The following is a 72089-nucleotide window of genomic DNA, read 5'->3' as shown; positions in this document are numbered from 1 at the left end:
GATAGTATTGCAGCCGGCTGAGAGAGGCAGATTAGTCACGAAATCCATAGCGATGTGTTGCCATAGGGAATCAGGGACTGTAAAAGGCAGACAAGAAGCAACTAGTTTAGCCTTGGAGACATTGTTTCGGAAACATGTGGAATATGTGGAGACATAGTCTTTAACATCCTTAGCAAGAGGTGGCCACCAGAACTGGCGAGCTATAAGTTATTAAGTTTTACGCACTCCAGCGTCACCAGCTATTTTAGAGTCATGTCCCCAAGTGAGCACTTTCCATCTCCCTACCGAAGGTTCAAAAGTTTTACCAATAGGGATATATTTTAGTGGGACCGGTGCCCATGGGATAATATGGGAAGGATTAATGATATGTTGCGGGTATTCAGTTTGGTCATTATAATTAAATGACCAGGACAAGGTGTCTGCTTTGGTACTCTACTCGGCAGGATGAAAATGCAGCACGAGATTAAACTGGGCAAAGAATATCGCCCATCTGGCCTGGCAGGGATACAGTTACTGTTCGGTCTGTAGCTAGACCTAGATTTTATGACTCTTGGCATCTACTCCATTCTTAATTAGGCTATTATTAGAGACGGCAATGAGGAGAAGGGAGGAATGAATTCACAGTAGAAGTTTGCAAATCCAAGGAAGCGCTGAATTGCTCAAAAGACCCTGAGACGAGGCCAATTCAATACGGCAAAAAGAAAAGAAAAAAAAACACAGAGCGCACATAGTGCATCAAACGGTAAAATGGAGAGGTTAGCAAGAGGGTGATCAGTTCTGCTGGCCTGCTAGTAGCACAACATCCAATGATGCATTATCCAAACGATGCTGCAGCCTGGGATCCGGTCTGGATTGCGATCGTCCAGATGCAATAGCAGAAAAATAGCAGGAAAAAAAACGGATATCACCCTGGCACTGCTAGGAGTTTTTTTTAAGGAGTTTTTAAGTTGATCAACGAGTCATGGAGTCAAGGATCCTCCAACTCTTATTTCCATATGCTTTATTGTATAAGATACAATGCTTTTCGAGGGTTAACAGGTAAAATGTGGTGGACTGCATGGATTAATAAGTAGTAGCAGGTGGTATCAGTGAAAGGGTCTGGTGCAATGCAATAGCTGGGGTTTCAAATAATGGTCTCAGTTCTCCTACTACTACTACCCATTCATCCATTCAGTCCACCATCTTTTACCTGTTAACTAGAGATGAGCGAACCGGGACAACAGAACCCGGTTTCGGTCTGAACATCGGGAAAAGTTCGGTTCGCAGCGAATCCGAACTTCACAGGGTTCGGCCGAACCCGTTTTGACCGAACCCGGCTACATTTTGGCGCCTGCCACATGTTAGATGTAAAATGGAGGATTTCACAATATCACCTGACATCAGGCTACCCCATAATGCCTTGCAAACGGCTCTCCTAGCCAATCGGGAGGCAGCATAGGGGCGGGCTCAAGCCTGCAATAAAAGTCTATGCACGGAGCTCAGCGGCCATTTTACAGACAGGAGCTGTAGGGATAGCATCTCTGTGCAGTTAGGGAAAGCTTTAGGAATCTAAAAGCCAGGAATCCAGCAATCGAAGGGGCTCATCCACTACAGCGGGACTCTCAACATCCAAATTGCAATACAAATTCTCCATTTGCCAAGCCAGTGTGTGAATAAGCTTTTAGAAGGGGCTCATCCCCGTTGCATGAATTAACCTAACAATCCAACTTGCAATACAGGCAGCCTTTGTAGTACTACAATGCCCAGCATTCCCTGAGTGCACAGTGGCTGATAGAAATTCTCATTCATTGCCATTTGCCAAGCCAGTGTGTGAATAAGCTTTTAGAAGGGGCTCATCCCCGTTAACATAACAATCCAACTTGCAATACAGGCAGCCTTTGTAGTACTACAACGCCCAGCATTCCCTGAGTGCACCGTGGCTGATAGAAATTCTCATTCAGTGCCATTTGCCAAGCCAGTGTGTGAATAAGCTTTTAGAAGGGGCTCATCCCCGTTAACATAACAATGTAACTTGCAATACAGGCAGCCTTTGTAGTACTACAATGCCCAGCATTCCCTGAGTGCACCGCGGCGTGGCTGATAGAAATTCTCATTCATTGCCATTTGCCAAGCCAGTGTGTGAATAAGCTTTTAGAAGGGGCTCATCCCCGGCCGTTAACATAACAATCCAACTTGCAATACAGGCAGCTGAGGCAGCCTTTGTAGTACTACAACGCCCAGGGCCAGCATTCCCTGAGTCAGTGCACAGTGGCTGATAGAAATTCTCATTGCCATTTGCCAAGCCAGTGTGTGAATACGCTTTTAGAAGGGGCTCATCCTCGGGGTTTTGATTCAACTTGCTGCACTCCAGCAGTGAAATGTCTGGTAAAAAAAAGGTTGTGAAAGGACGGGGTAGAGGAAAAAACACCCATGCCGTGTCCTCTTCCAGTCCAAATGTTGGATCTGTTGGTGCCAGACCCAGTACCAGCATTTGTGGCACAATACATGTGTCCAGTTCCACTAGTAGCAGCAGCCATGTGCCTGCTGGTAGTAGTAGCAGTATCAGCAAGCCAGACTTGTCCATCTCCTCCGGTGGGCGGGTTACTTTAGACAATACGACCATTGTGGACTGGTTGGCTGGCTCGCGGTCATCTCAGCAGGAAGACTCTGACGATCTGGCTTCAAGCCAGGTTTCGTTGGATTCCAGATCCTCTACAGTTCCTTGGCACAGTGACAGTAGTAATATGGGTATTTCTAGCGTTTCCATTCCATCATCTATGTCTTCACTCCCCCTTCCTAGCGGGAAGCCATCTTTCCTGAGAGTCCTAAGAGACATCTCCTCGGGTGCGAAGGAAGATACTGAACAACATAGTGATGATGATTTGTTTTCCGCGAGTCAGCCAACGGAGTGTGTTGCGGCGGTAGAGGAGGTGGAAGCGGTGTCCGAGACGCATTGCTGTGGTAGTGGGGGTGTTGGTGGTAGCCGTGGTGGCAGACGCAGTAATGAGGGGGGGCATGAAGCCCGCCATGATGTCACATCACATTCACAACACAGTGACAGAAGTGGCGGGGATGATGAGGAGGGCTATGATGATGTTGTTTTAGACAAGACGTGGGAACCAGGTGACGAGGTGATGACGGCGTCAAATTAGGAGGGTAGTAGTGGCGGCACTGGCAGTGATAAACAGCCAAGCTGAGGTAGGGGCAGAAGTCAATCTGCAAAACGTTGCAGCGGTAGGGTCAGCTCAGGAGCCGGTTACGGCGACACTGATGCTACTGGTGTAGGCTCCCAAAAAAAGCCTGCCAAACAAGGGGCAAGCTCGGGTGGTGGTGGTGGTGGACGTGGTACTACCTCTTTACGGTACTCTGCCGTGTGGCAATTTTTCTGTACCTTCCCGGAGGACGAAAACATGGCACAGTGCCGTATCTGCAAGCAGAAAGTAAGGCCTGGGCAGGGCAGCAATGTAGGAACTACCGCTCTACGTAAACACATGGAGCGGCATCACAAGGCCATGTGGGACAATCTACATGCCCCACCATCATCATGTACATCTAATGAAGACCCCTCTGCCACTGCTGCTGCTGCTCCGAGTCCCTGTCATCTAAGTAGTAGCCAGGCCTTATCCACCATGTCGTTGTCATCATCATCATCACTGTCATCTAGTGCTCCTCCTACGTCCCGTCAGAAATCCATTACGGAATCGTTGTCCAATAAGCAACAATATATACCCAGTCATCTACTTGTCGTGCGGCTTAATTCACACCTGGCTAAGTTGTTGGTGGTGCAGTCGCTGCCGTACCACCTGGTCGACTCCGCCGGCTTCAAGCAATTGATGGCGTGCGCTCAGCCTTGGTGGCGAATACCTAGCCGACATTACTTCTCCAAAACAGCTGTCCCTGCCTTGCACAAGCACGTGGAGGAAAAGGTGTGCCAGTCCTTGCAATTATCTGTGTGCAGCAGGGTACATGCCACCGTCGACACGTGGAGCAGCAACTATGGGCAGGGACAGTACATGTCTTTCACGGCCCACTGGGTCAATATTTTGCAGTCCGATGCACCACCGCAGCAATGCCAGGCATTACCACCTCCACGCTTGTATCTTTCTGGTTCAACTCCGGACACCAGGCACCTACCATCCTCCTCCTCCTCCTCCTCCTCCTTGCCCTCCTCAATGGAGGTCTTCCCATCCCCGACAGGACACAGCGTATCTTCCACTCCTCCTCCCTCCTCTTTTCATAGGTGCAAGGTGAAGCGCCACAACGCTGTCTTACACCTGCTGAGCCTGGGCGAGAAAAGCCACACAGGGCAGGAGCGGCTGCTGTGCATCAAGGAGGAAATCGCACGCTGGCTGTCTCCTCTGAAACTCACACTGGGCAATGTTGTCTCTGATAACGGCAAGAACGTTGTGGCTGCACTGCGTCTAGGTCACCTGACACACGCTCCTTGCATGGCACATGTGATCAATCTGGTCATAACACGCTTCTTAAAGTTATATGTTGGTTTGAAGGGTGTGCTGGCCATGTCCAGGAGGGTTTGCGTTCGCTTTAGACGTTCGTATGCATTTAAGCACGCCCTCCTGGACTTGCAGCGTCAAAACAATCTCCCAGAACACAGCCTGATTTGCGACGTTCCAACACGATGGAATTCCACCCTGCACATGTTGGACCATCTGTACGAACAGCGGAAAGCCGTGAATGATTTCCTAATGCAGCAGACGGGCAGCGTTGGGAGCCAGTGTCATTTCAAGCTCAGGCACTGGCAGCTGGTTAGAGACGCATGTCGCGTTTTGAGGCCCTTTGAAGAGGCCACACGATTTGTGAGCCGTGATGCTAGCGGAATGAACGATGTTATGCCGCTGATATTCATTATGGAGCAAACGCTCACAGCGATGATTCAGCAATGGATGGAGGAAGGATCACATCTGGCTATGGTTGTTGAGGAGGAGGAGGAGGAGGATGAGGATGAGGAAACAGGACCTGAAGAGGAGCTGGATTTGGAGATGGAATCACAGGAAGGGATAGGGGACGAGGCAGCCGCACAACATGACAGTGATGGTGATGACGAGTCTGACGACGACCTTGATGATGGACAACCATGGCAGCATGGGGCGGAGATGGAACCAACCGGGCCCTCTGAAACGCTGGCCAGGATGGCGAGCTGTATGCTTCGTTACTTGCGCGCTGACTGTCGTATTGTTAGCATGAAGCAAAGAGATGAGTACTGGATAGCCACACTTTTAGACCCTCGGTATAAAGCCAGAATGTGGGAGTTTTTTGCGCCTTCCGAGAGGGAGGCAAAATTGGCTTATTATCGAGAGAAGCTATGCAGCCAGCTTGTCACGGCTTTCAAACGGCAAACACCTGCTGCAAGCATCTTTGACTGGGGGGCCACTCTCCGCTCCCCACTGTCTCATCGTTCCACCGCCTCTGGCAGAGCTACCTATGCAACAGGCGGCAGCAGCTGCAGCTGCAGCCAATTCAGCTTGGAAAATATGATGACAAAATTTTTACATCCAATACCCCGACCTGACACACATCGTAGTCACCAAAGGGATGTTCACCATCACCAGGTGCAGCACCTAAACAACCAGGTTCACTCGTACCTGGACTGTGCCCTTTCTCCGTCAGAAATCCTGATCCCAGACCTCATTGACTTCTGGGTCAGCAGATTGGATCATTGGCAAGAACTGGCCCAGTTTGCCATGGGTGTACTGTCTTGTCCACCCTCCAGTGTAGCATCAGAGAGGGTATTCAGCGCGGCAGGGGGCTTCGTCACCCCAAAGCGGACAAGATTGTCCGCCAACAGCTTGGAAAATCTCACGTTTCTGAAAATGAATCAAGCGTGGATCGGTGAGGATTTTAAAACCCCTGTGCCTGATGCCACTGATTAGATCTGACATTGCTGCTGTTGCTGCTGCTGCTGCCGCTGCCGCCTGTTACTGCCCCCTGCTACTACGGGATTCTGTCCTGTCCACTCTTTTTTTAATGTGCCGCTGTTGGTGCTGCTACTACTTCTACCACCAATCCACCCCCAGTGCCGTCTGCTACAAGCAGGCCTGCCCCACCACAGGGCTTTGTCCTATGACTGTCCATTCTCTTTTAATGTGCTGCTACTACTACTACTACCACCACCCTTGCTGTCCGTTGACTACATCTACTACGACCAATACACCTCCACTGCCATCTGCTACAAGCAGGCCTGAGGCCTGCCCCACCACAGGGCTTTGTCCTGTGAGTTGTGACTGTCCAGTGTCTTTTAATGTGCTGCTACTACTACTACCACCCTTGCTGTCTGTTGGCTACCTCTACTACCACCAATACACCTCCACTGCCGTCTGCTACAAGCAGGCCTGCCCCACCACAGTCTTTTTTTAATGTCCTCTTTTTATCTTGGGGATTGTAAAATTCTGCCACAGTTTATTTTCCACACCTTTTGTTCCAAAGGAAGCCTTGGCTTGATATTCCATGTTGTCTGTGTCTGCCTAGTAACCGACGCCGGTCCTCATACACAGCAGTGACAGCACCATCCGCAGTACCTCTGAAAAGTCTCAGAAAAACAACCCAAGGCTTTGTCCTGTCCACTCTTTTTTAATGTGCTGCTGTGCTGTTGATGCAGCTACTACCACCACCACCACCCGTGCTGTCAGTAGTCCACCACCACCACTACTACCAGTCAACCACCACCAATCCACCCCCAGTGCAGTCTGCTACAAGCAGGCCTGCCCCACCACAGGGCTTTGTCCTGTGAGTTGTGACTGTCCAGTCTCTTTTAATGTGCTGCTACTACTATTACCACCCTTGCTGTCCGTTGGCTACCTCTACTACCACCAATACACCTCCACTGCCGTCTGCTACAAGCAGGCCTGAGGCCTGCCCCACCACAGGACTTTGTCCTGTGAGTTGTGACTGTCCAGTGTCTTTTAATGTGCTGCTACTACTACCACCACCCTTTCTGTCTGTTGGCTACCTCTACTACCACCAATACACCTCCACTGCCGTCTGCTACAAGCAGGCCTGAGGCCTGCCCCACCACAGGGCTTTGTCCTGGGACTGTCCGGGTCTCTTTTAATGTGCTGCTACTACCACCCTTGCTGTCCGTTGGCTACCTCTACTACCACCAATACACCTCCACTGCCGTCTGCTACAAGCAGGCCTGAGGCCTGCCCCACCACAGGGCTTTGTCCTGTGAGTTGTGACTGTCCAGTCTCTTTTAATGTGCTGCTACTACTACTACCACCCTTGCTGTCTGTGTTGGCTACCTCTACTACCACCAATACACCTCCACTGCCGTCTGCTACAAGCAGGCCTGAGGCTAGCCCCACCACAGGGCTTTGTCTGTGACTGTCCAGTCTGTTTTAATGTGCTGCTACTACTACTACCACCACCCGTGCTGTCCATTGGCTACCTCTACTACCACCAATACACCTCCACTGCCGTCTGCTACAAGCAGGCCTGAGGTCAGCCCCACCACAGGGCTTTGTCTGTGACTGTCCAGTGTCTTTTAGTGTGCTGCTACTACTACTACTACCACCACCCTTGCTGTCCGTTGGCTACCTCTACTACCACCAATACACCTCCACTGCCATCTGCTACAAGCAGGCCTGGAGGGCTTGTGAAAAGCCATTGCTTGTTGCTTTTACATCCATGTATGGATGAACCCCGGCAGGCATCTGCCACCATAAAGGGTACATTTTTTGAGGGCTTGTCAAAAGCCATTGCTTCTTCTTTTACCACCTTATATGTATGAACCCTGGCAGGCATCTGCCGCCAAAAATGGTTGATTTTTGTACCTTTTTTAACAATGCATTAAGCATACAACATGCATAAGTGCAGTGGTTTCTGTTAGTTATCTCCGTGTCCCATCCGTTTTCCTAGAGCCATACATGTTGGCGTAACTTTGACACTAACTTTGCCTTAAAGACAGCTCAAAAGTACTTGGATACACTCATGGGTGACCTAAGAGTATTATACAGGGCTTCTAGGGCTTTTAAACAGTGTTATACACGATTTTTAGGGGCTTTCTTGTATTACAGGTTCGGTCAGAACTAGTTTGGTCCGAATCAAACTTTTTCATGAAATTCGGCGAACCAGCCGAACCGAACTTTTGATACGTTCGCTCATCTCTACTCAGGGACTATGCAAACAAGGAGGTGTATGATTGGAATAAAAGAGACAAAGTACACAACAAAATGAGACCCATCTTAAAAAATCGCAGACAAGAGAGAATATCTGGCCTCAGTCTGAACAGAGTCAGTTTCAGCTCCTCTGAACCTGATTCAATCGAAGGATTTAATGAAGCCTCAGATAGTGATAACTCTAGGAACCTATACTCCCAAGGATACCAACCAGCCAGCAAGCCAAGGAAGTAAAAAAACGGGGAAGGAGGGGCGGTAGGAAACACCACCCAAACAGACCATGAACAAAACCGCCGCCTACAGAACCGCAGGAATCCACACTCAGCATTAATGTGATCAACCTTTCCTCATCCGAACTGACTCCAGCACAAGTCAAAGTTCTTTCGTTGGGCCTCAATTTTGCCCCTAATCGCATGTTCAATACTTTCAACACACTTCTGGACATTAATCGATTTGTAAGGCATTTAACAGTAAAGAGGCATTTTCACAATACGCTCTCAATGACATCAGACTCCAAAGATTCTTATCTTAAAGAACCCAATACAAATATCCTTGACCATAGATCACTATCGTTTGAGGAACATAGGGCAATCCAATGCTTAGAGAGTCTGAACCCAGAACTTCCTACAAGAAATATTCATTTCTCCACGGACTTTGTTACGAAAAATCCAAGCTTCTATCCTCTGGCATCCAGGACAGACTCTATGGACAGATTTCCATGGGCAATTGAAAAGGATCTCCAGCAACTATCTGAAAATTCGAAGTGTTGCAATAAGAATTTGAATACCTCTCAAGAGCTGAATATGGCAAAAAAATTGTTACAAAATAATAAGGACATTATTATCAAGATGTCGGCTAAAGGGGGCAGTATTACTGTGTTAGATAGGAAAATGTATAAGACCCAAATTTTGAAACGCCTAGCAGACACAGACACATATAAAAAACGAACGTGTAATCCAACATCCATGTTCCAAAAAAATCTCAACAAACTAATAAACGATGGTTTAGGTAGTGGTGTATTAACAAGCAAGCAAGCAGAATATATTATGGTCCAATGTCCCACAATTCCAATCATGCACGCTTTGCCCAAGACTCATAAAGGCATAAACCCCCCACCTATGCACCCCATAGTGTCAGGGATAGGATCACTAACAGAAAAACTCTCTGAATGGCTAGACTCCTTGTTACAACCCCTTGCACTAAGAACCCCGGGCCATTTACGTGACACCAGAGATGTGTTATGCTCATTTCACAAAAAAAGATGGGAAAATAAATTCACATGGCTAAGCTGTGATGTGACCTCACTTTATACCAGCATCCCACACGAAATAGCCCACAGGGCACTAGAATATCATCTTTTTAAACACAGCAACTACAGCTATGAGCTACAATCATATACACTGGAGGTCCTTGTCTTCCTGATGACGCACAATTTCTTCCAGTTCGATGGATTGTTCTACCTGCAATTACAGGGAGTATCAATGGGAGCTAAATTCTCCCCTTCTCTGGCAAATCTTGTGATGGTCTGGTGGGAGGAACTTTTCATTTTTTCTAGTGATAACCCTTTTGGCAGATCTATTAACTGGTATGCAAGATATATAGACGACCTGCTATTTATATGGGAAGGCAATATGTCAGATATCCCAAATTTCATAAATTAACTTAATGACAATCAATTCAACTTGAAATTCACCTATTCTTCACAAAAAGATACTATCCAGTTTCTGGACCTAGAACTCACAGGTCATGCAGGGGAAATAATCAACACTAAAACATACCACAAGCCGATCTCAGGGAACACCATATTGCATGCTACAAGCGGTCACCCCAGACAAACCATCTCATCAATCCCAGTGGGAGAAATGTACAGAGCAAAAAGAAACTGTAGTAATGACCCCAATTACCTGGTGGAACAGCAAATCTGTAGGAGATTATTCAAAAGAGGGTATGCAGAATGGACCCTCAAAAGAGCAACCTCCATTGTAGAAAAAAAGCCCCGAGATATACTTCTAGAGGCAAAACCTAATAATAAAGATACTGGTTTAAACACAGTAGTCAGTTTAATGAAATTAAGAAAATTGTCCATAAAAATGTAGCCATTCTAATGGAAGACGAGGCTCTGTCCGATAGTTTGAAAGATGGTTGTCGTGTGGTGTCCAGAAAAGCTCCTTCCCTAGGTGACCTGTTGTCTCCTTCTATATTTTCCTCAAACATTCCCAAACTGACATGGCTTCAATATATGGGTTTCTTTAAATGCGGCTCACATCCATGTAAAATCTGTTCATATGCCAAGCCTACTAAAACCTTTAGAGATTCAGATAACAATACAAATTTTTCAATTCTAACTTACATTAATTGCAATAGCGAGGCAGTGATATATATTGTGGAATGCATTGAATGCAATCTAATGTATGCGGGTTGCACCAGCCGCAAATTTAAAGCTAGGATACTAGAACATGTGGGCTATATAAGAAATCCCAACCTCACCAATATCTCCAATGTTGCTAAACATTTTATAACCTTCCATAATAGATCAATTACAAGTCTGAGATGTTATGCCAGAGAAAAAGTCAAAACTCCAATCAGAGGGGGGAACATCAAACATAAAATCTTATCACGAGAAGCATACTGGATATTTACATTAAAAACTAGGTTTCCTAAAGGTCTGAACCTAAAAAAAGAATTAATGTTCCATTATTAGCAAAAGAATCTATGAAATGATTGGCAGAATCTAATATGGCCTAATAATTAATAATACTTGTTAATGTTCATAGCTGTTACAGATGACACCTAACTATATCAACGGGTCCTTCTGCCACCAGATTTCCCGTTAACCAATTGACGGTCTAGTATGCAAAGGAAAACAAATTTTCCAACAACAATTATCCTTGAAGACCAGTATATAATTCCCCTTTTTCCAGTTCATGTATTGTCTTAAACTGTTTGAATGATGTCTTTTTTAGCGTCTATTTATGTTTTAATTTTTCGATGTATTTCAGAGGTTCATATCCGACAGCCTAATAAACAGAAATAAGTATTACTACTCTATCCACTACTCTAAGATAGATCTGGATCATTGTTATCCCTCATCTTATTATTTATAACTATCCATCAACTAATGTTGTAAGCACACAATTTACTAGTGGAGCAGTGATGTTCTATCACCGGCTCTCTGTTTCAGCACCACTTCTGCTGGACAGCTCCACCGTGCTGGATAGCTTTTGAATGCTGATGCTCTATAGGCGTCTCCCTAGTTCAACACTACTATGCTGGACAGCACCACTTTTCTGTGACATCACTAATTTTCACCTGTTGGCAACCGGATATAAACCTCATTCTGACATTTAGTTTTTAGTATACGTCTGAAACGCGTAGGCTCCTTACCTACATTTTCACCCTTGCATTCGGGAATGATCTTGTTTTAAACTATCCAAATAAAAGATGAAGAATGACCTCATGTTCAGGGAAGGACAAGAAAAGAAATGTTGATGGAAAAATAAATGACCCCACAATTCATATCATCTGACGATTTGTCTATTTTTATAAATAAAAGGTTATATTTAAAATACAATTTATGAGCTGTATGAAGGTTCAACATATTGTCCCGAGCCTTTCAGGCCCGTCATAGAGAATATGTTATATGGGGTGAAGCTGACATAAGTAAACCACGTGTTCTTTATGTAGGATCATCATCATCATCATTGAATATTAAACAATTGTCTCATCTGGTTCCTCCCTCCAGTAAATGTGTTCTTGAGTTCAGTTCTGGTCTCCATAGGATAATGTAGCATTTTGGGAAGAATATACACCCTAAAAGTCCAGCACTAGAGGTTAATATGGCAAATATCTCCACAGCCACCATGTATTTCCCTTTGGTACTCAGATAAGCCGGGATCATGGCTATCCAGACACTGCAGAACACCAGCATGCTGAAAGTGATGTACTTGGCCTCATTAAAACTGTCCGGTAACGTCCGAGCTAAAAAAGCTGTAACAAAACTAACAGCCGCCAAGACCCCCATATAACCTAGGACAGAGTAGAACCCAATAACCGAGCCCTCATTACACTGCACAATGATCTTTCCCTGATAGGAGTGTATGTCCAGTTCCAGGAAGGGAGGTGCTAGAGTCAACCAACCCATACAGATCATTACTTGGATGGATGAGCAGAACAACACCAGAGAATTTGACCACTTGCTTCCAATCCAGCGTTTCCAGGCGCTGCCAGGCTTGGTGGCTCTGAAAGCGATGCAAACCATGACGGTTTTGGCTAAGACACAGGAAACAGCTACTGAGAAGAGGATTCCAAATGAGACCTGACGTAGCAGGCAAGTTAGGTCCACTGGATGCCCAAGGAACAAGAAGACACAGAGGAAGCTCAGCATGATGGCGACCAGGAGAAGGAAGCTCAGGTTTCTGTTATTGGCTTTCACAATGGCCGTGTCTTGGTACAAAATAAAAGTCATAAGAATCATGAATGAAAGGAAACAAAATATAATAGAAACCAGACAAATAACCAGGACGATTGTGTCATCTGTGTAGGAGAGAAAATCCAGCAATCTAGGAACACAACGATCCTTCTTCTCATTGGGCCAGTCGAGGTCTGTACATTTCATGCAGCTTTCACTGTCTGGGAAATAGAAGAATAAAAAACATCAATACTAAAGAATATTCAGTATCCAAAATGTGGTCAATATACCTTCCCTCCATAATGATCAGTGGAGAACACCTATTTCTAACGTCTTCATACCTGTCAAGTTGGAGATTTCTCCCGGGGAGCACTGGACACAATCATAGCAGCAGGAAAAGATTCTGGACTTTGAGACTTTCCGGGTTCCTGGTAAACAATTCTCTGAACACTGAGATTCGGGGACCTAAGGAAAAAAACATTTATAACGTATTGTTTGTTTGAAAGCTTCTAAATGGTCTAAGATCCTCCTAAGATCCTGAGGATATAAGACATTGATCTTTTATGATCGAAAGATAAATAGTCTACACTGACCCAGAGCAGCCTCCATCTCAACTTGTTCATGCTGTTTTTCCAGAAGATGTCCCCTTTGTTGATATTAAATGTAGAATGGTTTTGTATTCGGTTTGTAGATCCAACATATATTAATACAAGTGATCCATTCTTTAAAATGTGCCAATTCACAATGGAATATTGTGTAGAGAAATCTCCATTTTCATCGAAGAGACGATTTCCATGAATATCTTTTTGGCTTCCCAGATAACGGTGAAGCTGTGAGAATGAAAGAAGGAAATGTGTCTTGTTATTTCCAGGAAACCATTCACATTCATGTTTAATGTCTATTTCTACTGAAGTGCAAAGAGTCGCTGATAAACCAGACATGCCCCAAATTACAGACTCCTCCCCAAATTCTCTATTATCCTCTTTCCCCTCTATTAAATAGCCTTACATTGGCCCTGACCGGACATTCTCAAGTAGATTATTTCAGTTTGATGATATATTTTCAACTAGAATTTTATACTCTTTTGAAGATCTGCAAGCTAAATTTAATTTCCACCTCCAGGGGCAAACACAGGGTTTTTAAAGGGGGGTTTACAAATGCAAACCAAGTTATTTTAACCACGATCCTGCCACCCTGTGGTTTTTATGCTACGAGTATTGGTCTGCACGCATCCACCAGCCGAGACCTTTATATGACAAGCTTTAATAAAAAGGGCTATGCTAGTGGATATGTGCTGACTACTATTCGTAGTGTAAAATCTAGCTTAGATAGCGCCACACAGTGGATGTGTCTTGCCATGGCATTCAGCGCCCTTTAATGAAGTGTGCGGCACTTACGTCATTCGACTCCAGCAGACCTGCTCAGAGGAGAGCAGTCCTGCATTGCAAGAGGACGGCGCAGTAACTGGATTAAGTGAATATGTAACATTTAAGGGGGTTGTCAGAGTGACAGTTACACATTATTTATGCCAGGTTTTAATACTACCATTTTTAGTGCTTTAGTGCCTTGACACGTACAACCCAGTCTCATTTTGTGATTATAATACAGATACTGGCACGATTTATGCAGTAACCTGAGTGCAATTATGGGTTGATACAGAAGACTCTGTTTCAACCTAGGGGTAGTTATATGACAACTTGACAATATGTCCCCACATGTGCCTTTCTTATGTATTGCCAACATCAATTTAATACTACGGTTAAATTAGATTGGGCACATATCAGCAACTAGGGTAAAAAAAAAAATTCCCTCACATGCAGAACAATAGGGGTCTCTGCAATATCTCAATACATGCTGACTGTTAATTTTTTTGATCAAATTATCAATTACCAATAAAGAATTTATTTTATAGTTATTGTTATACCTCCACACACTTTTCCACTTTCCCTTTCCCCACAATTTACTGTCGATTTACTGGTGGTGTACAGCTTGTGTGGTTCCTTAGTATATTAGAATACATTTTTTTTTGAGGGCTCTTGCCATTCTCTCTATAAGATATCTGTGTCTATAGGACACAGATACAATTACATGCATAACTAGCGCTGGCAAGGCGACCTTTCAATGACGTAAGCGGTGCTTACGTCGTTCATCTCCAGCAGACCTGCTCAGAGGAGAGTAGGCCTGCATTGTAAGAGGACAGAGCAGTAAGTGGATTATGTGAGTATGTAAAAATGTTTAGTTAATAGTATGGGTGACAATATCTACAGGGGGTGCTCTATCTGGAGCATTGTCTACAGGGGACTATATATGGGACACTGTATACAGGAAGCTCTATGTGGGTCACTGTCTACAGGGGGCTCTACGAGGGGCACTATCTGCAGGGGGCTCTATGGCAGGCACTATCTAGGGGGGACACTATAAATGTGGGGAACTGTCTACAGAGGGCTCTAAGTAAGGCACTGTCTACAGGGGTCTCTTTTTGGGGCACTGTCTGCAGGGGGCTCTAAGTCTGGCACAGTTTATAAGGGGTTCAATGTGGGACACTGTCTACTGGGTGCTCTATGTGCACTGTGGGGCACTGTCTACAGAAAACCCAATGTGGAGCACTGTCTACAGGGGGCTCTATGAGGGTTACTGTCTACAGGGGGCTCTGTCAATAGGGGGCTTTATCGGGGGCACTGTCTGCAAGGGGCACTATCTACAGGGGGCACTATGTGTGTGGGACACAGTGTATGGTGCTATTATTGTCAGGGAAACATTTTCTGGTGCTATTATAATCAGGGACACAGTGCATGGTGCTATGAGAATTAGAGGTGCAGTGTATGGCACTATTATATTTAGGGGTATAGTGTGTGGCACCATAAGAACTTTATCTTTGTGTATAGGTGCGGAAATTTAGAAAAGTGAGTATCTGAAGACATCTGAGCGGCAAACAGCAGTAATGAGCTGTGGCCGGGACTAGTCAACATAGAGGTCTGAACCGGATGGATAAAAAAGAGAAAAAAAGAACGACTAGAATCTGAGAAAATGTCATCTGTGAGTCACTCAATATAAGTGTTTATTCTGCCTCTAATCACTACTGTAGTCACTGTATGATCTGCAGCGAGATGATGGGTGGCATGATTTTTTTTGGTGAATCGGCAACTCCCAGCTATCTTTACCATTGTTCAGGCCATGCTTGGAGTTGTAGTTTTACAATGTACAAACCTATACGGCAGGGGTTGCACTAAATTCTCAAATTATCTCTGTACTGTGCTGTATTTGTGCTAGTGCTATATTTATGTATCTAGTTGTCACGATCCAGGGGTGTGTGAACCCATTAGACTGCTCCACCGTAGCGGAGTGGCAGCTGGCCAAACAACAGCCTATGCAAAGTTAATGTAAAGTCTTTAGCAAAAGAGTATCTGTAGGGGTCCAGACAGACACGAGGTGCAGCAGAGGCTTTGGCACGGATGGAGCTTGACGTGGCAGATGACACCAGGCATGACAGATGATACCAGGCGTGGCAGATGACACACTTGACTTCAACTAAAGGATTAGGCTCAAAAACAAACCCAGCAACCGGATACGGGATACAGGAAGCGGGATACGGGAACACTCGGAGCAGGAAACAACTATTTGTAATACGAACATGGGTAGACAACAACGCTCAGGCAAGGAGTGGAAGGGCGGAGCCCTTTTTATAGTCCAGGATGATCTGGGTATTGGTTAGGGAACTTTTTGTTTGTGCGTGTACTGGCCTTATAAGGAAATTTTTAATGAGGGTAGGGGCATCAAGGTTCTCTTTTGGTTCCCAGGACCTCCGGACCAAACCCTTTCCAGTCCACTAGATAGAAAGTCCTTCCTTCTACTCTCTTGTAGTCCAGAATCTCCTTCACCTTGAAGAGCAGGAGAACTCCTGGGAGAAACTGCAGATCTAGGAGATTTACTGTAGCGGTACAGAACCACAGGCTTAAGGAGGGACACGTGGGATGAGTTGGGAATCCTCAGAGCAGGAGGCAGACGAAGTTTATAGGTCACAGTGTTTATTTGTTGCAAAACTTCGAAGGACCGAGGAATCTGGGAGCGAATTTGTGAGAAGGCATTTAGAGACTAATGTTTCTCAAGGATAGCCACACCTTGACTCCAGGGAGAATTGAGGAGCCTTTCTTTTACTATCGGCATGCCTTTTCATGTGGTCCACTGCCTGAAGGATCACAGACTTGGTTTGCTGCCAGATGTGAATGAAAGTCCCAAATGAAGAATTAGCTGCCGGAACTTGAGTCATGACTGGCACAGGAAGAGGAACTTGTGGATGCTGGCTTTACACAATATAGAAAGGAGAAGAGGCAGTAAACTCACTTGTATGATTGTTGCAGGAGATTCCGCAAAAGGCAGAAGATGTACCCAATAGTCATATTGAGGAATGGACGAAATGACGAAGGTAATTCCCTAAAATGTGATTGGTCCTCTCCACTTGACCATTAGACTGTGGGTGATAGGCAGAAGAGAAGTCCAGCTTCACATCTAGCAGATTGCACAGGGCTCTCCAGAATTTGGACGTGAACTGCACACCCCAATCTGAGACAATATGCCTAGATAGTCCGTGAAGATGAAAGATGTGCATAATGAATAGATTAGCCAGGCAGGGAGCAGGAAGTCCAGTCAAAGAAACAACATGTGCCATTTTAGAGAAACGATCCACCACTACCCAGACCGTAGTACATCCAGCTGAAGGAGGAAGGTCTGGAGAGTCTATAGCAATATGTTGCCAAGGGACATCAGGGAAAAGCAGGGGTAGAAGCAGACCAGCAGGTTTGGAATGAGTAGCCTTGTTTCAGGCACAGTTTGTACATGAGGAAACATAGTTCACCACATCTCTAAACAGCGTGGGCCACCAGTAATGACGAAATATCAAGTCCCATGTCTTACGGACACCAGAATGCCCAGCCAGTTTGGAGCAGTGTCCCCAGCGGAGATTTCTCTTCCTGTCTGCAAGACGAACAAAAGTATTTTCGGGAGGAATGTCTCCAATTTGCAGAGTGTTAGCAGCAATAATCCTGGAATAATCTATGATATGTTGAGATATCTCCTCAGAGTCATTCGTTTCACATGATCGAGACAGGGCAACAACCTTCACATTTTTGTCTGCAGAGTGGTAGTGGAGCAGGAATTGGAACCAAGCACAAACCAGCGACCATCTGGCTTGGTGAGGATTTAATCGTTGTGCAGACTATAGGTACGTGAGGTTCTTGTGATCCATAGAAATGATGATAGGAAGAATAGTGCCCTCCAGCAAGTGTTTCCACTCCTCTAAGGCCAACTGGATGGCTAGCAACTCCCAATCCCCGATGGAGTAGTTGCGCTCTGCAGAAGAGAATAATTTGGAAAAAAAAACGTATTGCCATTGGAGTTTCTTTGAAACAGCAATACCCCAGCACCAACAGAAGGCACATCCACCTCCAGATAGAACTGTCAGAGACGAGAAGTTTGGGATAAATTGCGGGTAGAAGTTGGCGAATCCCAAAAATCGTTGTGAAGACTGAACACCCTGTTAACATGGCCACTCTAAGATGGACTTCACCTTCTCTGTATCCATCTTGAGTCCATGGTCGGAGACAATGTAGCCCAGGAAGGGCAGAGAGTTTCTCTTGAAAACACATTTTCAGAGTTTTGCATAAAGGCACTTCCCCCTTAACCGCAATAGGACTTGGCGAACATTCTTCCTATGTGTCGTCAGATCAGGTGAGTAGATCAGAATGTCATCCAACTAGACAATAACACGGACATACAGCAGAAGATCTCGGAAGTTGTCATTAACGAATTCCTGGAACACAGCTGGAGGGCATCACGAGATATTCATAGTGACCGTCTCGGATGTTGAATGCGGTTTTCCACTCGTCACCTTTGCGGATACGGATCAAGTTATAAACCCCGCGTAGATCCAGCTTTGTGAACACCTTGGCCCCACAAATTCTTTCATAGAGCTCTGACATGACCAGCCGGGGAAGAAGACTTTCAGATGAACCCTTTCTCAAGGTCCTCCTTAACATATGCCTATGTGGCATGGGTCTCCAGCAAGGAAAGGGTATAGACTCCTCCATGAGGGGGTAAAACATCTGGCAGCAGTTCAATAGGATAATCGTAAGTGCGATGAAGAGGAAGAATTTCTGCCTCCTTACTAAAGACGTCCGCACAGCTGGCATAATGTGTGGACAGATCAAGGGAGTGACAGAGGCAGTGTAGGCAAAACAGGACGAATCTGTGGCAGGCAGCGGTGAAGAAACTTGCATCCCCATTGTAGGATCTCTCTGGAACTCCAGTTGAGACCCGGAGCACGCAGACGCAGCCAAGGCAGGCCCAGCAGAGTAGGGTTGACAGCTTTAGGCAAGATAAGAAAGGCATTCTGTTCTGAGTGGAGGGCTCCAACTTGTAGTGTCAGCGGTTCAGTGATGGACAAAATAGGATTGGGCAATGGTAGTCCATTCACAGAGGCAACAGCCAGTTGTCTCTTCAGGGAGTTGGAGACGATCCGCTGGATCCTGCTGAACAGAATTTGCAGCTGATCCAGAATCCAGGTAGGCAGGGGCAGTGTGTGATCTCTCTCCAGAGACAATTTTTACTCGAATGGATAATTTGGGAGAGGATTTGGCATTTGGGGTCGTTCCCCCAAGGGTTGTCTCTTCAACCAACCCTAGGTGCTGGAGTTTCCCATCTTTTGTGGACATTGACGCACAAGATGACCTTTGAGGCCACAATACAGACACAACCCTGAAGAGCATCTGCATTGTTTCTCCTGATCGGACAATTTAATTCTGTCCACCTGCATTGGCTCTTCAGGTGGAACAGCAGGGGAATGCAGCAGAGGAAGGTGCCAATCTATAGGGTTGTCTCTCCCGGCGAACCTCCTGAGAACGTTCCTGGATCCTCATGTCGACTCGGCTCAACAACAGGATAAGGGCATCCAGGGTGGAGGAAAGATCGCGAGCTGCATGCACGTCCTTGATGTGTGTAGACAGACCTTACCAAAAAGTCGCCACCAAGGCCTCATTGTTCCACGCCAGCTCCACCACCATTGTAAGAAAGGAGATGGCATACTTTCCTACCATTGACTCCCCTTGCTTGAGGGTTAGAAGAGAGGCAGCTGCAGAGGTTGTTCGTGCCTCGAACACAATAGGAAAAGTAGAAAATATACAAGTAAAATTGGTCCACTCACCACTCATTCGAAGTAAGGACACCACATTCCATGATTATTTGGTGCACGGGCAAGAGAGCTACGTCGGGAGTAGGTAGAAATCCAAGGAAAAAAGTTAGAGATTCAGCACACGATATGATATGAAAAAATACAAAACAGTTTATTTAAGTCAAAATTAAAACAAGAAATTAAAAAATCTACGCGTTTCTTTCTAATTTTTCAGTTCTTAATCATATGATCATTAAGAGGTGTGAGATGCTGGCGAGTAGCTAGAGGTCTGCGGTCGCAGCCGTCCGAAGGTGAGGAATGGCGGCGGTCCGTGACCGCAGCCGTTACACTGGTGCTGTATTTATTTACTGAGCTTCATTCTGGTGCTGTATATATGTATTGAGCTTGGTTCTGGTGCTGTTTATATATCATGATCCTGGGGTATGTGGACCCACTAGACCGCTCTGCCGTTTCAGGGTGGCCGCTGGCCAAACAACAGTCTATGCAAATGTCTTTAGCACAAGAGTATCTGTAAGAGTCCAGACAGACATGAGGTATAGTAGATGCTTTGGCACAGATGGTTCGTGGCACAGATGTTTGATGTGGCAAATGGCACGAGGCGTGGCAGATTACACCAGATGTGGCAGAGGATACCAGATGTGGCAGATGATATCAGACATGGCAGATGATACACACATGACTCCAACAAGGTTCAGGATCAAACACAGCAACAGTATACAGGATACGGGAAGCAGGATACGGGAACACTGGGAGCAGGATACAACTAAGAGACTATTTGCTATACGAACATGGGTAGACAACAACAACGTTCAGGCAAGTGGAGGAAGGGCAGATCTGGGGATTGGTTAGGAAACTTTTACCTGGTGAGCGTGCTTGCCCTATAAGAGCGGGGATGAGCGCACGCGCACCCTATGAGAGACTGCAGGGCAGTTCGGCCTTGTGTGTTGGTGTCTCCAGGGAGGGAGATTCCTGCATGCGGCTGGAGGTCGCGGCTGTCGGCAGGTGAGAGAAGGCGGCAGTCCGCGACAGCGGCCGTTACAGTACCCCCCTTACGCCCCCTCTACTTGGGTCCAGAGGGTGAGATGAATTTTCTAATGAGGGCAGGGGCATTGATGTTCTCTTCTGGCTCCCAAGACCTCTCCTCATGACCAAAACCTTTCCAGTTCACCAGATAGAAAGTCTTTCCTCCTAATCTTTTGAAGTCCAGAATTTCCTTTACCTCAAAGATGTCAGAAGAACCGCTGTTACTGTTACTGCTGATGTATTATATGTCTGATTTCATATGTATATTCCTTGAAGTATTGATCTGCTATGATTCATTCATTCTCCGATGTATTCTGTGTTTTGTTATGTTCACATAATGAATGCATTTCTACTACAATTCTTCAATAAAACGAGTTTACAAAAAAAACAAAAATATGTACTTTTGGTTTTGAAGCTGTATTTATGCACTGAGCTTGGTTCTGGAGCTGTATATATGTACCGAGCTTGGTTCTGGAGCTGTATATATGTACCGAGCTTGGTTATGGAGCTGTATATACAGTGAAGGAAATAAGTATTTGATCCCTTGCTGATTTTGTAAGTTTGCCCACTGTCAAAGACATGAACAGTTTAGAATTTTTTAGGCTAGGTTAATTTTACCAGTGAGAGATAGATTACATTTAAAAAAAACAGAAAATCACATAGTCAAAATTATATATATTTATTTGCATTGTGCACAGAGAAATAAGTATTTGATCCCCTACCAACCATTAAGAGTTCAGCCTCCTCCAGACCAGTTACACGCTCCAAATCAACTTGGTGCCTGCATTAAAGACAGCTGTCTTAAATGGTCACCTGTATAAAAGACACCTGTCCACAGACTCAATTAATCAGTCTAACTCTAACCTCTACAACATGGGCAAGACCAAAGAGCTTTCTAAGGATGTCAGGGACAAGATCATGGACCTGCACAAGGCTGGAATGGGCTACAAAACCATAAGTAAGACGCTGGGTGAGAAGGAGACAACTGTTGGTGCAATAGTAAGAAAATGGAAGACATACAAAATGACTGTCAATCGACATCGATCTGGGGCTCCATGCAAAATCTCACCTCGTGGGGTATCCTTGATTCTGAGGAAGGTGAGAGCTAAGCCGAAAACTACACGGGGGGAACTTGTTAATGATCTCAAGGCAGCTGGGACCACAGTCACCAAGAAAACCATTGGTAACACATTACGCCGTAATGGATTAAAATCCTGCAGTGCCCGCAAGGCCCCCCTGCTCAAGAAGGCACATGTACAGGCCCGTCTGAAGTTTGCAAATGAACATCTGGATGATTCTGAGAGTGATTGGGAGAAGGTGCTGTGGTCATATGAGACTAAAATTTAGCTCTTTGGCATTAACTCAACTCGCCGTGTTTGGAGGAAGAGAAATGCTGCCTATGACCCAAAGAACACCGTCCCCACTGTCAAGCATGGAGGTGGAAACATTATGTTTTGGGGGTGTTTCTCTGCTAAGGGCACAGGACTACTTCACCGCATCAATGGGAGAATGGATGGAGCCATGTACCATCAAATACTGAGTGACAACCTCCTTCCCTCCACCAGGACATTAAAAATGGCTCGTGGCTAGGTCTTCCAGCACGACAATGACCCGAAACATACAGCCAAGGCAACAAAGGAGTGTCTCAAAAAGAAGCACATTAAGGTCATGGAGTGGCTTAGCCAGTCTCCAGACCTTAATCCCATCGAAAACTTATGGAGGGAGCTGAAGATCCGAGTTGCCACGCGACAGCCTCGAAATCTTAATGTTTTACAGATGATCTGCAAAGAGGAGTGGGCCAAAATTCCATCTAACATGTGTGCAAACCTCATCATCAACTACAAAAAAAGTCTGACTGCTGTGCTTGCCAACAAGGGTTTTGCCACCAAGTATTAAGTCTTGTTTGCCAAAGGGATCAAATACTTATTTCTCTGTGCACAATGCAAATAAATATATATAATTTTGACTATGTGATTTTCTTTTTTTTTTTTATATCATCTATCTCTCACTGGTAAAATTAACTTAGCCTAAAAATTCTAGACTGTTCATGTCTTTGACAGTGGGCAAACTTACAAAATCAGCAGGGGATCAAATACTTATTTCCTTCACTGTATGTACTGAGCTTGGTTCTGTTGCTGTATATATGTACTGAGTGTAAGGCCTGCTGACCACCAGCATCTGCCACTTAGAGGCAGCCATGTCTGCAGGGCTCTCCGAACTTGCTGGCACACACCCCTTCCCCAGAGACGCCGGCACACACTGTTGCATCTCCCCGCTGCTTCCCCTAGGGTGCACACGCTCATTCCCAGTCGTAAAGGCCCAGCACACACCAGTAAATTTGCCCCTGTTCAATTCCAGGGACTTTGAGAAGGACTCTATACACTTCCACCTTGCCTGAGCAATGTTGTGTTCAAGATGACTTCACCATTTGTGTCCATTGCCCGTGCCAAACCGAGTGTCCGAGATGACTTCACCATCTTAGTCCAGTGCTCGTGCCAAACCGAGTGTCCAAGACTACTGCACCACTCCAGTCTGGTGTCCTAGCCATGTCCAGTGTCCAAGACGACTGCACTACTCCTGTCTGGCGTCCTAGCCAAGTCCAGTGTCCGAGATGACTGCATTACTCCAGTCTGGTGTCCTAGCCAAGTCCAGTGTCCGAGACGACTGCACTACTCCATTCCAGAGCACTAGCCTCTAGTCATCATCCTGCACAGGCCTACTTGTTGACGTACCTTCTAGGTACTGTATCATTACTGACTCTCACAGATTCTGTTAATCAGCAGCTGCTCCATTATGACAGTGTGGCCCAGTGGGTCCACATACCTGCAAGTCGTTACACTGAGCTTGGTTTTGGTTCTGTATAAATTAACTGAGCTTTGTTCTAGTCTGTATTTATGTACTGAGCTTGGTTCTCATGCTGTATGTATTTACTGAGCTGTGTTCCGGTGCTTTATATATGTATTGAGCAATATTTATGTACTGAGGTTGGTACTGGTGCTGTATTTATGCATTGATCTTGGTTATGGTGCTGTATATATGTACTGAGCTTGGTTCTGGTGATGTATTTATGTACTGAGCTTGGCTCTGGTGCTGTATATATGTACTGAGTGTCACGATCACAGGATATGTGGACCCACTAGGCCGCTCCGCCATAGCGGAGAGGCAGCTGGACTAGTCACAGTCTATGCAAAAGTCTATAGCAGTTCGTATCACAAGGGTAGCTGAAATAGATCAGACAGTGGCCGAAGCTTCAGCACGGATGAAGGTGGTGGCAGCAGGTTGCGTCAGACTTGTCGGATAACAATGGAAGTGGTAGATGACAATGGACATGGCACACGACACTGGACTTGGCAGACGACACTGGACGTGGCAGACTACACTGGGCATGGCAGAAGACACTGTACGTGCTAGACGACACTGGGCATTGCAGAAGACACTGGACGTGACAGACGACACTGGACGTGGCAGACGAGGCAGGCGCAGTAGGACACGACTCTAACACTAACAGGCTCAGGAACAAAAAAACAGCACGGGATAAGGGATACAGGTAGCAGGGCACGGGTAACAACAGGAACAGGATAACACTAAGGGACAATTTGCAAGACCGACATGGGATAAGCTAACAACGCTCAGGCGGTGAGCAAAGGGGCAGGGCCCTTCTTATAGTCCAGGAAATTATGGGTAGTTGATGATGATGATTTCCTCATTTACGCATGCTGGCCCTTTAAGGCTAGGCACGAGCATGCGTGTGCACCCTATGGGACACAGTGGAGCGGAGCGGAAGTGAGTGCTGGCGTCTCCTGGGAAGGAGATGCGAGCCAGCGCTCACGGATCCATGACTGCGGCCGCTGGGGATTGAGCAAACCCGAAGGTCCACTGCAATGGACGCTACAGTATCCCCCTCTTACGGCCCCTCATCTTGGGGCCAGAGCGAAAGAGCAATTTCTTAATGAGAGCCGGGTCACTGAGGTTATTTTCCAGCTCCCAGGACCAAATACAGAGTCAGCAGCGGGTACCTGAGATGTAGTCTACACAGAAAGAGGAACTCTAGGATTTTGACTGTACACGATGTAGAATGGTGTGGAAGTGGTGGACTCACTTGTGTGGTTGTTATACGAGAACTCGGCTCATGGACGAAGCTGTTCCCAGTTATCATGCTGCAAAGAGATGAAGTGGTGGAGATAATTCTCCATGATCTGGTTAATCCTCTCGACTTGCTCATTGGACTGGGGATGATAGGCTGAGGAAAAGTCCAATCTCACATCCTGGAGTTTACAGAGGGCTCTCCAGAATTTTGAGGTAAATTGAACACCCAGATCTGACACAATGTGAAGGGGCAAGCCAAGCAAGCGGAAGATGTGCTGAATGAAGAGACTCACAAACCAGGGAGCAGAAGGTAGGCTGGGCAGCGGGATAAAATGTGCCATCTTGGAATACCGGTCCACCACCACCCAGAAAGTGTTGCATCCTACTGAGGGAGGAAGGTCTGTGATGAAGTCTATCGCATTGTGATGCCAGGGGACACCGGGTAAAGGCAGAGGTTGAAGCAGACCGGCGGGCTTGGAGTGGGTAACCTTGTTAGAAGCACACACCGTGCAGAAAAAGACAAAGTCCACAACATCTTTAGGTAGCGTGGGCCACCAGAAGTGACGAGTGGTCTTACGAACACCAGCCTGACCAGCCAGTTTAGAACTGTGTCCCCAGGGGAGGATTTTTCTCCTGTCTGCCATCCAAACAAAAGTCCTCCCCGGAGGGATGTCTCTAACCTGCAAAGGATTGGCAGTGACAATGCAGAACTAGTCTATGATACTTTGAAGGGACTCCACAGTGTCATCCGAAAAAAGGAGATTTTTGAAGCAGCACTAGTCCCGAGTATGGTGCGGTGCACGCTGTCAAGCCAGGCAAACCCACTCCAGCACGATGTATATCCAAAGAAGTAGTAGGACAACAGCACACGTCTTCAAATCATCAAAGTGGTTTTATTGTCAAGACATCCACAAACGACAAGCAACGTTTCAACCCATAGTGAGTGAAGGGTCTTTGTCAAGCCTAACATTATGTCTAAAAACATCGTTATAAATGGGTGAATACAAATGATCACATGGCCCATTCCAACCAGTGAACATCGTGAATCTGGTCTCCCAGGTGAAGCATACATTAGTCTTAATGACATACATCAAATAGTTATATAATCTTCAAAAACGTGCAAAACTACAATGTGTAATACATCTTTAATACATCATCATCAATAATATGTCAATCATTGTTATTACAATAGAAAAGTGAAGGAGGAAAGTTCACCACACTCCAGGTTCCAGCTACGATCACAGAGCTCTACTGTGCATGCTCAGCAATCAATCATCTCTGCTGTGCAAAAAAATAAATAAAGACCAGCGTTCGATCAAAAATGGTAATCAAAGTATGTATAAATGTAAGACATCCTCAGTCATAACAGGAATCCATCATACTGCAGCTCCATATCTGTATATTTTGAGGCAAAATTAATTCAATAATTAAAAACGTCTTCACTCTGTATAAGTCACATGTGAACAGGGCAGACGGAGGGAGAAGGGATCAGGTTCATATTACTTCATGATATCAATCACTAGAAGTTAAATATAAGACATCCTCAGTCATAAACAAGAATCCATCATACTACAGCTCCAAATCTGTATATTTTTGAGGCAAAATTAATTCGATAATTAAAAACGCCTTCACTCTGTTTAAGTCACATGTGAACAGGGCAGACGGAGGGAGAAGGGATCAGGTTCCTATTGCTACATGATATCAATCCCTAGGAGTTAATGTCATCAAATACTGTTTAGTGTTAAACCGCCTACATAAATCGGATCACCGAAGTGATTCAAAAACTTTCTAGGGAATGCTTGTAACTTCTGTCCGACAAATCATGTTGGACAATTATACCGCACAAAACACGAGATTTATATAATGATGATAAAAACGCCTTCATTCCGTGGTGTTAAGTCACATGTGAACAGGGCAGACGGAAGGAAAAGGGATCAGGTTCATATTACTACATGATATCAATCACTAAAAGTTAGTGTCATCAAATACTCTTTAGTGTTAATTAGCCTACATAAATCGAATCACTCAAAGTGATTAAAAGACTTTCTAGGGAATGCTCGTAATATCTGTCCAACAAATCATGTCGGACACCTATACCGCACAGAACACGAGATTTATATAATGATGATAGAGCATCAACCATAGCCCACCCAATCAAAAAATCACTATACTCAAAAACATTGCATAAAAAATACAGATGGATGCCAACATGAAAGGAACCGCTATAATCTTCGTTCTGATCATAAATCCGCTGGCGTGTGGTGAATAAACCTCCATCACGAACATGCTCAAATCTGTAAGAAATATTCCAAAAATATCAAGACCCTCAGGAATACAAGACGATGCAAAAAATAGATGCTACACAATGTGTCAGAAATCACCCATCAAGTGTACAATATTAAAATTAAAAAAATGTTAAAAACAGCAATGGGATTTCAGAGTCCAGGAATTATCTTGTATTCTAGATTCAAACCTTTGGGGTATAGGGAATCTAACTCAAAGATCCAACGTAATTCTTTCTTTTTTAATAGCTTCTGTCTATCCCCTCCCCTCCTGAGTATCGGGACACAATCTATTACCCTAAATCTCAATTGATTTAACTGATGATTCTTTTCAATAAAATGCCTTGGTAATGGAAGTTCCATCATTTTCTTTCTGATTGTACTTTTATGCTTATTAATTCTCAATTTAATAGGCATAGTTGTCTCTCCTATGTAAATCAATGAACAAGGACATGTAATCATATATACAACGAAATCTGAATTGCATGTAAATCTGTGTCTGATATTAAAGACCCTCCCCGTATGTGGATGCTGAAAACTATTCCCTTTCACAATATTATTGCAATTGCAGCAATTCAGACAGGGAAAGTTACCATTTTTGGGGGGGCAAAGTAGTAATTGTGTATTTTTCTTTCTACTACCCACGTCTGACTTAACCAGAGTGTCTCTGATATTCTTAGTCCTCCGATATGACATAATGGGTGGTATTCTCAACGTGTCAATCTCATTATGTCCCTTGGACACTATAGGCCAATTCTTTCGCAGAATGTTACCTATGCGACCACTCAAATTGCCAAAAGTTGATATAAATGGTATACGTTCAACTTGTACACCCTTAATATTGGATTCCAAACTATTGTCTAGTCTATCCTTATGTTTCTGTACAAGTTTCCTAGGATAACCTCTCTTCTTAAATTTATTACACATCTGAGTCAACCTAATTTGTTTCTGTGTAGTATCTGACACAATCCTATCTACCCTCAATAATTGACTCCATGGTAACGACTCAATCATGTGTCTAGGATGGTTACTACTATATAAAAGGAGATTATTTCTGTCTGTGGGTTTCACAAATAAATCTGTGGAAAATACTCCGTCTTTCCATTGTACCAAAGTGTCCAAAAATTGTAATTCTCGATCAGAACAAACCATGGTAAATTGAAGAGCTGGAATATGAGTGTTAAGTTCTAACAAAAACTGATCAAGACCCAACCTATCACCTTCCCATTCACGATGTTCACTGGTTGGAATGGGCCATGTGATCATTTGTATTCACCCATTTATAACGATGTTTTTAGACATAATGTTAGGCTTGACAAAGACCCTTCACTCACTATGGGTCGAAACGTTGCTTGTCGTTTGTGGATGTCTTGACAATAAAACCACTTTGATGATTTGAAGACGTGTGCTGTTGTCCTACTACTTCTTTGGATATACATCGTGCTGGAGTGGGTTTGCCTGGCTTGACAGCGTGCACCGCACCATACTCGGGACTAGTGCTGCTTCAAAAATCTCCTTTTTTCTGATATCAAACCACAGAGGCGTGCACTTTTGGAGAATGAATCCGAATCCGCCCAGTGCTATGGGCTTGATTTCCCGAGATACTACCGCACTTTCTAGTGCATCAACTTTACAAGGTATGTCAAAGACATTCGCATACAGCAATGAGGATGCGTTAAGGATTGTACAGAGTGTAACTTACGATTCAGCGTTTTTAAGTACTCCATCAATGGATGCCTTGAAGAGGCAATATGAAAGTGAAGCTAAAAGAAAGATTTCACTGGAGTTACATCTATCCACATTATTGGAGTACTACAAGGCACAGAGAATTCCCAGAGGCTTAAGATCACATTTACGCCCGAATCTGTTTCCTAATAATGAGTACTTCTGTACGAAGTTTGAACACATATCTAATAAATATGCCTTCGATTTAATACTTCTCAATGTGGAATATCTACAATCAGAAATTGCATTGATTGAAAATAAATTGAAGGAAGTTGAAGTGTCAATTGTCCAATCTTCCAATGAGCTAATTTTTGGTTCTCTAAAGGAGAAAATCTCCATGAATTTGGATAGAGTGAAGACCGAGATAGAGAGAACGAAAAGAGATAAATGGCATCGGGATTTGGAGGACTATCGCAATGGTAAAATCTACAATTGGCAAAATATGAATTCATATGGTCCTTCCCAGAGGCGGAGAAAACCGAGAAAATTGGGGAGTGGCAACCTGTTATACACTACCGGTGATTCTGATTCAACCGATGACGCCAATCATGCACCTTTTTTAGACAAAGGTCCACTTGGAAGTATGGACGGTCTAGGAGGGGTGGACGGAAACACCAACGGCAATGCAAGAGGCCGATTTCGTTCGAGATCGAGACCCCCAATGAGGAGGAACCCTCCAAGAACGAAAATATAGTGGTAAATATCTCATCTATAGACCTCACGAATGACCAACTTCAGGTGTTACAGAAGGGTCTTTCATTTTGTCTTGATACTGATGTTGATTGGTTCCAATTGGATCTTGATCTTAAAAGTTTTTTTAGACGTCTGAACCTTAAAGTAATGTTTTCCAAAGATAATGTTACTGTCTGTGAGAAAAGTGATTCTGATTGTATGTTTCAGTCTAGCAAATTGGGTCTTAGACCAACTAGCTCATATATGCCTCCCTCTAGCCCGATTATTGATACGTTTTCAAAGATTGTGTTAGATGAGATTAAATCATTAAAAGAGAGTACTATACATGATACAAGGGGTAATTTGAATCTTACAAATAAGGAAAGGAAGGCTTTAAAGGAACTTATGAATAATAAGGAGATTACCATAAAGCAGGCCGATAAAGGTGGAGCCACGGTCATTTTGGACAGTAGTAAATATGAGTCAGAGATTTATAGTCAATTGGCAGATAGTGAGATATATCAATTGTTACCTAGAGACCCCAAGTTAGAGCTATTGAAAGAGATCAAAGGTATTATTGATGTTGCAGTGGAACAGGGTATTATTGACCAACAATTGGGGAAGTTTCTGAAGGTGGAGGAACCAATTACTCCGATATTATATACACTACCTAAGATTCACAAAAATCTCCATGCCCCCCCAGGCAGACCAATTGTGTCGGGGAGGGGTTCAATTTTTAATAATATTGCAATCTTCCTTGACAAAATCCTGAGAGAACATGTTTTGAAGGCCTCGTCTTACATTAAAGATACAACAGATTTTTTACATAAATTACAACTGATTGAGGCCAGTGGTCCTGTATTACTTGTATCATTTGATATTGTATCTCTATATACTAGCATTGAACACAATAGAGGTTTAAGGGCAATAGAGAAATGTCTCGCCAGCACCGGATGTGACCCAGGGTGTAGACGCTTCATCCTCCAGCTGTTGGAGCTGGTACTAAGGAAGAATTATTTTCTCTTTGGTGACCAGTTCTATTTACAGCTAAGGGGGACGGCGATGGGGTCCAACGTGGCCCCAACGTACGCGAACATCTTCATGTCCACCTTTGAGGAGGAGTATGTCTACACCTCCCCCCATATGGGTCACATCCGCTGCTGGTGGAGATTTATTGATGACATTTTTGTCATATGGGAAGGTGATAGGTTGGGTCTTGATCAGTTTTTGTTAGAACTTAACACTCATATTCCAGCTCTTCAATTTACCATGGTTTGTTCTGATCGAGAATTACAATTTTTGGACACTTTGGTACAATGGAAAGACGGAGTATTTTCCACAGATTTATTTGTGAAACCCACAGACAGAAATAATCTCCTTTTATATAGTAGTAACCATCCTAGACACATGATTGAGTCGTTACCATGGAGTCAATTATTGAGGGTAGATAGGATTGTGTCAGATACTACACAGAAACAAATTAGGTTGACTCAGATGTGTAATAAATTTAAGAAGAGAGGTTATCCTAGGAAACTTGTACAGAAACATAAGGATAGACTAGACAATAGTTTGGAATCCAATATTAAGGGTGTACAAGTTGAACGTATACCATTTATATCAACTTTTGGCAATTTGAGTGGTCGCATAGGTAACATTCTGCGAAAGAATTGGCCTATAGTGTCCAAGGGACATAATGAGATTGACACGTTGAGAATACCACCCATTATGTCATATCGGAGGACTAAGAATATCAGAGACACTCTGGTTAAGTCAGACGTGGGTAGTAGAAAGAAAAATACACAATTACTACTTTGCCCCCCCAAAAATGGTAACTTTCCCTGTCTGAATTGCTGCAATTGCAATAATATTGTGAAAGGGAATAGTTTTCAGCATCCACATATGGGGAGGGTCTTTAATATCAGACACAGATTTACATGCAATTCAGATTTCGTTGTATATATGATTACATGTCCTTGTTCATTGATTTACATAGGAGAGACAACTATGCCTATTAAATTGAGAATTAATAAGCATAAAAGTACAATCAGAAAGAAAATGATGGAACTTCCATTACCAAGGCATTTTATTGAAAAGAATCATCAGTTAAATCAATTGAGATTTAGGGTAATAGATTGTGTCCCGATACTCAGGAGGGGAGGGGATAGACAGAAGCTATTGAAAAAGAAAGAATTACGTTGGATCTTTGAGTTAGATTCCCTATACCCCAAAGGTTTGAATCTAGAATACAAGATAATTCCTGGACTCTGAAATCCCATTGCTGTTTTTAACATTTTTTTAATTTTAATATTGTACACTTGATGGGTGATTTCTGACACATTGTGTAGCATCTATTTTTTGCATCGTCTTGTATTCCTGAGGGTCTTGATATTTTTGGAATATTTCTTACAGATTTGAGCATGTTCGTGATGGAGGTTTATTCACCACACGCCAGCGGATTTATGATCAGAACGAAGATTATAGCGGTTCCTTTCATGTTGGCATCCATCTGTATTTTTTATGCAATGTTTTTGAGTATAGTGATTTTTTGATTGGGTGGGCTATGGTTGATGCTCTATCATCATTATATAAATCTCGTGTTCTGTGCGGTATAGGTGTCCGACATGATTTGTCGGACAGATATTACGAGCATTCCCTAGAAAGTCTTTTAATCACTTTGAGTGATTCGATTTATGTAGGCTAATTAACACTAAAGAGTATTTGATGACACTAACTTTTAGTGATTGATATCATGTAGTAATATGAACCTGATCCCTTTTCCTTCCGTCTGCCCTGTTCACATGTGACTTAACACCACGGAATGAAGGCGTTTTTATCATCATTATATAAATCTCGTGTTTTGTGCGGTATAATTGTCCAACATGATTTGTCGGACAGAAGTTACAAGCATTCCCTAGAAAGTTTTTGAATCACTTCGGTGATCCGATTTATGTAGGCGGTTTAACACTAAACAGTATTTGATGACATTAACTCCTAGGGATTGATATCATGTAGCAATAGGAACCTGATCCCTTCTCCCTCCGTCTGCCCTGTTCACATGTGACTTAAACAGAGTGAAGGCGTTTTTAATTATCGAATTAATTTTGCCTCAAAAATATACAGATTTGGAGCTGTAGTATGATGGATTCTTGTTTATGACTGAGGATGTCTTATATTTAACTTCTAGTGATTGATATCATGAAGTAATATGAACCTGATCCCTTCTCCCTCCGTCTGCCCTGTTCACATGTGACTTATACAGAGTGAAGACGTTTTTAATTATTGAATTAATTTTGCCTCAAAATATACAGATATGGAGCTGCAGTATGATGGATTCCTGTTATGACTGAGGATGTCTTACATTTATACATACTTTGATTACCATTTTTGATCGAACGCTGGTCTTTATTTATTTTTTGCACAGCAGAGATGATTGATTGCTGAGCATGCACAGTAGAGCTCTGTGATCGTAGCTGGAACCTGGAGTGTGGTGAACTTTCCTCCTTCACTTTTCTATTGTAATAACAATGATTGACATATTATTGATGATGATGTATTAAAGATGTATTACACATTGTAGTTTTGCACGTTTTTGAAGATTATATAACTATTTGATGTATGTCATTAAGACTAATGTATGCTTCACCTGGGAGACCAGATTCACGATGTTCACTGGTTGGAATGGGCCATGTGATCATTTGTATTCACCCATTTATAACGATGTTTTTAGACATAATGTTAGGCTTGACAAAGACCCTTCACTCACTATGGGTCGAAACGTTGCTTGTCGTTTGTGGATGTCTTGACAATAAAACCACTTTGATGATTTGAAGACGTGTGCTGTTGTCCTACTACTTCTTTGGATCCACAGTGTCATCCGTCTCGAATGACCTGGACAGGGGATCGGCCCTCAAATTCTTGTCAGTGGGACGGTAGTGGAGCATAAATTGGAAACGGGTGAAGAACAGCGAGCACCTGGCTTGACGGGGGTTTAGTCGTTGAGCCGACTGGAGATAGGTGAGGTTCTTGTGGTCAGGATGGGGTGAGCTGCGCCCTCTAGCAGATGTCTCCACTCTTCCAGAGCCAATTTCATGGCCAGTAGCTCCCGATCCCCAATAGAGTAGTTGCGCTCTGCAGAAGAAAAAAGTCTCGAGTAATAGCCACATACTACTGCCTTTCCTTTGAAACTGTCGAGATTCATCAGAATGATAGAGGGTAGAGGGTGACGTGAAGGCACTCTTCGGGCTATTAAATGCGGGTTCCGCTTCTGGAGTCCACACCTTGGCTTTCACACCCTTCTTGGTAGGGGTAGAGATGCAAACCAAACAGATAAAAACAAAGGGACATATAACACAAAAACACCGAAAAAAGGCCATACTTACAAATGGACACAGACAGGTGAGAAACGCTGATGAAGGAGAGTGAACAGGTGCTTTAAATAATAATAGCCGCTCCCACTAGTCTTGAGGGGAGTGGCGTGTGGTGCATGGGATGTGTAGTAAAAAATAATAAATGAATAGTGTATGTGCAAGTGATAATAATATAAGTGAAATATAGGGGACAGTAATGGGTAAAGTGCCTAAATGAAAATAAATGAATAAGGGGGTGCAAGTGTGTGAAACATGGAGGGATAATGTGTAAGTCATGAGGCGCAATGTATATAGCCAGGTAAAAGCCTATTTGTGAGGCCTTGTTAATGCATAGAGCGGGCTACCCTGCTTGCTATGCCAAACGACAACACACCATGCTCTCCCAGCATCAAAGACCCGGCTGTGTCCAAAAGAAGCAAATATAAGTAAGCATGAAAAATACCTGGGGTATTAGTAATCATTTTGGCCAAAAGGACACAAGCTCGCAATCCATGACAAGGATCCCCAGTCTTGCGAGTCCCTAACTCCCTAACTGGAACTAAATGTCCCAGCGTTTCTGACCTGTCTGTGTCCATTTGTAAGTATGGCCTTTTTTTGGTGTTTTTGTGTAATATGTCCCCTTGTTTTTATCTGTTTGGTTTGTGTTTGAGGAACATTTAGATTGCGAGCTTGCGTCCTTTTGGCCTAAATGATTACTAATACCCCAGGTATTTTTCATGCTTACTTATATTTGCTTCTTTTGGACACAGCCGGGTCTTTGATGCTGGGAGAGCATGGTGTGTTGTCATTTGGCATAGCAAGCAGGGTAGCCCGCTCTATGCATTATCAAGGCGATACAGCGGACCGGAGCGGAAGTGAGCGCTGGCATCTCCTGGGAAGGAGGTGTGAGCCAGCGCTCACAGATCCATGGCTGCGGCGGGGGGTTGAGTAAACCCGATAGTCCGTGGCCATGGACGCTACACTGAGCTTGGTTTTCATGTTGTATATATGTACTGAGCTTGGTTCTGGTGCTATATATATGTACTGAACTTGGTTTTGGTGCTGTATATATGTGTTGAGCTTGGTTCTTGTGCTGTATATATGTACTGAGTTTAGATCTGGTGTTGTATTTATGTACTTAGCTTTTTTTTGGTACTGTATATATGTACTGCGTGTCATGCCCATGGCCGTGGGCCGTTAGGCTCACTCACCTCCTGACGGCCACATGGGTTTGCGAGCGCTGGCCCCAGTCTCCTAAGGACTCACGCTCACTTTCGCTTACCTTTGCCGCGCACTGGAGTTTAATGTCAAAATTAGCCCATGAGTACCCTGGACTATAAGAAGGGCCCAGCCCCTTCCTCCCATGCCTGAGCGTTGTTGTCGTACCCTAAGATTGTCTAGCAAATGGTCTCCTAGTGTTTTCCAGTTGCCAGTGTTCCCCGTTCCTTTACCTGTATCCCGTGCTACCTGGTCAAGTGCCGTGCTGAGCTGTAGTCGTGCTGTGCTGCATTCCACGCCTATCCTGCTACATCACTTTCTGACGTCTGCCTGCTGCCTAAGTCCCAGCCGAGTCTGTCATTGCTACTGTCCGAGCTGCCACAGGTACACTATACGAACTATAGACTGTGACCTGTATCCTGTTGCCCAGCTGCCATACTGTCAAGGCGGTACGGCCCACTGGGTCCACGCACCCTACATGACAGTACGCTCAGGCATGGACCCCGCTGGTTGCTCCAAGACCAAGATGATGTCACAAGAGTTGCGGACGGATATGCTGGACCTCCAGTCTCAACAGGACCAACTCCTTCAGGCCTTGAACATTCTCGCACGTCGGCAGGAGGCACAAGCTGCCGTTCCTCCTACTACACCTCCTAGCAGTGGTGATCCTCAGATTTCACCTCCTGGCGGTGTGGCTCATAGATTTTCTTTGCCACTTCCTGACCGCTATGATGGAGACGCAGGGACCTGTCGTGGATTTTTTAACCAGTGCCAGATCCACTTCAGCCTGTATGCAAGGGCATTTTCTTCTGATGGCACAGGGGTCGCTTTCATCATCTCTCTTCTCACTGGCAGGGCCCTTGCATAAGCGAATCCTATCTGGAAGAGACATGGACCAGAGACCCGTGACTTCCAGGGGTCCCTCCGGATATTTTGCACGGTGTTTGAGGAGCCTGGACGGGTCTCATCTACAGTAGCCTCCTTGCTGAACCTACGCCAAGGAGACACCGTCGTAGGCGAGTACACCATCCCCTTCCACACCCTGGCGGGAGAACTGTTGTGGAGCAATGAGGCCCTGGTGGCTACATTCTGGCAGGTACTGTCTCCTTAGATTAAGGACGAGCTTGCCGCTCGAGTTCTACTGTGTACCATGGATGACCTCATTTTTCTGGCTGCTCGGATTGATATAAGGATGCGAGGACGGTTCCAAGAAGCCCGTCGGGAAAGAGGCCTTCCTACTTTGGTCCATACTTTGCAGCAATCCATGCTGTCCTCAGATGCCGATCCTCCTAAGGTGTCTGTGACGATGGACCAGTTTAAGCTATCTACCGAGGAGAGACAACGCAGACGCACTTCGGGACTCTATATTGCGGCCTCGGAGGCCATCTTGTGCGTCTATGTCCCCAAAAGCCCCAAAGCCTAGGGTTGGTAGGAGAGACAACCTTGGGTAAAGAAGGACGTTCATCTAAATTGTCCATACCCGTGACTATAGTGTCCGTATCGGGTATCTGCGTATCTGGACTCTGGATCCGCTGCTAATTTCAGTCATAGAGACCTGGTGGATATTCTCCAATTACCCACTACCCATTTGGAGAGGCCATTGATGGTTGCATCTGTAAATTGACTACCTCTGCCAGACCCAGTTATAGCTGTTACCAAGCCACTGAAGTTCAAAGTAGGAGCTCACCACTCCGAGCTCCTCTCGTTCTTTGTCTAGTCCAAGGCCGTTAACCCCGTGCTGCTGGGCCTGCTTTGGCTCCGACTACATGACCCAGTCCTGGACTGGAACTCTGGAGAGGTTCTCCAGTGGGGTCCCGAGTGTCATAAACCGTTGCCTGGTACAGATTTGTTCGACTCAGTCTCCTCTGCCTCCTTGGCAGGATTGCCTGGTCATTATCCTGCATTTTTGGACGTCTTCAGCAAGAGGGAGGCGGAGATGCTGCCCCCACACCGGGCATATGACTGTCCTATCGAGCTGATACCTGGTGCATCCCTTCCCCGTGGTAGGGTATATCCTCTTTCCTTGCCAGAGACTCTGTCCATGTCTGCCTATGTTAAGGAGAACTTGGAGAGGGGCTTCATATGGAAGTCTTCCTCCCCGGCAGGAGTCGGGTTCCTCTTTGTCAAAAAAAAAGGATGGTTCCCTGCGTCCTTGTATTGACTACCGGGGTCTCAACAAGATCACAGTGAAAAATAAGTTTCCATTGCATCTGATCTCAGAACTGTTTGATCGTATACATGGTGCCAAGATATTTTCCAAACTAGACCTGCGTGGGGATTACAACCTAATCCAGATTCGCCAGGGTGACAAATGGAAGACTGCATGTAACATCCGTGATGGACACTATGACTATCTAGTAATGCCCTTTGGCCTGTGTAATGCTCCCGCGGTCTTCCAGGAGTTCATTAATGACATCTTCCGTGACTTCCTCTATGTTTGTGTAGTAGTCTATCTTAATGACATCTTGATTTTTTTCTCCAGATCCTATGACTCATCAGAGACATGTCCGTCAAGTTTTGCTGCGGTTAAAGGAGAATCGTCTGTACGCCAAGTTGGAGAAGTGCGTGTTTGGGAAAGATGCTCTACCCTTCCTGGGCCACATCATCTCGAATAGAGGTCTCAAGATGGAACCTGAAAAGGTAAAGTCTTTCCTGGAATGGCCACACCCTCAAGGCTTGAGGGCCATACAGCGCTTTCTGGGATTCACCAATTTTTACAGACAGTTTATTCCAAATTTCTCCGCACTGACATCTCCTATCTCTAACCTCACCAAGAAGGGCGTAAACGCCAAGTTGTGGACTCCTGAGGCAGAGTCCGCATTCTACAGCCTGAAGAGTGCCTTCACATCAGCCTCTATCCTCCATCATCCAGATGTTTCTCGACAGTTCTAGTTGGAGGTGGACGTCTCATCCTTCGGTGCTGATGCACTCCTGTTCCAGAGAGGTTCCAAGGGCAAGTCAATGTAATGTGGATATTTCTCTAAGCTCTTCTCTTCCACAGAATGCAACTACTTGATTGGGGATTTTGGAGTTACTGGCCATCAAATTGGCCGTGGAGGAGTGAAAACATCTACTAGATGGTGCAGCTCATCCCATCCTGATTTTTATGGACCACAAGAATCTCACCTATCTCCAGACGGCCCAATGGCTGAACCTTCGTCAAGCTATGGGGTCGCTGTTCTTTACCAGGTTCCAGTTTGAGCTCCATTATCGCCCGGCCGACTAGAGTGTGAGGGCCGATGCCTAGTCCAGGTCATTCGAGACAGAGGACACCATGGAGATTCCACAGAATATTATTGATCCATCTTGCATTGTCTCTGTTGACCCCTTGCAAGTTAGGGACATCCCTCCAGGGAGGCCCTTTGTGCGCCTCGCTGGCAGAGGGAGGATCCTCCGCTGGGGACTCTGCTCTAGACTGGCAGGTCAAGCGGGTACCCATAAGACCTGAGACCTGATTGTCCATCATTTATGGTGGCCCACGCTGCCCAAAGACATTATGGACTTTGTTTCTCCCTGCTCAGTGTTTGCAGCTAACAAGGTCACTCACTCCAGACCTGCTGGTCTGCTCCAGCCACTGCCTGCGTCCGATGCTCCCTGGCAGCATATAGCTATGGACTTTATCACTGACCTGCCACTCTCTGCTGGATGCAGTACTGTCTGGGTGGTGGTGGATCGATTTTCGAAGATGGCCCACTTCATTACGCTGACAGGTCTTCCTTCTGCTCCTCAACTGGCCAACATTTTCATCCAACACATCTTCCGCCTGCACGGCTTGCCGCGGCAAATTGTGTTTGATCGGGGAGTTCACTTCACCTCGAAGTCCTGGAGAGCCCTCTGCGGACTTCTCGGTATGAAGTTGGACTTATCCTCAGTCCAATGGTCAGGTCGAGAGGATCAATCAGATATTTGAGCACTACCTACGCCACTTCATCTCCAAACAGAATGATGACTGGGTGCAGCTGCTTCCGTGGGCTGAATTCTCATACAATAATCACACCAGCAAGTCCACAAGGAATACACCGTTCTTCATTGTCTATGGCCAACACCCACAAATTCCTCTACCAGTGCCTGAAACGTCCGAGGTACCATCAGCTGACTTCTTTTAGGGACTTCCTGGAGATAGGTGGGGTGATAATGGGGTGGGTCTGACTAGAGGAGGGGTGAGAAGGGGTGGGGTCTGACTAGAGGAAGCCTTAGGAGGGGTGGGGTCTGACTAAAGAAGGGTTGAGGAGGGATGCAGTCTGACTAACGGAGGGGTGAGGAGGGGTGGGGTCTGACTAGAGGAAACTCTTTTGCTGCTGGCTGGAGTTCTTTAACTTGATCAAACTAACCATTATCAGGGAGAGGTTAGTGAAAAACATTAGACTTTATATGTTACTTTTTCCAATGTGTTGGTGTTTGTGCCAGCACCGAGCTCAAACTTACTTTGACCTTACCAGGATTGTGCTACATGCTGACACTTCTAAGACATGTTGTCCGATTCCTTCAAGTCACTTAAAATCTAAAATACTAATACATGGCCAATAAACACCTCAAACATTGACTACATGGTGAAGGTATCAACACCAAAACCAAACCAAGAACATTGGGGTCTGTGCCCATCAATGTTATTACTTTTCAAAACCACCTTATTGCAATTTGTTTTATCAAGTAATTACCCGTAGTCTGTATTTATGGAGAAGAGCGGTCTTATCATCAGATCGTCTATCTGTAGACATGTGTAGATCATGTAGAGCTTGAGCCAACAAGTAAACAGCTTTATACACTCGGTCAGAGAGTCCTTTGCCTTGAATGCTAAAATGATCTGTTTTCAGTTGTGTCTCAGAACAGTTCTGAAGAGACATCTGGTATATGGATTGATGGATTTTATTCATTTGAGGATCTCTTGATAAACAGCGCCATCTAAACAACCATATATGAGCCAGTAACATATCTTCTGGATGACTTATGGTCTGGAAACTTTTATAGAAGTTTCTCATATCTGGTACAGGCAGTGGAGAAGGTTCAAGAGCTAAACTCCCAGTAAATGCTTCTATTTGGTTCTCCATAATTAATGTCAGTGAAGCAAAAGCCGGACCAAAGACCAGAGTCTTATCATGGAGCACACCCCGTATTGCATATAACTGATCTGAAAGATGTGGAGTATATGTCCCACAGAGTATAATAACCTGGGCTGATGACTGTCTAATAATCTCAGAGTTCCTTTCTGCAATATTATCTAGAAATTGTCGGGGCACAAACTGTACTTTTATAGTGTAGGCCACACAGATTCCATCCATGGTCAGATATTGTGTCAAAAGCTGCATCTCTTCATTACCACTCTCATCATCTGAAAATAGGATTCCAACCCATGTCCATCTAAAGAACTGGATCATCTTAGATAACACCAAGTAAAACTTCTGGTCACTTTGTATTGTTCGGTAAAACGTTGGGTAAAGATTTCGATTGTTTAGAACAGAACTTGTAGCACCGAAGCTGATCTACAGAAGATGGTGACGCGTAAGAAATCAATAGAAGAAAAGTTATATGATGTCATCGGTACAACAGATAAAATATATTTAGAAAAGGTCAGAAGAGTGAACACAATTTATAGTAGGAAAAGGGTCTGGAACATAAGGCGTGGACCAAGGTATATGAAATCCCGGGTGTATGGACAAAGACTAAGACTCTGTTCACATCTGCATTCAGAGCAGGTTACAACACATTTGACAACATAATGGTGGATGTGGTGCTACTTTTGGACACTGTGACGGAACCTGATGGACCCCATTATAGGTCAATGTGGGTCCATTATTATCCTTGGTGTAAAGAGACATATAGGCCTATATATATAATCAATCCCAGGATAAATCATGCCGGCCACAGGTAAGTCATTCATCCTGGTAGTGATTATATAAATACCTTTTGGTCTCTTTACACCGACAATCTTGTTCTAGACATTGAACCTCGTCTGATGGGCCACTAATATATAGACTGTGACTTGATATTTATGTGGCTGGGGCTGTGGTGGTCTTCATCTCAGGTTGTTTCTAATTATTTTTTTTAACTCTTTGTATATACAGTATTTGTAGGGGGGGGGGGTTTCTCGAAATGTATGGAATAATAGAGATTGTTATTTTTGGACTATTTGGTCTGTATGGTTTATGGTTTTTATGAGCTGAGATATTTTTTGGTCTTACTTGTGAAAATATTTTTGTGTCTTGCTTTTCAAGTGATGCTCTGGATATAAACAGTGGAGTCCCATTATTATGATCAGCAGCTAATATCCAGAGTAACCGCCGTGTGCAGCACGGACAGCAGCTAGACGGGCTGGGAGTGATCAATAAGGTGCTGGTCGGTGGTCTCCGGTATCTGGAGCTGCGCTGACTGCAAAGCATCTCACATTTGCTGGATGGTGCGTGGTGGAGGATCCATAGAACCAACAAGATGATAAAAGATACAGTCACCTTGTGATTGGTCAGTTCTTACCATGGGATCGGCAGTAGTTACACAGCTCTTCTCTTTATGAATGAGCTCACTATACCCTCTACCCTGATCGGTTTTGGTTATATAGAATCCCCTCTTTATGAATTAGTTCATCTTCATTCCTTTCTGGATGGATCCTACACCCCGATCCTCTTACTCTGGTATCGGGATATTTGTAGTTATATTTAGTGGCCTTTACTTATAGAGGTCATCGCTTTGTACTATTTGGATACATCATGTTTGGCATTTTGGTAATATTTTGTACATTCATTTAGGGGAAGGAAAATCAATTATGTTTCCTCTGCATATGTGGGTATTTGTATTTTATTTTATATTGTTTTATATTTATTTCAAAAGATCTTTTGTATATTGCATATGATGTTGTTATACCGCACCTGTTTGTTAAGGGAAAATACAATTACATTCACTTTTAGGTTTTTTAAAAAAAAATGATTTAAAAGTCATCTGTGATACCCACCTTGCATGGGCCGGAAGAAGCCAACAAATAAACCTCCCATTTTTACACTTTACTGGCAGGATTACTCTATTGTTGTTGGCTCATTTGGAATATCTTAAAGAAGCCCGGGATGGCGGTAGAACTAGTGATCACAGCAGTTCTTACAAGTGTTCCTTCATGAATCTCCAGGACCTGATCCTACCAATCCCTTAGTATTGACCAGTCATTACAATATGTAAGGGAATGCCACCTACTTGTGAGTATCGGTATAATGCCAGTATCAGAGCCATGGACACGGTAGTCACTGAACTGTGATCTCCAATAAAACCAGCTACCTTCCTCTGCCCGGTACAGGAATAATTGGGGACGGTCGTTCTCGGTCCTGATAAAATCTGTAGGACACTTTTCACAGCTTTCTTGCTATCGGAGCACGAGTCATATACGTGATATCCCAGGGAGATATTAGGTAAAATTTTCTGATCTCGGTTAATTTCCTCAATGGCAAAACGGAAAGTCAGAAGATACTTGTAATACAGAGGCACGGGTCTGTGGAGATGATAGAAAATGATATAAAAGGTGACTGTGATAGTGTAAAAGGTTCAATCACACACAGACCAGAGAAAAATAGAACATTAAGATCTGCAGTCAAGGATGATAGACACGGACTCTAATAACAGTATAGAAATCCTGGTAGATTGCAATGTGACCCGAAAACTACCGGCTCCACTAAGTAACCAACCCCCATGACCAATGTGTGTCCAGGAGTTAGTGAGACAGTCCCCAATACCTGGCACCTCCCAGAATTCAACACGTGTCCTGATAGAAGGATCAATCATAGATTGCTTGTGCCTAGACTCCAGTGCTGACCTACGACTTGAAATTGGCACAAGAATGGAGAACTGGACTGGAGTAGAGAACAGTGGAGGACAATGAGGAGTCAACCTGACACATTTGACTGAGACGTCCTGACGTCTGCTGTAAAGCAAATCTCTAGAACTGCAGCAGCTCAGATAAGATGGCCGCCCCATAACCACGTAAAAAAAACTAGAAAAAAAACAATCAGTAAGATACACAGATAAGAAATAAATTCTTCAATATAGTTTCATAATTAGTAAATAAATAATGATGCATCTCCTTTTAGATCAGGTTGGTATTGGAGGTGTGGCCAGAGTAATAATGGGTGGGGCCAGGCTGGCGCCTATGTCTGATACATTTGCTGTAGAGTGTGTTCCTCCTCTGGCTCTTTGGTTGGGGCTCCTTCATAGCAGCTAGTCATGATAGTGACCACCAGGGTAATAACAGGTGCCTCTAGCAGCGGCGGGGGGCTACTTCTACTCCTTAGCTGGTATCTGGGTTTGTCTGTCTGCTGTATCCTCCATAGCTGTGGTTCTGGGTAGTCCTGCTGTTCCTCTCTGTTGTCACCTGATGGTCCAGGCTTGTGTATATACAGGATTTCATGTCTCCTGTTGTTGATGTGCCATATATCCTGGCTCAGTAATCATGGCGTGTGCTGGAGGTTCGTTGCTTTCAGCGACCTGCTTTGGTTTACGTTACATTCCATGATATTAAACAAGACTAATAGATAAATGAAAAATAAATTGTCTGCACACTTCCGTGCTCGTGTACCAGTCATAGTCAGGAAACACACCGTGCCCAGGCAAGTCCAAAACAAGAAATACTAAACATCACACTGAACATTTCATTAAAAAAGAAAGTGTGGGTGTAAATGAATATCCAGGAAAAAATGATGGTTACACTGACCAGTTACACTTAACGCTCGTTTGTTGGCTGATCGCCGTGCTGGCATTTTTTTGATAAGGGGGTTGTATTCAAGAGACAAATAGAGAGGAAATTTTGTCTGTAATGACCACTTGGATAATTTTGTCTAAAGTTCTAATAATTAAATTACCCTCATAAAAAATGGCGTTAGGTCTGTATCTGGGTGGGATAGAAATGGGTTAAATATATTATAATAACAACAGCATTGCAATATGCACTAGAGGAGTGAAATATACCACAATGGAGCAGGGAATACGTAAAAAAAGAGAGTACAAGGTTTTGGTTTTTTTAAGCCTTCTTTTTGATCAATAGGGGTAAAATAATGTCTACAGTTTCTTTCATCCCTTCCCTTTCTTCCATCCCATCCCTTTCTTCCTTTCCTTCCCTTTCTCCTATTTCTTCTCTTTCTCAGATTCCTTGGTTTATCTTGATGGACATGTCTTTTTTTTACCCTACTATGTGACTATGTAAGTCCACAGATGTCCTCCCAGTAGTAAAATGAAGACAATGCACATTCTGAAACTGTAAGACTGTAACACTTCTTCAATAAAAGGAAGATCTTATTATACCCACAAATTGTTGCTCAAATAAAGCGTTTTGACAATAAAACTCGGGACATGCTGTGCAAATGCCCGACCCTGGGATTTGTCCTGTTGGCTTCTTCTGGAACTGTGCCAAGGAAGCTGGAAAAATAAGTATTGCAGCTCAGCTACATTGCAGCAAATGGGGCTGAGCTGCAATAACACACACAACCCGTGGACAGTTGTGGCGCTGTTTTTGCAAGAAATCAGGCATGTTATTCCTGTAACCTGTAAGGGTGCTGGAGGACCGGGAGACATCACGCTGCACTCCTTACCTGAATTCTTCACCCTGTTTGTTTTCATGCTCACACCTAACATTTGCCACCAGTAGATGTGGGGTCAAGATGTTCTTCTTTCTCAAGCTGTTGTTAATGTTTCCATCTCCTCCTCTTCCTCCTCCACCTCCTAATAAACAAGCAGAGCTGTCTCCGCATCCACCCCTCCTGCCCAGAGGTCCTGACCTGGCTCCTGCAGCAGCACATGGTACGGAGCAAGACTGACCCAACAGATCTGTCCATCATGTGTGGCATGGAAATGAGAGATGCCAATCAGAGTCCAGCGCAGGAACGTCCTAGCACTTGTGGGGTCAAGAAGGATTTTTTACTTCAGTAAGACAAGCTCGGTCTGAGAAAGATTGAACCTGAAGGACATCATATAACTGTGTGGAAGCCCAAGAAGATTTCTAGTAGCAGAATATCTATAAAATGGGATGTCCGGAGCCGTCATCTCACTGGGTAGACTGCTCTGAAGCCTCTGTCATCACAATGATGACTTGTCATATGAACTCACATCCACTGCTGAGTAATAGTAAATGTAAGAGATGGCAGCATGTCAATGAATGAATCTATTATTCCATTATAACTCATTCCCCCCATCATAATATATAACGGACATCACTGTAGGTAACGAGAAAACCTCCTTTATGCTGTAAACAGTGTGTAGCGATTTTTGGCCACAAATTGAACCGACTGACTGGATTCCCATAAATGACACTACAGCACATCTCTGCAAATAATGGAGTAAGGGAGCGACAAGTGCAGATTCTTGGCTGCCTACGTCTCCTAACACTGACTGTACATGAGGGTCCTGAACACTGATCTGTTCTCACTTACCCCAAACAGATGTAACAATGAAAACTGCCATCTCGCGTACATCCATTCATAAAAAAGTTGACGGTGAAAACTCCAACGATAATGATGTCTCCATCCTGAAAATATTCATAATCCTCAACTGTCCTGGCTAGGCGCAGATGATAGGCTGGTGGAGGATTCTGGGATCTACAATGTGTCACATACAGAATCAGTACAAGTAACAGGGCAGACCTGGTGTGTGCTGAGAGTAGAGGTCTTTGCATAAGGCTCCCAAATAACGCAGAGCACCCCCATATAACACAGAACAGGAGCGGCTGTCTGTAGAGTTCAGGGTCATGAAGCATGGTGCAGGACAGGGGACAATGTACTAGATGTCAGCATCTCCCCCTCCTTTTATACACTTCAGTATAATACATCTCAGTGTGGCCTGGATTTAGCTGCAGCCGAGGTGTCGCCTGTTCTTTATATATAATAGTTATTATCTGCTTCTTATTTGTATTACCAGGAAAAAGGGACAATAATTTATAGCGGAGACTCGTTACGGAAATATTACACATCATTTATTGTCTAGTAGATAAGTGCCTCAGTCTCCGGTGTCCAGTGGATAAGTGCCCCAGTTTCCAATGTCCAGTGGATAAGTGCCAAAAGTCTCCGATGTCCAGTGCCCCTGTCTCTGGTGTCCAGTGGTTTAGTGTCCCAGTCTCTGGTGTCCAGTGGTTTAGTTCCCCAATCTCTGGTGTCCAGTGGTTTCGTTCTCTAGTCTCTGGTTTCCAGTGGTTTAGTGCCCCAGTCTCTAGTGTCCAGTGGTTTAGTTCTCTAGTCTCTGGTTTCCAGTGGTTTAGTTCCCCAGTCTCTGGTGTCCAGTGGTTTAGTGTCCCAGTCTCTGGTGTCCAGTGGTTTAGTTCCCCAGTGTCTGGTGTCCAGTGTTTTAGTTCTCTAGTCTCTGGTTTCCAGTGGTTTAGTGCCCCAGTCTCTGGTGTCCAGTGGTTTACTGTCCCAGTCTCTGGTGTCCAGTGGTTTAGTTCCCCAGTCTCTGGTGTCCAGTGTTTTAGTTCTCTAGTCTCTGGTTTCCAGTGGTTTAGTGCCCCAGTCTCTGGTGTCCAGTGGTTTAGTTCTCTAGTCTCTGGTTTCCAGTGGTTTAGTGCCCCAGTCTCTGGTGTCCAGTGGTTTAGTCCTCTAGTCTCTGGTTTCCAGTGGTTTAGTTCTCCAGTCTCTTGTGTCTAGTGTTTTAGTTCTCCAGTCTCTGGTGTCTATTGGCTTAGCTCCCCAATCTATGGTGTTCAGTGGTTTAGTTCCCCAGTCTCTGGTGTCCAGTGGTTCAGTTCCCTAGTCTCTGGTATCCAGCGGTTTAGTGCCCCAATCTCTGGTGTCCAGTGGTTTAGTCCCCCAGGGTCTGGTGTCCATTGGTCTAATTCCCCAGTCTCTGGTGTCCATTGGTTTAGTTCCCCAGTCTCTGATGTCCATTGGTTTATTTCTACAGGCTCTATTGTCCAGTGGTTTAGTGCCCCAGTCTCTGGTGTCCAGTGTTTTAGTTGTCCAGTCTCTGGTGGCCAGTGTTTTAGTTTGCCAGTCTCTGTTGTCCAGTGTTTTATATCTCCAGTTTCTGGTGTCCAGTGTTCTAGTTATCCAGTCTCTGGTGTCTATTGGTTTAGTTCCCCAGTCTCTGGTGTTTAGTGGTTCAGTTCTCTAGTCTCTGGTTTCCAGTGGTTTAGTGCCCCAATCACTGGTGTCCATTAGTTTAGTTCCCCAGTCTCCGGTGTCCAGTGATTTAGTTATTTTTGTTCTGGTTCCAGTGGTTTAGTGCCCCAGTCTCTGGTGTCCAGTGGTTTAGTGCCCCAGTCTCTGGTGTTCATTGGTCTAGTTCCCCAGTCTCTGGTGTTCAGTGATTTAGTGCCCCAGTCTCTGGTGTCCATTGGTTTAGTTCCCTAGTCTCTGGAGTCCAGTGGTTTAGTTCTCTAGTCTCTGTTGTCCAGTGGTTTAGTTGTCTAGTTTTTGGTATCCAGTGGTTTAGTGCCCCAGTCCCTGGTATCTAGTGGTTTAGTTCCCTAGTCTCTGGTGTCCAATGGTTTAGTTCTCTAGTCTCTGGTTTCCAGTAGTTTAGTGCCCAGTCTCTGGTTTCTATTGGTTTAGTGCCCCAGTTTCTGGTGTTTAGTGGTTTACTTCTCTAGTCTCTGGTTTTCCAGTGGTTTAGTGCCCCAGTCTCTGGTGTCCAGTGGTTTAGTGCCTCAGTCTCCGTGCCCATTGGTCTAGTGTCTCAGTCTCTGGTGCCCATTTGTCTAGTTCCCCAGTCTCTAGTGTTCAGTGGTTTAGTGTACCAGTCTCTGGTGTCCAGTGGTTTAGTGCCTCAGTCTCTGGTCTCCATTGGTTTAGTTCCCCAGACTCTGGGGTCCAGTGGTTTAGTTCTCTAGTCTCTGGTTTTCCAGTGGTTTAGTGCCCCAGTCTCTGGTGTCCAGTGGTTTAGTGCCTCAGTCTCCATGCCCATTGGTCTAGTGCCTCAGTCTCTGGTACCCATTTGTCTAGTTCCCCAGTCTCTAGTGTTCAGTTGTTTAGTGTACCAGTCTCTGGTGTCCAGTGGTTTAGTGCCTCAGTCTCTGGTCTCCATTGGTTTAGTTCCCCAGACTCTGGGGTCCAGTGGTTTAGTTCTCTAGTCTCTAGTTTCCAGTGGTTTAGTGCCCCAGTCTCTGGTGTCCAGTAGTTTAGTGCCCCAGTCTCTGGTGTCCAGTGGTTTAGTTCCCCAGTCTCCGGTGTCCAGTGGTTTAGTTCTTTAATCTCTGGTTCCAGTGGTTTTGTGCTCCAGTCTCTGGTGTCCAGTGGTTTAGTGCCCCAGTCTCTGGTGTTCAGTGATTTAGTGCCCCAGTCTCTGGTGTCCAGTAGTTGAGTTCCACAGTCTCTGATGTCCAGTCGTTTAGTTCTCTAGTCTCTGGCTTCCAGTGGTTTAGTTCTCCAGTTTTTGGTATCTAGTGGTTTAGTGCCCCAGTCTCTGGTATCTAGTGGTTTAGTTCTCTAGTCTCTGGTTTCCAGTGGTTTAGTGCCCCAGTCTCTGGTTTCCATTGGTTTAGTGCCCCAGTTTCTGGTGTCCAGTGGTTTAGTTCTCTAGTTTCTTGTGCCCATTGGTCTAGTTCCCTAGTCTGTAGTGTTCAGTGGTTTAGTGCCCCAGTCTCTGGTGTCCAGTGGTTTAGTGCCTCAGTTTCTGGTCTCCATTGGTTTAGTTTCCCAGACTCTTGGGTCCAATGGTTTAGTTTCCCAGTCTCTGATGTCCAGTGTTTAAGTGCCCCAGTATCTAATGTCCATTAGTTTAGCTCCCCAGTCTCTGGTTTCCACTGATTTAGTGCCCCAGTATCTGTTGTCCAGTGGTTTAGTGCCCCAGTCTCTGGTACCAATTGGTCTAGTTCCCTAGTCTCTGGTAATCAGTAGATTAGTGCCCCAGTCTCTGGTGTCCAGTGGTTTAGTGCCTCAGTCTCTGGTCTCCATTGGTTTAGTTCCCCAGACTCTGGGGTCCAGTTGTTTAGTTCTCTAGTCGCTGTTGTCAAGAGGTTTAGTTTCCCAGTCTCTGGTGTCCATTAGTTTAGTTCCCCAGTCTCCCCAGTCAACCATGGCCGTGGACCGCCGGGATTACACACCCCCCGACGGCCGCAGCCAAGGATCAGTGAGCCCTGGCCCACATCTCCTCCTCAGGAGACCCCAGCGCTCCCTTCTGCTTCACTCTGCTGTGTCCCGTAGGGTGCGCGCTCAAGCTCGTGTCCGGCCTTAAAGGGCTCGTGCATGCACCTGAATATTAAATCAAATTGGACATGATCACCCTGGACTATAAAAATGGGGCCCTGCCCCTTATTTCATTGCCTGAGCATTGTTGTGTTTACCAGTGTTAGTCTTTGCAAATGGTCCGTTAGTGTTTTCCAGTTCCCAGTGTTCCCGTTCCTGCTACCTGTATCGTGTTATCCCATGCTACCTTGTTCCTGTGCCATAGAGTCGTAATTGTGTCGTATACTACGCCCACTGTATTTCACCACGTCTGGTGTCTGCCTGCTGCCAAGGTCCCATCCGAGGCTGGCATTGCTACTGTCTGCATTGCCATAGGTACCCTCACTCGAAATATTGATTTTTCTTTGTACCCTGTTTGGCCAGCTGCTATCCCGCAGTTTCTGGTCTCCATTGGTTTAGTTCCCCAGACTCTGGGGTCCAATGGTTTAGTTTCCCAGTCTCTGATGTCCAGTGTTTAAGTGCCCCAGTCTCTAATGTCCATTAGTTTAGTGCCCCAGTTTCTGGTTTCTAGTTATTTAGTGCCCCAGTCTCTGGTGTCCAGTGGTTTAGTGCCCCAGTCTCTGGTGCCAATTGGTCTAGTTCCCTAGTCTCTGGTAATCAGTAGTTTAGTGCCCCAGTCTGTGGTGTCCAGTGATTTAGTGCCCCAGTCTCTGGTGTCCATTGGTTTGGTTCCCTAGTCTCTGGTGTGCAGTGGTTTAGTTCTCTAGTCTCTGTTGTCCAGTAGTTTAGTTGTCTAGTTTTTGGTATCCAGTGGTTTAGTGCCCCAGTCTCTGGTATCTAGTGGTTTAGGGCCCCAGTCTCTGGTATCTAGTGGTTTAGTTCCCTAGTCTCTGGTGTCTAATGGTTTAGTTTTCTAGTCTCTGGTTTCGAGTGGTTTAGTGCCCCAGTCTCTGGTGTTTATTGATTTAGTGCCCCAGTCTTTGGTGTCCAATGGTTTAGTTCTCTAGTCTCTGGTTTCCAGTAGTTTAGTGCCCAGTCTCTGGTTTCCATTGGTTTAGTGCCCCAGTTTCTGGTGTTTAGTGGTTTACTTCTCTAGTCTCTGGTTTTCCCAGTGGTTTAGTGCCCTGGTCTCTGGTGTCCAGTGGTTTAGGGCCTCAGTCTCCGTGCCCATTGGTCTAATACCTCAGTCTCTGGTGCCCATTTGTCTAGTTCCCCAGTCTCTGGTGTCCAGTGGTTTAGTGCCTCAGTCTCTGGTCTCCATTGGTTTAGTTCCCCAGACTCTGGGGTCCAGTGGTTTAGTTCTCTAGTCTCTGGTGTCCAGAGGTTTAGTTTCCCAGTCTCTGGTGTCCATTAGTTTAGTTCCCCAGTCTCCCCAGTCAACCATGGCCGTGGACCGCCGGGATTACTCACCCCCCGACGGCCGCAGCCAAGGATCAGTGAGCGCTGGCCCACATATCCTCCTCAGGAGACGCCAGCGCTCACGTCTGCTTCACTCTGCTGTGTCCCGTAGGGTGCGCGCGCAAATTCGTGCCCGGCCTTAAAGGGCCCGCGCATGCACCTGAATATTAAATCAAATTAGCCCATGATCACCCTGGACTATAAAAATGGGGCCCTGCCCCTTCCTTCATTGCCTGAGCGTTGTTGTGTTTACCAGTGTTAGTCTTTGCAAATGGTCCGTTAGTGTTTTCCAGTTCCCTGTGCTCCCGTTCCTGCTACCTGTATCCTGTTATCCCATGCTACCTTGTTCCTGTGCCGTATTTTACATAGTTACATAGTTACATAGTTAGTACGGCTGAAAAAAGACACATGTCCATCAAGTTCAACCAAGGGAAGGGAAAAGGGAAGGAAAAATTTCTACACATAGGAGCTAATATTTTTTTGTTCTAGGAAATTATCTAAACCTTTTTTAAAGCCATCTACTGTCCCTGCTGCGACCAGCTCCTGCGGTAGGCTATTCCATAGATTCACAGTTCTCACTGTAAAGAAGCTTTGTCGCCTCTACAGCTTGAACCTTTTTTTCTCCAGACGGAGGGAGTGCCCCCTTGTTTTTTGAGGGGGTTTTACAAGGAACAGGATTTCACCATATTTTTTGTATGTGCCATTAATATATTTATATAAGTTAATCATGTCCCCCCTTAGTCGTCTTTTTTCAAGGCTAAATAGGTTTAATTCTTTCAATCTTTCCTCATAACTTAAATTCTCCATGCCCCTAATTAGCTTCGTTGCTCTTCTTTGTATTTTTTCCAACTCCAGGGCATCCTTTCTATGAACTGGAGCCCAGAACTGAACTGCATATTCTAGTTGAGGCCTCACTAATGCTTTGTAAAGTGGTAATATTACATCCCTGTCCCGCGAGTCCATGCCTCTTTTAATACACGACAATATCCTGCTGGCCTTTGAAGCAGCTGATTGACACTGCATGCTGTTATTGAGTTTATGATTTACAAGTACACCCAGATCCTTCTCAACAAGTGAATCCGCCAGTGTAGCTCCCCCTAGGACATATGATGCATGCAGGTTGTTGGTACCCAGATGCATAACTTTACATTTATCTACATTAAACTTCATCTGCCAAGTGGACGCCCAAACACTTAGTTTGTTTAAATCTGCCTGTAATTCATGAACATCTTCCATAGACTGAACTATATTACATAGCTTGGTGTCATCTGCAAAAATAGAAATAGTGCTATTAATCCCATCCTCTATATCATTAATAAATAAGTTGAATAATAGTGGTCCCAGCACTGAACCCTGGGGTACACCACTTATAACCGGTGACCATTCAGAGAAGGAATCATTGACCACAACTCTCTGGATACGGTCCTTGAGCCAATTCTCAATCCAATTACAAACTATATTTTCTAAACCTATAGTCCTTAATTTACCCATTAGGCGTCTATGGGGGACAGTGTCAAATGCCTTTGCAAAGTCCAAAAACACTAAATCCACAGCGGCCCCTCTGTCTAGACTTCTGCTCACCTCTTCATAAAAACAGATTAGGTTAGTTTGACAACTTCTGTCCTTAGTAAAACCGTGCTGGCTGTCACTTATAATGCTATTTATTGTCACATAATCCTGTATATAGTCCCTCAATAGCCCCTCAAACATTTTCCCCACGATGGATGTTAAGCTTACTGGTCTATAATTACCTGGGGAAGACATAGAGCCCTTTTTGAAAATAGGCACCACATTTGCGCTGCGCCAGTCCCTTGGCACTATACCAGTCACTAGAGTCATAATTGTGTCGTACACTACGCCCACTGTATTTCACCACGCCTGGTGTCTGCCTGCTGCCAAGGTCGCATCCGAGGCTGCCATTGCTACTGTCTGCATTGCCATAGGTACCCTCACTCAAAATATTGACTTTGCTTTGTACCCTATTTGGCCAGCTGCTATCCCGCTACGGCGGTACGGTCCAGTGGGTCCACATACCCACAGATTGTGACAGTACACTCAGGCCATGGACCCCGCTGGCCAACCCAAGACCATGACGACGTCACAAGTGATGCGGGTGGATTTGCTATACCTCCGGTCTCGACAGGACCAACTCCTCCAGGCGTTGAACATTATTGCACATCGGCTGGATATGCAAGCTGCAGTTCCCCCGGCACCTGCTCCTATTGCCTCTGCTGTTTCTCCTACTACAACTCCTTTCAGTGCTGACCCTCGATTTTCCCTGCCACTTCCTCATCGCTATGATGGAGACGCGAGGACCTGCAGGGGATTTCTGAACCAGTGCCAGATTCACTTTGGTCTGTATGCAAAAGGATTTTCTACTGACCGTGCAAGGGTCGCTTTCATCGTCTCTCTCCTCACTGGCAGGGCCCTAGCATGGGCGAACCTTATCTTGGACCGACAAGAACCAGAGACCCGTGACTTCCAGGGGTTCCTACGGACATTTTGCACGGTGTTTGAGGAGCCTGGACGAGTCTCATCGGCAGCTGCCTCCCTGCTAAACCTTCGCCAAGGAGGCACTTCCGTGGGCGAGTACGCGATTCACTTCCGCACCCTGGCGGGAGAGTTGTTATGGAAAAATGAGGCCTTGGTGGCTACATTCTGGCAGGACTGTCCCCCAAGATTAAGGACAAGCTTGCCGTCTACCCTGGTTGATCTCATTTTTCTGGCAGCCCAGCCTGACATAAGTATCCGAGAATGGTTCCAAGAGGCTCATCGGGAGGGAGGACTCCCTGTTCCGGCTCCTACATTTCAGTAACCCCTGTTGCCTTCATCAGCTGTTCCACCAAAGGAGTCTTTGAAGAAGGACCATCTCAAGCTGTCTATCCAGGAGAAACAAAGCAGACGCACTTCGGGACTTTATTGCAGCCTCGAGTGCCACCTTGTGTGTCTGTGCCCCCAAAAGCCCCAGAACTTAGGGTTGGTTGGAGAGACAACTCTGGGTGAGGAGGGACTTTCTCCTAAATTGTCCATCCCCGCTACCTCGGGAAAAGACACACCGGGTCTCTGCCTATCTGGACTCTGAATCCGTAGCTAACTTTATTCTGAGAGACCTGGTGGATCTTCTCCAGTTGCTCACAACCCCCCCTGGAGAGGCCTTTGATCATTGCCTCGGTGTATGGACTGCCTCTGCCAGACCCTATTGTAGCTGTGACCAAATCACTGAAGCTCCAAGTGGGAGCCCTTCATTCTTAGCTTATCTCGTTTTTGTCCTGCCCAAGGCTGTCAACCCTGTGCTGCTGGGCCTGCCCTGGCTCCGACTACATGTCCCAGTTCTGGACTGGAGTCCTGGAGAGGCAGGTCAATCTGGCCCAGTCTCCCCAGTCTCAGTCATTGGCAGGCTTGCCTTCCCACTATTCACAGTTTGCGGATGTCTTCAGCAAGAAGAAGGCGGAGACACTGCCCCCCACATCGGGAGTATGACTGCCTTACTGAAATGGTTCCTGATGCATCCCTTCCCCGTGGAAGGGTATACCCTCTATCCTTGCCAGATACTTAGTCTATGTCCGCCTATATTAAGGAGAATTTGGAGAGGGGTTTCATACGAAAACCCCCCTCCTCGGCCAGGGCCGGGTCCTTCTACGTCAAAAAGAAGGACACATCTCTTCGACCCTGCATCGACTACCGGGGTCTCAACCAGATCATGGTCAAAAATAGATATCCGTTGCCACTGATTTCAGAACTTTTTGACCGCATACGAGGAGCCACAATTTTTTCTAAGCTAGACCTGCGTGGGGCTTACAACCTAATCCGGATTCGCCGGTGTGACGAATGGAAGACGGCATTTAACACCAGAGACGGGCACTATGAATACCTGTTGATTCCCTTCGGCCTGTGTAACGCTCCCGCAGTCTTCCAAGAGTTCTTAATGACATCTTCCGTGACCGACGACTCATCAGAGACATGTCCGTCAAGTTTTGCTGCAATTAAGGGAGAATCGCCTGTATGCCAAGCTGGAGAAGTGCGTGTTTGAGAGAAATGCTCTACCCTTCCTGGTCTACATCATCTCGGATCAAGACCTCAAGATGGATCCTGAGAAGGTAAAAGCCGTCCCGGAATGACCACATCCTCAAGGCTTAAGGTCCATACAGCGTTTCTTGGGATTCACCAATTTCTACCGGCAGTTCATCTCAAACTTCTCCTCACTGACAGCTCCCATCTCCACCCTCACCAATAAGGGCATGAACGCCAAGGTGTGGACTCCAGAAGCAGAATCTGCATTTAATAGCCTGAAGAGTGCCTTCACGTCAGCCTCTACCCTCCATCATTCTGATGTATCTCGACAGTTTTCGTTTGAGGTGGACTCCTCCTCTGTTGGTGCTGGCACACTTCTGTTCCAGAGAGGTCCCAAAGGCAAGGCAGTAATATGTGGCTATAAACTTTTCTCTTCCGCAGAGCGCTTCTACTTGATTGGGCATCGGGAGTTACAGGCCATCAAATTGGCCCTGGAGGAGTGGAGACATCTACTACTGTTCATCCCATCCTGATATTTACTGACCACAAAATTCTCACCTATCTCCAGACGGCCCAACCTCTGAACCCCCGTCAAGCTAGGTGGTCACTGTTCTTTGCTCGGTTCCAGTTCGAGCTCCACTACCGCCAAGCCGACAAGAATATGAGGGACGATGCCTTGTTTAGGTCGTTCGAGACGGAGGACACCATGGAGTCTCCTCAAAATATAATTGATCCGTCCTGCATTATCTCTGTCAACCCTCTGCAAGTAAGAGACATCCCTCTGGGGAGGACTTTTGTGCGCTTCACGGATAGAAGGAGAATCCTCCGATGGGAAGACAGCTCCGGACTGGCAGGTCACGCGGATGCCCTTGAAACCAGAGACCTGATTGCCCATTATTTCTGGTGGCCCACGCTGCCCAAAGACATCATGGACTTAGTCTCATCCTGCACAGTGTGCGCGGCTAACAAGGTTGCTCACTCCATGCCTGCTGGCCTGCTTCAGCCGCTGCCTGTGCCCAATGCTCCCTTTCAGCATATAGCAATGGACTTTGTCACAGACCTGCCTCCCTTTGCTGGATGCAGTGCGGTCTGGGTGGTGGTGGACCGATTCTCTAAGATGGATAATTTTGTTCCGCTGACCGGGCTACCTTCTGCTCCTTGACTGGCCAACCTCTTCATCCAACACATCTTCCACCTGCATGGCTTACCTGTGCATATCGTGTAGGATCAGGGGGGTTCAGTTCACCTCTAAATTTGGAGAGCCTTCTGCAAACTCCTTGATGTAAAGTTGGACTTCTCCTCAGCCTACCATCCCCAGTACATTGGCCAAGTCGAGAGGGTCAACCAAATCATGGAGAACTATCTACAACACTTCATCTCCAGGCAGCATGATGACTGGGTGCAGCTTTTTTCTTGGGCCGAGTTCCCCTATAACAACCACACAAATGAGTCCACTGCTTTTTCACTGTTCTTTATTGTCTACGGCCAACATCCCCCAAATTCCTCTCCCTGTGTCCGCTACGTCCCAGGTGCCTGCAGCTGACTCTTCATTCGGGGACTTTCTACGGAACTGGCAGCAAACCCAATCCTCTATTCTGCTGGCGGTCGACCACATGTAGCGAAAGGCAGACACAAAGAGAAGAGAGCCTCCCCAGTTTATTCTGGGTACCAAGGTCTGGCTGTCCTCAAGGAATATCTGGCTGAGGGTGCCATCGTGCAAATTCGCTCCCAGGTACCTTGGACCCTTTGAGATTTTCCAGGAGATCAACCCGGTCTCATAAGCTTCGGCTGCCGGCTACCCTCAGAATCTCAAACTACTTTCACGTGTCTCTTCTGAAGCCTGTGGTCCTGAACCACTACTCTAAGACTCTTAGCCCTGCAGTTGACCCCAACGGTTCTGCCGACGTATTTGAGGTCAAGGAGATCTTAGACTTCAAGAGGATAAGAGGAAAAGCCTTTTACTTGGTGGATAGGAAGCAGTTTGGTCCAGAAGAGAGGTCCTGGGAGCCAGAGGAGAACGTCAAGGCTCGGTCCCTCATTAAGAAGTTCCTCTCTTGTTCTGGCCCAAAGAAGAGGGGGCGTAAAAGGGGGGATACTGTAATGTCCGCGGTCTCAGACCACAGACTCCTATCATCCTGTAGACGTCTTCCTCCCCAGAGATTCCAGCACATGCGGCCGTCCTAGTTTGTATTCCCGTGTTAGTCTTTGCAAATGGTCCCTTAGTGTCTTCCAGTTCCCAGTGTTCCCGTACCTGCTACCTGTATCCTGTATCCCGTGCTACCTTGTTCCTGTGCCTTAAAGAGCAGGAGTTGTGTTGTGCCACCGGTCTGTCTGCTGTGTTACACCATGCCTGGTGTCTGCTGCCTATGTCCCATCTGAGCCTAGTCATCGCTACTGTCTGAACCACAACAGGTATCCTTGCTCGAACTATAGACTTTACATGGTACTCTGTATTGGCCAGCTGCTACACCGCTACGGTGGTACGGCCCAGTGTGTCCACATGCCCACAGATCACGACAATTTCCTCACACTCCTTGCACCCTAATGCACTTCATGTCCATCACACATGGATACTGGCTGGTGACTGGCTAATGCAGCTTTCTGTGTACCACCCCATGTGTATAAAAGATGGCTGGACCATTGTACTATTATTACTATTATATTATTTTCTGATAGATCTGCCCCAGGCACCTTTAAGGGTTATTATTATCTGCTAGATATATTCCAGTCACCTGTAAGTGCTATTTTTACCTACTAGATCTGCCCTAGTCATTTCTAAGTGCTATTGTTATCTGCTTGGCCAGCACCGGGCACCTTTTACTGTTGTTATTATTATTTGCAAGATCTGCCCTGGTCACCAGTAAATGTTATTATTATCTGAAGATCTGCCGTGGTCACCTGTAAGTGCTATTATTATCTGCTAAAGCTGCCACAATCAATTGTAAGAGTTATTAATATCTGCTAGATCTGGCCCAGTCACCTGTAAGTGTTATTTTATTATCTTCTAGATTTGCCCTGCTTACCTGTGTTCTATTATTATCTTGTAGATATGCCATGGTAACCTACAAGTGTTATTATTATCTGCTAGATCTGCCCAGGTCAACTGTAAGTGATTTTGCTATTTACTAGATTTAAACCGGTCACCTGTAAGTGCTATTATTGTGTGCTAGATCTTTCCCGGTCACCTGTAATTGTTATTATTATCTGCTAGATCTACCCTGGTCCCCTGTAAGTGTTTTTTCTATCTGCTAGATCTATACCGGTCACCTGTAAGTGCTATTGTGTTCACATGTGTTAGTCTTTGCAAATGATCCCTAAGTGTTTTCCACTTCCCAGTGTTCCCGTTCCTGCTACCTGTATCTTGTATCCCTTGCTACCTTGTTCCTGTACCATAAAGAGTTGGAGTCGTGCTGTGCTGTATACTACGCCTAATGTGTTACACCGCGCCTGGTGTCTGCCTGCTGCCAAGGTCCCATCAGAGACCAACTATCGCTACTGTCTGAAATTACCACAGGTACCTTTCTCTAAACTATAGACTATGACTTGGTATCCGGTTGGCCAGCTGCTATCCCATTACGGCGGTACGGCCCAGTGGGTCCACGTACCCATCGTGACACATAACATTTCATGTATTGCTGTAATGGTGGGGGTAGGGAAAAGACAAGTGAGCCCTAATCTACCCGCCACTCAGTCCCTGCCTACTTGCAACGACCCGCCCTAGGCGACGGGGTACAACTGGGCGACGGTCCCTACGCTCAGTAAGTGCACGACAGACAAACAGACAAGGGTACACAAAGCTAAGGGAAATGGGGCAGTTGCCCACGGCAACACCGTGAGCAACAAGAGTGGTGAACGAGCCGAGTCAAACCAGGAGTGTACGAGGTACCAAACGCTGAGCAGGAGAGTAGTGAACAAGCCGAGTCAAACCAGGAGTGTACGAGGTACCAAACGCAGAGCAGGAGAGTAGTCAGTAAGCCAGGGTCAATATGTAGCAGGGTCAAATAGTTCAGAAGCTGCAGCAGGGCCAGGAAACCACACGAGAAGAATCACAAGGAGGAACAGGAAAGGCAGGTATAAATAGACAGAGGGCGGGAGCTAGCTCCGTCTGGCCAGGCTGTGATAGGCTCTACCACTCCTAAGCCTGCCATCCTGAGTGGTGGAAGATGGAGTCAGTCTCACAGACATAGAAGCTGGTGCAGACTGATTACCTATGGGCGTATACACAGAAGCTGTGCCTGGCAGATCCTTTACAGTACCCCCCCTTTTATGAGGGGCCACCGGACCCTTTCTAGGTGGACCTGGTTTATTGGGGAAACGAAGGTGGAACTTCCTGACCAATACCCCAGCGTGAACATCCCGGGCGGGTACCCAAGTCCTCTCCTCAGGCCCGTATCCTCTCCAATGGACCAGGTACTGGAGGGAGCCTTGGACCATCTTGCTGTCCACAATCTTGGCCACCTCCAACTCCACCCCCTCAGGGGTGAGAACGGGGACAGGAGGTTTCCTCGAGGGAGCCAAGGACGGGGAGCAGCGTTTAAGGAGGGAGGCATGAAACACGTCGTGTATTCGAAAAGATGGGGGCAACTCCAGTCGGAAGGAGACAGGATTGAGGACTTCAATGACCTTATACGGCCCTATAAACCGGGGAGCAAACTTCTTGGACAGGACCTTAAGGCGCAAGTTCTTAGACGATAACCACACCAGATCCCCGACCATAAACAAGGGGTTAGCAGAACGTCTTCTACCTGCCTGAGTTTTTTGTATGCTCTGGGACGCCTCTAGGTTCTTCTGAACCTGGGCCCAGACTGTGCACAGTTCCCGATGAACGACATCTACCTCGGGATTGTTGAAACTACCAGGTGAAACGGAGGAGAACCGTGGATTAAACCCAAAATTACAGAAAAAGGGGGAGACCCCTGACGAGTTACTGACCCGGTTATTAAGGGAAAATTCGGCGAGGGGAATGAATGAGACCCAATCATATTGACAGTCAGAGATAAAACACCTTAAATATTGTTCTAGAGACTGATTAGTTCTCTCGGTTTGGCCATTAGTTTCAGGATGGAAGGCAGAGGAGAAGGACAGATCAATCTCCAACTTTTTACAGAAGGCTCTCCAAAACAATGAAACAAATTGTACCCCTCTGTCCGAAACAATATTGACAGGGACCCCATGGAGACGCAGGATGTGTTTGACAAACAAGGTAGCTAACGTCTTAGCATTGGGTAGTTTCTTGAGTGGCACAAAGTGGCACATCTTACTGAAGCGGTCTACTACAACCCACACCACCGACTTCCCTTGAGATGGAGGCAAATCGGTGATAAAATCCATGGAGATATGGGTCCAAGGTCTCTGGGGAATGGGCAAAGAATGTAGTAAGCCCGCTGGTCGGGACCTGGGAGTCTTGGACCTAGCACAAACCTCACAAGCGGCGACGTAGGCTTTAACGTCTTTAGGCAAGCCAGGCCACCAATAGTTTCTGGCAATGAGGTGCTTGGTGCCCAGGAAGCCTGGATGACCAGATAGTGCGGAGTCATGATTTTCCCTAAGTACCCTTAGCCGGAATTGCAGGGGAACAAACAGCTTGTTCTCAGGAAGGTTCCCGGGAGCTGAACCTTGATCAGCCGCAATTTCAGAGACTAAATCAGAATCAATAGAAGAAATGATTATACCTGGAGGCAAAATACAAGCAGGATCTTCCTCCGAAGAAGGGCTGGCCATGAAGCTACGCGACAGTGCATCAGCCTTAATATTTTTAGACCCAGCCCTATAGGTAACCAAAAAGTTGAATCTGGTTAAAAATAGCACCCATCGAGCTTGTCTCGGGTTTAGCCTCCGGGCAGATTCTAGGAAAACCAGATTCTTGTGGTCGGTAAGGACCGTTACCTGGTGCCTAGCCCCCTCCAGGAAGTGGCGCCACTCTTCAAATACCCATTTAATGGCTAAGAGTTTGCGGTTGCCAATATCATAGTTACTCTCAGTGGGCGAAAACTTCCTGGAGAAGTAGGCACAGGGACGGAGATGGGTGAGGGACCTGGTAACCTGGGACAAGACAGCCCCCACACCCACCTCGGATGTGTGAGTGCAATTTAGGATCCACTACGCCTTGAGTTCCATCCAGCTCCAAATTAGCTTTTAAAAATAATTTTATGAGTACGAGCAGCTCGGAGTAGCAAAAACACACAGACATGTTACTGTATGAAAATGCTTCTACTTTATTCTTATCAGCACAAATATTTATAGTCCAACAATAACAAAGTTGCAACAACAAATGAGTCAGAAAGTTTAGATAAAGTTCCACAACTTAATTGGCTCTTAGGGGGGCCGTTCCCTCATCTTCCCTATTATTGCTGCGTAGTGCTTTGCACACAGCACTATGATTCTCCATTTTAATTATTATTATTATTGCTGCGTAGTGTTTTGCACACAGCACTATGATTCTCCATTTTAATTATTATTATTGCTGCGTAGTGTTTTGCACACAGCACTATGATTCTCCATTTTAATTCTTATTATTACTGCGTAGTGTTTTGCACACGCCACTACTGCCTTAAAGTCCCAGAACATCTACCTTCTAATATAACTAACTTGTACAAACATATAAGGATATGAGTATATAAGGTATACAGTAAGTCTAAAACACTTTGGAAAATATTTTTGCTTTCACATTTCCCCCCTTTTGTGATTTTATAGGTCTGGTACTCATTACCTGCCTCTAATTCCACAAAAACCTGTCACTTATTTCCAGAGACTTCGCTGTGAGAGCTCTCCGTATCTTATAAAACACATAACAAGTCATAATAACAAAAACAATCATAATACATATTAGTGGTTGGAATAAGTAGCTTAATACTGAACTGGCAGTCGGTGAAAAACCTGTAAATATGTCGTACCAGTGATGAGCCGTGTCATCCTTAATCTGGGATCCTAAATATCGCAGAGTTTTCCCACTTATAACAGCATTCATTTTGACTGTTTGTAGTGTAACATTATATCTCCAGTCCTAACCATCTCTTTTACCTCTTCTGCGTCTCTTCTAACTTTATTCAACTCATCTAAAGAAAAACTAATATTAGATATTGGTAATGGGTCCGGTACCCATACTATGCTTACAATCTCATTCAAATCCGGGAAAAATACAATAGTCTGGTTCTTCCATTCTATATAACTAACATTAAATGTACATCCAGAAAAGGGTACCTGTAATAAAAAGGTTTTAGTGTGTTGGGTCATCCATACACTCTGTGGTTTTATCTCTATATATAAAAATGTTTCTGTAAGATGGGGGAGGCATTCCCACAAGCATATTTGCCACTCTCCCTTCTCACTCCCTTTGCCTTCTCTGCAGGCTTCATATGGGAGCTAAGGTCAAAGATAAAACATCTGAAATCAACATAACTTGTGTTAAAGGAAATTACTTTCTTATTCACTACAAAAGAACCAAGATGGGAACTCCAGACAAAATGGCTGCTGCAGAAACCTAAATCATTTAAACATTATTATAATCACTTTCACATCATACATATCTTTGTAATTCGGCATCCTGCTTGATAATTCACAATGTAATTTCATACAGAGAATATAAGCACATAAACCGTCCTTTACAACCCCCCCCCCTCTTTTCTCATATTAAATTACAGAAATTATATATTATGATTATAATACTCAAACAATATATCAATAGGGCCACAAATTATATGATGCCATCACCAATGTCCAGTTTGGATATGGGGTCCCTCCAGTGTATTGACAAGTCTTGTACATCATCATCATCATCATCATCCTCTTCTATTTTCAGTTCTTCACTGACTGTTGGCCTCAGGGTAACCCACACAATTGTGGAGTCAGACTGCACAGTGGTGTCCAATGGGGGATTTATGATTACCCCCTCCTAGTCACTTACTTATTAAAACACTTGATACTGCTGACGGATTCACTCAGGTCTTTGGTCTTTACTTTGATCTCTGCTGATGTCATCAGGACTTGGTTTGGTCCTTCTCGTCTGTCAGACACCGTCTCTCTTAGTATACGTCACCGGCTGTACACAACACCTCATGCTGTGAGCCTGGGGTGAGATCCCACGTAGGCGGATTAGTGGAGTTTTATTGTGACTACCACGAACCCTCCGCATTTGTCTTCTTCCTCCGGTAAGTTACTTGTCTGGGCGGCTGCTTAGAATTGTGACACTGCCGTCAGTTCATGATAAACGCGTTGTATTGGTTCCGGCTGCGCCTGCCGCATCTCAGTGATGGAGTTTATCGTGTTAAAAGTCTTTTAGTTGATGTTTACTGGCACTTGCTGGGGACCCCCAACCCTTGTCAATTGTTAAAATAAATACTGATCTGGTGATATCATCTACATATATAAAAGTTGTTCTAAGTAAATACAATAACAATGGCAGGCCCTTAAACTAAATCAAACAAACACCTTTATATAAGAAAAACTTCTCTGTTCCAATGGACAGGGCACCTAGAAGATGAGTAATTATTGGGTACATTTCATTTGAACTTGGTGTCGCACTTTCCAGTAGGATTTGTACCTTGACCTCAGCCGATTACCTGGAACATCTTCTACCCACAGAAATATACACAGATTCCACATGTTTATCTGACAAATATCAAAAACCAATTTCTCTTACTCTAATTTGTATTGTATGGGAAGGCCTCTCAAGGTCTGTTCTCTTTGTGGGAGGCGGGTATGATAAGGTTGGCACCGGTCTGCCAGGACTGTTCTGTAGGCAAATCAAACAGCTCTAACAGAATTTAGCAGCAACAGCTGTAAAGCCTGGGACATACCAATTAGATCTTACCACGTCGATCCTTGCAGTCTTGGGGCATATGTGAGGTCATACACCATCAATACAAGTGCTATCAAGAGTGCCTTGGGTGTTACCGGTTCACCTTCCCTTACCCGTCCACATTCTGTCAGAATCTGGTTCTCCCGCCTTCCGCTCCCAGTTGGACTCTTCCTGTGGAGAACAAGCTTTCCCATTGTATAAACATTAATTGATCTTAATCAAATAATTGATTTAAAGCAAAAAAAAACATTAACAAATAACATCTTTACATTAAACGTTCACATTGAGCAATAACTAGAAGTGATACATGCAAACTCATTTTTCTTCTTTTTTTATATAAATATATATATATATATATATATATATATATATATATATATATATATATATACTGCACATAATTTTCTGCTCTAAAATTTTCCTTTACAACAACAACAAAAAAGAAATAAATAAAAATCCATATACAGGAAGGTGTTCTCAAACGGGAATATACCACTGCTGTACCTTTTTATCTGACGCCTCCAATAGTCCAATACTGAGGCACGCTGGTCTAGAACTTTACATAAAACTTAACCGCAGTTTTTACTTCTTGAATACAGTTATTAAACAAACTAACTTTGAGATAACATCTGGAGAACTGCTGATATCTTATCATTGTACAAACATCAGTTCAATATTTTGGAGAACACTATTCCCCTGTCACTACGCACAAGTTCTGCAGTGGGGAAGATACAGGCCGGGCTTCAGACCACCCTGAGAACAGGTCTACACACACGAGCATATTGTCATACACTTCTACCTCAGGTAGTTGTATGTTCTGCAGTCGCTGGGACGGGTAATCTGGCCGGGCTGCACTTTTCACAGGTACCTTTGCTGTTTTACCTATGTCATGCCGTGCGCACATCATGCAGGCTGCTACAAACCTAGCGGTGGCATTATTGTATCCAGGGACAAGCCAATTTACTGACACCTGGCTGCACATACCCTTGTTGTCAGGTCTGTCTTCTCTTGCTCTGTCAATTGGCTTACCCGATGATCCAATAAAGTTCCTACTACCAATGGGCCCATAATTGTGGGCGATGCCAAAAGCGTACCTAGAGTCAGTGTAAATGTCGGCCGTCTTACCTTCTGCCAGGTTACAAGCCTCAGCGAACACCTTCAGCTCCGCTCCTTGAGATTAACAAAAAGGTGAGAGTGGTTTCTGGATGATTTACCTGATGCCTCGTATCCCGGCTTGTACATACTGTATGATAAAATATCTCTTTATTACAAATTTAAATTGGAAACCCACGTCACATATAGATAGAACATTTCAAAAGAATGGAGTTTTATTTTTCCACATTCATCTGATAATCCAGAACACTTGTAAATCCCACCCACCAGGTCCTGTAAATACCTGATTAATACAAAAACAAACAAAATATGTTACTGAAATCTGGCATAAAATAAACAATGTTCCGACAAAATTTTTTTTTATTTTTTTTATTTTCCCTTCTCCCCATCTAAATCTGTAAAGACCCATCTGCGAGTGACGTCACCTCGCCCCCTGTGTAACTTTGCTGGAGGGGGATGGTCTCTTACACAATACCTCATATTGGGTGGAGCCTACAGCACAGCTTACCCAGTGCCATATTTACCGTTCTGTAAGGATCTGGAACCATCTATACAGAAAAACCTCAAAATATAGGTTACTGTCATACACATTTAATCGGGATCACTCATTGGGTCTCATACACATTTTATAGACCTCCTAGAACCAAATTCATTAATTCAAAACAAAATAAAACACAAAACAAAACAAAATTGTACCTTATCAGTAATGTAGCAGGGTTCAAAACTACATATCTCAACATAATAAGGACTGGCACTCTATCTGGGGGGCACTAGTTTGGCCCCCTGTAATACACAATAGCCTGGAACAAAAATGACTTTCTCCTGACAAAAATACATTTTATCTTTCAAATGACTTGTAACCATTTACCTGTAAAACATCTCACATTTTCCAAAATAACATTTAGGCAGCACCATAGCACGTGCCTCATGTGTGAAAACAAAAACAAAACAATTGTAATTAGTTATCCAATAAAACAGAAAATGATATATCTGGTAATATTAATTACTGCAAATCAATAAGCTGTACAAAAGAATAGGGAACAGAGGGGGTACATACATTTTCAAGACCCCGTGTCTCACAATATCTGTATTTTAATTCATTTGAATCAACATCAAAACATTCCAACATTAAATCTTATATCATAACACATAAATCTGCAGTGTAAATTTTATCTTTTTATAGACACATCCAGCCGGCTGTTATATTTTTCTCGCTTGGTGTAGTTAGAGACGACTGCGCGTGCGCGAAGATAAGAAACATTCCATTTCGGATTTTTAACCCCATACACAAAACACTAGGAATTTTAGACATTACTGCTGTTCAAGATAAGAACATACAATATAGTTCTGCTTTATAGTGTGGCCATTAGTTTCAAACTTCAGACATGTTACATTACACACATCACACATCACACATCACACAGATGTCTCATACATCACACATGTTACATTACACTCCCCCCGTTCTGACACACATTAGTCACTGCAATGTACCCGGCTGCTCCGTTTTCTTCACGCTTCCAATGAAAATTTACACCTGTATTTAAATTGTTGCTTCTCACATCAACTTACCTGTAACCACCTGTAATCACCTGCTTTGTCCTTTTAACTTATGCCTTGTCCTGGCCACTCCACTCCCTTTCTCAACACTCCACAAACCATTCTATTTATCACATGCAAACATCCCATCGTACGGCTGCCAGCATCTTCAACAATCTTTTTCCTTACAGTGTGTTATTTTGCCTTCACATACTTTACAAACCTCCATTGAATCAAACAGGAGTTGGTCACATTCATTTCAAACATCTACAAACCCCTCACTGCCGGGGTATAGCTTTTGGTACTACAATCCTTTCATTTCAAATAATTCACATGTGGGTTACAACTTTCCTCCGCCATGTGCTACGTCACTGCATTCCAAGGGGGAGATCTTACACTTCTCACAATTTTATTTTTATTTTTCTCTGGTTAACAATATAATTGTTGGCAAAAATTCTCTCATGTATTTCATATCAACAGTTCAAAATCACGTACGCACCTCTGCAACCTTTCATTACACAAAAAGTTTCAACATACCTTTTTGGATTCATCTTTCATACCACTGCTGGATAAAGTGGCAGCTAAATTTTGAGGCTTACGCAATACATGTGTGAATGGTGTAAGAATAAGCTCCTTACCTACCACGGTTTTTTGTAATTCACAGATGCAAAGCCAGACCTCTCCATCAGACCAGCAAACTCCCGGGTTTCTTTATCTTTTATTTTATTATACTGAAATTTAGACAAGTCCAACAGACACGCACGCTCATGCAAACAACTTCTAATACTACTCTTCTGGGTCTCTTTTCAACCCCAAAAATCAAACAACTAAACTGGGTCACTTTTCAACCCCAAAAATCTAATACTACTATTCTGGGTCTCTTTCACCCCAAAAATCTAATACTACTATTCTGGGTCTCTTTCACCCGAAAATCTTCGGCCACTGATAGACAATCCCTTTCTGTCTATTTTCTACAGCTACCGGCAAACAACTTAACTGGGTCTCTTTCACCCCAAAAATATTATGGGTCTCTTTCACCCCAAAAATCTAATACTACTATTCTGGGTCTCTTTCACCCCAAAATCTTCTGGGTCTCTTTCACCCCAAAAATCTAATACTACTATTCTGGGTCTCTTTCACCCCAAAATCTTCTGGGTCTCTTTCACCCCAAAAATCTAATACTACTATTCTGGGTCTCTTTCACCCCAACATCTTCTGGGTCTCTTTCACCCCAAAAGTAACTGGGTATCCTTTCAACCCTAAAAGTAACTGGGTATCCTTTCAACCCTAAAAATAACTGGGTATCCATTCAACCCTAAAAATAACTGGGTATCTTTTCAACCCTAAAAATCAAACAACTAAACTGACTTCTAACAGGAGTTTCCTCTTTGAGCAGCACTTTCCGACACGCACACACACACAAAATAGATTCGAAGTATAACAATTATCCCTGCACAAAGCAATCCCCCTGTAGTACGGTCAATGCCGTTTCTCTTTCACACAAACTGAGATGGAAGTCAGGCACTTACTTTCTAAGGGAGTACAGGGTTCTGGAACTGCGGCTTCATACCTTACTCTCTAAAGTGGAGCCTTAGTCATCCGAAAATAGGGGGGGGCCAGACGGGGAGATGCAGAGCAAAATGTGAGAATCAAATCTTCTTACATTATGCTGCTGTAAAGGATCTGCCAGGCACAACTTCTGTGTATACTCCCATAGGTAATCAGTCTGCACCTGAGTCTATGTCTCTGAGACTGACTCCATCTTCCACCACTCAGGATGGCAGGCTTAGGAGTGGGAGAGCCTATCGCAGCCTGGCCAGACGGAGCTAGCTCCCGCCCTCTGTCTATTTATACCTGCCTTTCCTGTTCCTCCTTTGCTTGTGATTCTTCTCGTGTGGTTTCCTGGCCCAGCTACAGCTTCTAACTATTTGATCCTGCTCCATACTGACCCTGGCTTACTGACTACTCTCCTGCTCTGCATTTGGTACCTCGTGCACTCCTGGTTTGACTCGGCTCGTTCACCACTCTTGTTGCTCACGGTGTTGCCGTGGACAACTGCCCCTTTCCTTTTGCTTTGTGTTCCCTTGTCTGTTTGTCTCGTGCACTTACTGAGCGTAGGGACCGCCGCCCAGTTGTACCCCGTCGCCTAGGGTGGGTCGTTGCAAGTAGGCAGGGACAGAGTGGCGGGTAGATTAGGGCTCACTTTTCCGTTTCCCTACCCCCGTCATTACAGCTGCAGCTCTTGGTCTACACGTTCCCGTCCGGTCTCCTCTGCCTGGTTCGGGTGGTCTCTGGGTCCTAGTGCCGCAGTCCCTGTTCGGGCGCCATAAACTGTGAGTGCAATTTAGCATTCACTATGCCTTGAGTTCCATCCAGCTCCAAATTAGCTTTTAAAAATCATTTTATGAGTACGAGCAGCTCGGAGTAGCAAAAACACACAGACACGTTACTATATGAAAATGCTTCTACTTTATTCTTATCAGCACGAATATTTATAGTCCAACAATAACAAAGTTGCAACAACAAATGAGTCAGAAAGTTTAGATAAAGTTCCACAACTTAATTGGCTCTTAGGGGGGCCGTTCCCTCATCTTCCCTATTATTGCTGCGTAGTGCTTTGCACACAGCACTATGATTCTCCATTTTAATTATTATTATTGCTGCGTAGTGTTTTGCACACAGCACTATGATTCTCCATTTTAATTCTTATTATTACTGCGTAGTGTTTTGCACACGCCACTACTGCCTTAAAGTCCCAGAACATCTACCTTATAATATAACTAACTTGTACAAACATATAAGGATATGAGTATATAAGGTATACAGTAAGTCTAAAACACTTTGGAAAATATTTTTGCTTTCACAGATGCGTCAACCTCCACGATAAATGGCTCCATTTGGTTGGGCTGAACCAGCACCGGGGCCGAGATAAAGCACTTCTTAAGGACCTCAAAAGCCTGGACAGCCTCAGGAGGCCAGTGGAGGAGATCAGCACCTTTGCGAGTGAGGTCCATAAGAGTCTTAGCGATGACCGAGAAGTTAGCAATAAATCTCCTGTAATAATTAGCGAACCCCAAGAAACACTGTAACGCCTTCAGGGAGGCAGGTTGGACCCATTCCGCCACAACCTGGACCTTGGCGGGGCCCATGCGGAATTCATGAGGAGTGAGGATTTGACCCAAAAATGGTATCTCCTGCACCCCAAACACACATTTTTCGGTCTTCGCAAACAGTTTGTTTTCCCGAAGGACCTGGAGCACCTTCCTGACATGCTCAATGTGGGAAGACCAGTCCTTGGAAAAAACAAGTATGTCATCAATATACACTACAAGAAATACCCCCAGGTAATCTCTTAAAATCTCATTTATGAAATTTTGGAAGACCGCAGGGGCATTACACAACCCAAAGGGCATGACGAGGTATTCGAAATGACCTTCGGGCGTGTTAAACACAGTCTTCCACTCATCCCCCTCTTTGATGCGGATAAGGTTATACACCCCCCGTAGATCAAACTTAGAGAACCATTGGGCCCCCTGAACCTGATTAAAGAGATCAGGAATCAAAGGAAGGGGATACTGGTTCCTTACACTGACCTTATTCAAGTTACAGTAGTCAATGCATGGCCTAAGACCACCATCCTTCTTCCCTACGAAGAAGAAGCCAGCACCTACCGGAGAAGTAGAGGGGCGAATGTAACCCTTGGCCAGGCATTCCTGGATATACTCTCTCATGGCTTCACGTTCGGGACAAGAGAGATTAAATATCCTACCCTTAGGGAGCTTAGCTCCTCGTACCAAATCGATAGCACAATCGTATTCTCTATGAGGAGGTAACACTTCGGAGGCCTCCTTAGAGAAAACATCAGCGAAGTCCTGAACAAACTCATGTAGCGTGTTCACCTCCTCAGGGGGAGAAATAGAATTAACAGAAAAACATGACATCAAGCATTCAATACCCCATTTGGTAAGCTCCCCAGTATTCCAGTCAAACGTGGGATTATGCAACTGCAACCAGGGAAGGCCTAAAACCAAATCGGACGATAATCCCTGCATCAACAGTACAGAGCACTGCTCCAAATGCATGGAGCCAACAAGGAGTTCAAAAACAGGGATATGCTGTGTAAAATAACCATTAGCAAGAGGAGTGGAGTCGATACCCACTACCGGGACAGGTTTAGGCAAATCAATCAAAGGCATAGCTAGAGACATAGCAAATTCCACAGACATGATATTAGCAGAAGACCCTGAATCCACGAAGGCACTGCCGGTAGCAGACCTACCACCAAAAGAGACCTGAAAGGGAAGCAAGATTTTATTACGTTTCATATTTACGGGAAATACCTGTGCGCCCAAGTGACCTCCCCGATGATCACTTAGGCGCAGAAGTTTTCCGGCTGCTTATTCTTACGCCTAGGACAGGTGTTCACTTGATGCTTGTCATCCCCACAATAGAAGCAGAGACCATTCTTCCTGCGGAACTCTCTACGTTGTCGGGGGGACACGGAGGCCCCGAGTTGCATAGGTACCTCCGAGTCTTCCGTGGAAGAGCGAAGCAACGGGACCTCGGGAGGCATCATGGGGGAGTCAGAGGGGAAAACACAAAAACGTTCAAGTTGTCGTTCCCTGAGACGTCAGTCAAGTCGTACCGCTAAAGCCATAGCCTGGTCTAGGGAGTCAGAAGAGGGATAGCTAACTAGCAGGTCTTTCAGGGCGTTCGACAGACCCAACCTACACTGGCACCTTAAGGCAGGGTCATTCCACCGAGAAGCTATGCACCACTTCCTAAAGTCAGAACAATACTCCTCAACAGGTCTCTTACCCTGACGTAAGGTCACCAGCTGACTCTCGGCAAAGGCAGTCCTGTCAGTCTCGTCATAAATGAGTCTGAGAGCAGAAAAGAAAAGATCAACGGAGGAAAGTTCAGGGGCGTCAGGAGCCAAGGGGAAGGCCCATTCTTCGGGCCCTTCCTGGAGCCGGGACATAATTATACCCACCCGCTGGCTCTCAGAACCTGAGGAGTGAGGCTTTAAGCGAAAGTAGAGCCTACAACTCTCCCGAAAGGAGAGAAAAGTCCTCCGGTCCCCTGAGAACCGGTCTGGCAACTTGAGGTGGGGTTCAAGAGGTGAGGTGAGGGGCATTACCATGGTAGCGTCAGGCTGGTTGACCCTCTGAGCCAGGGCCTGGACCTGTAGGGAGAGACCCTGCATTTGCTGAGCAAGGGCCTCAAGGGGGTCTATAGTAGTGTGAGGGACCAGGGTAGCCTAGGTATATGGGCTTGTGATTATGTAATGGTGGGGGTAGGGAAAAGACAAGTGAGCCCTAATCTACCCGCCACTCAGTCCCTGCCTAATTGCAACGACCCGCCCTAGGCGACGGGGTACAACTGGGCGACGGTCCCTACGCTCAGTAAGTGCACGACAGACAAACAGACAAGGGTACACAAAGCTAAGGGAAATGGGGCAGTTGCCCACGGCAACACCGTGAGCAACAAGAGTGGTGAACGAGCCGAGTCAAACCAGGAGTGTACGAGGTACCAAACGCTGAGCATGAGAGTAGTGAACAAGCCGAGTCAAACCAGGAGTGTACGAGGTACCAAACGCAGAGCAGAAGAGTAGTCAGTAAGCCAGGGTCAATATGTAGCAGTCAAATAGTTCAGAAGCTGCAGCAGGGCCAGGAAACCACACGAGAAGAATCAAAAGCAAGGAGGAACAGGAAAGGCAGGTATAAATAGACAGAGGGCGGGAGCTAGCTCCGTCTGGTCAGGCTGTGATAGGCTCTCCCACTTCTAAGCCTGCCATCCTGAGTGGTGGAAGATGGAGTCAGTCTCACAGACATAGAAGCAGGTTCAGACTGATTAACTATGGGCGTATACACAGAAGCTGTGCCTGGCAGATCCTTTACAATTGCATTTATTTTTATTTTTACCATTATGTATTTACCACTAATTTGATCACCCAGTAGGTATGTAGCTAATCTCTGCACCGATCAGAACAAAGGGCAGCTACACATAATCAAGGAACTGATGCAGAGGATCCATATCAGGTCAAGCATATTGTGTACAGTAATGCATTGTGGGAAATACTCTGTTACATAATCAATA

At 45.1% G+C, this 72089-nt stretch overlaps 1 protein-coding gene across 1 annotated transcript; it reads right to left on the bottom strand.

The window, feature by feature from the left end:
* Positions 1 to 11835: 11835 nt before the first annotated feature.
* LOC142759278 (vomeronasal type-2 receptor 26-like) lies at positions 11836 to 45482 on the bottom strand. Its single transcript, XM_075861288.1, has 7 exons — positions 45452 to 45482; positions 44615 to 44807; positions 42234 to 42525; positions 39716 to 40537; positions 13116 to 13352; positions 12864 to 12987; positions 11836 to 12743 (listed from the first exon to the last, which is right to left on the bottom strand). The coding sequence occupies exons 1-7, from the start codon at positions 45480 to 45482 to the stop codon at positions 11836 to 11838; spliced, it is 2607 nt and encodes an 868-aa protein (XP_075717403.1).
* Positions 45483 to 72089: the final 26607 nt, after the last annotated feature.

The sequence above is a fragment of the Rhinoderma darwinii genome, chromosome 4, assembly GCF_050947455.1.
Source record: "Rhinoderma darwinii isolate aRhiDar2 chromosome 4, aRhiDar2.hap1, whole genome shotgun sequence".
Taxonomy (NCBI): Eukaryota; Metazoa; Chordata; class Amphibia; order Anura; family Rhinodermatidae; genus Rhinoderma; species Rhinoderma darwinii.
This window is presented reverse-complemented; position numbering and strand designations above follow the sequence as displayed.

Coding starts and splice junctions, on each gene's coding strand:
- LOC142759278 (XM_075861288.1), bottom strand. CDS start 45,482: ATGGCAGTTTTCATTGTTACATCTGTTTGGG. Junction 44,808..45,451: donor CATTGTTACATCTGTTTGGG/GTAAGTGAGAAC, acceptor GTGCTGCTGCAG/GAGCCAGGTCAGGACCTCTG. Junction 42,526..44,614: donor AAACAGGGTGAAGAATTCAG/GTAAGGAGTGCA, acceptor TCATCTCCACAG/ACCCGTGCCTCTGTATTACA.